The sequence below is a fragment of the Lytechinus pictus genome, chromosome 6, assembly GCF_037042905.1.
Source record: "Lytechinus pictus isolate F3 Inbred chromosome 6, Lp3.0, whole genome shotgun sequence".
Lineage (NCBI taxonomy): Eukaryota > Metazoa > Echinodermata > Echinoidea > Temnopleuroida > Toxopneustidae > Lytechinus > Lytechinus pictus.
Window position 1 is genome coordinate 21,860,579 of NC_087250.1, and position 72,089 is coordinate 21,932,667.

Genomic DNA, 72,089 nt, shown 5'->3' on the forward strand with positions numbered 1-72,089 from the left:
TGACAAAGTAACATATAATCACATTTGAAGTACATACAAAAATTGACAACATTATAAAATTACAATAGACAATTATCAAATCGAAATATAAATAATTGAAAGGGATGGAGGGCCAACTGAAAAGCAGAGTTTGCAATGTAGGCCCCCCTAATATTGATTAATTAATATTGATTCTTTACATTTGTTAAAAACTAAGATTGCTGTATATCTTAACATGTGACAATTTGGGAATGGCAAAAGCAATGGAGACCTCTTTACCTAATCAAGACTTGATCTACTCTTTTCATCTTCCCTTTTAGAATTAGCATAGGCCTATAAGACGCAATACAAACAATGCTTTGTTTTTGAGTGATATCGCTTGTGATATCGATACTTTATAGAGCGCAACGTATCGTCTCAGATTTGCGCTTGCTTGATTCGCTGAATCCTTCGCGTCACGAGCGCGTAACAAAATGAATACATTAATGAATTTGCCAAGTTGACCTTTGTCATTGCGCTGATGTGCGTATTGTCTGATACACGTACAAAACCACAGTTAACGAGGGAGCATCGTACGAAATTAATATTAATGAGGGCTTATTTTAGCTTCTAATGGATTAAACAAAATGGCGGTAGCTTCGGGGGCTTGGTCAAGGGTATGACCATGAATATGTGTACTAAAATCAACCAGTTGTGTGCAAAAAAGAGACTCGAGCAGATCCGAAAAAGATCTTGCCTCTGCTTTGACAGTATCCACATGGATATTAAAATCTCCAACAATGAGCAATGGGAGATTAGACAACAAATGACATTGGATGTAATCATTAAACTTAGATATGAATGATATAACTGTTACAGGATGAGATTCGGAGTATGGCGGTCTGTAAATATTAATCAATTGCATATTAAATGACTGATATGAGACAAGATATTCAGCGAATTATTACCAGCAGCTGCCATACGGACATCAATTGTATGTATGTATATGTTATATGTATGTATATCTCTATTGGCGATTGGTTTGAAAAATGTTGTCAAAATTATTAGGCAAAAGGTTGTTATAATAGGAATACATAAAAACAGATAATTGAAAATCATGTAGTAAAGAAATTGGGAATATATTTAATTTTAAGAAAAGAGGTCTGCTATGACTTAAATCTTCAGTTATTGTTATAGCAAATGGATAAGAAGATTAAAATTCGTTTTAGGCGAATTATTCTTTGTCTTTGAGTGTGGTCACCAATAAAATTTTACAAAAATCTTCATGATGATCATGGGTCTTGCTTTAAACGAAAAATCAGAGTTCAGTTTTCCTTATTCTTTGAAATCCTCACTAAATTTGGAATGTTAAAGGCTTGTTGGGGGAGTTTCATTATATTGTAAATACAATTTATTGTTTTCAACCAACAAGCAAATAAGATCGCATTGAATACCTGATAAGTAAAAAAAAAAATCTAGGAACTAGCAGGATATGAACCTCTCATCTATACACAACAAAAAAAGTAACTCCCCCCTAAATTAAATTGCTGTAACTTTTGAACGGAATTATTTTGAGACATGATATTCCGTAGGTGGTTTTCTACACTCATTAAGCAACTCCTGGGGAAAAATAAGATTGATCGGTCATGCATGAGTAATTAAAGATTGAATTAAAAATAACCATTTTTGAAAGTCACAAGAGTCGTTTTTCAGATTGTGCAAATACAAAGTTGGGCAAATGTTGTCTTTATGTGAATTTTATGGTGTTATGCTGTTTTACTATCCATCATTTAGCCACTCCACACACAATTTTGATATATGTTCATGGTTGAGTGAGCACAATGTATTGCAGGGGCCGCGGAAGCGGGGGGGGGGGCGGGGTGGGGAGCTTCAGCCCCCCCACTTTTTTCCAAAAGCATGTACAAAAATGTAAAAATGACCATACGATTGTGATTTTTTGCATGGTCAGCCCCCCCCCCCCCCACTTTGAAAACCCTTCCCCGGCCCCTGTATTGTGACGTATCATCATAGGGGTTTATATATCCTCTACAACTTGTAAGATAATGTTAAAATTTGAAAATGTTGGTGGCTCCCCCGATTATAGGCCCCTCCCCCATTTTCAAATTCTGGACCCACCACTGATTTGTCCATAAATTAAACTGATCATGAGATATTGTTAGGAAAATAATATTTATGCAGTATAAAGAGTATTCATTCCTAAGTTTTCGAATGTGCTCGCTCAACCATGAAAATGTTTAAAGTTCGGAAAGTGTGTGGTGATAGAAATGATGGATGATAAAAACAATAGCAATTATAGTCTTATTTGAAACCGAATTTGCCCCAAATATTCACTTTATTACCCTTAAAATGAGTCTGTGACATTGAAAATACAAATTTTTACACTTTGATGCGTGCTCACTCATCCATAAATAAACAAATCGATTTCATTTTTACACAGAATTCTGCCCATAGGTTGATAAATATTACTGCCAAATGACATTGCTAAAGACAGCCGTGAAAAAAAGTTCCACCATATTGAATAAGGGGTTACTTATTCTTAAACATGTGCACCCATAATGTACACAAGTCTATGAGAGACGAAGTCAAAATTTTAACAAATATGAAATGAGGGTTTGTTTCATGGACGGTTTTGTTACTTCTGCCAATAGTTATTTCATGAAACTTCGTACATGGCTTCAGAGTAACACTATCCAAAAGGCGCGCACACCAAAATAACCATTCGATACGACACAGAGTGGGGCCAAGGCCTTGAACTTTCTTCTCATTTGCATAATTTTCGAATATTGTGTGCTCACTGATGCATTAAACTTCGGGATTTTCATAAAAATCAAATCAAATGAACTATGCAAGGATGTTTGTGACAGATATCCATAGTAACAAATTGCATTTTTTCCAATAACGTACAAAAGAGCTAATCACATTCCACATGTTCATTCAAGCGTGGATATTTAATTAACGCCTTTGAATCATTGAAGCATGTTAATTGGTCATGAACATAACGAAAAAGTTGAGAAAAGATCATTTTCAGTTCCCAAAATGAACCAATACTTGCCTATGATATTTGAAAATCGTATTTTTTGTTTTCATTAAATGTTCATTGAACCGTGAAACGATGAATATTGTTGAAGAAACTCTTCCAAAAATAACTGTCATCATATTCTATCATTTTTATTGATATGAATGTGTAAAAAATCCAATTATAGCAAATTTGGACTTGTGTTAATTCAACCGTGAAATTTAGCCAAAAAAGTTGTATCGTCTTTTAAAGAGTACCTTTTACAAGCCTTCTGACTATTTTGTATGATGAGAATGTGGAATTAGTTCCAATAAAATGGAATCAAAGTCATGATATTTGGCTTGTGACTTTTGAAAAGTGACATTTTTGCCTTCTGACGGTGCTCACTGAAGCATGAAGTGAAATACGTCCATTACGTTTACTCAGAGGGTATAGCTTATAAAATTACCTGTACGATCATATAAAAATATATGAAAAACTCGCATTGGTTCGGAAATTATTGATGTTTGTTTAAGGGGGGACTTACTTTTTTTGTTGTGTATATTTATTGCCAGTCAGCAACTGTACAACTTATTTTTTTTCTACCTACAATCGAGCAGTCATTTGGGTTATTGGTGATTAATTTTGACAATGTACATATTATTTCAAGTTCAATAAAAGTCTCAAAATTTATTTTTGCTATTTTTGGACGATTTACGGTTAGTTTTGACGTGGAAGGTAGGATAATTTCTATCATGCAACACACTAAAAACAAAATTGAACCAGAAATGAAACACTTTTACCAACCTCTTGAGGCAAAATTTTGGACCCTCATTGGAAAAGGGTGCCAAAATAGACCTTGTTTGTTTGCATTCTAAAAGATGCAACTTTTCATCTTTTAAAGTGCAAAAGATTCAAAATTTGAACTTTTATCACATGGTTCATCGCTGTACCCTATAGGGTACTTTATATAATGGAAGTGTACCCTTATATGTGTACAAATGAGCACAATTGCACTCAATAGCACCCCCTTTAGGGTGCTGCTATTGTACCAACCCCAAGGGTTCGAATTTGAACCTCTACTACTTTCCCACTTACCAGGTCCATGGGCAAAGGCATTGGACAAACCAAGCGAGATTCCTATACCAGTTGAGGTGAGTCCTAAGTCCCGTTCTAGGAGCGGTAGATAGACTCCGATAGACTTGATAGTTCCTAAGACATAGCAAGTCTGCAGGAATAAGGCCAGAGTCCAAGTGTCGGAAGGTCGAACAAGTCGCCATTTTTGGGTCTCTTTAGCATCAAAGGCGCGGGGAAAGTGATACCGCGTCAAAGATATGTGATAAAAATCCAAAGATGACCATCAGCATTTAACACTGGTACTAAGATAGTTTAATCGAATTCAATAAACACAATTCTGCAGGGATCGGGTAATTGAGTGTTCCATATAGGATTGCCGTTAAATGATCGACGCTCACATAAAACGATAAATGCTTGAAATTACTCTGTTTTCCTCTCTGTTTAAACCTGACGTAAAAATGCAAAATAGCCAAGCCAGAGAGAGAGAGAGACAGAGGGAGAGAGGGGGGGGGGATAGCAGAAAGATCATTAGAGGGAGCGAGAAAGTCTGTGCGCGCGCGCCCGTGTGTGTGGGTAGGGATGGGTGTGTGTGTCTGTGTGTGTCATTGGTAAGTTTGGCCAATGGTTTAGTGCCACGGTACTCCGCAATGGGGGGGGGGGGGGTCTGAATGTTATCTATTTCCTCGGAAAACTGTCGGTATTGTTCAGGAGAGCGGAACGGTTTTGAAAGTGCGGGACTGAGCCGAAATAGGGGGCTGACCATCCAAAAAATCAGAATCAGATGGTTTTTTTTATAGTTTTTGTACATGGTTTTGGAAAAAAAAGTGCAGAGGCTGAAGCCCCGCAGCCCCCCCCCCCCGTTTCTGCGGCCCTATTGTTAATATTCAGTTGTACAGCGTAGATCTGTAATTTTTTTATGGGCTATATACCTCTCGCGTCGTCATTTCTGCCCTCCGTTGTTCATCTTTCACTACACATTAAGTCAAAGGGGTGGTAGTCATCTGCGCCCCCACCGGCTCGAACCCACCCTCTTCCCCCTCCTTCAGGCGCAGCTTATTACCAAACAATACTCAAGTCATGTTATTAGTATTCTATAATCTGATTGATGTCGTTAATGATTTTAATTATTTTTTGTTAGTTAGTAATTTATACAAACCGAATTTTGAAATGAAATGAATCCGTTTTCTTTTTTCACAAAACTGAACAGGCCTTCCTGCATTATGAAATTAATAAAAACAGAGTAAAAAAAAAAAATGTTGACAACAAAATTGACAAAAACTGTTGACTGTAAGTGATAATGGAACTAGAGAACCATTGATTTTATTACTGGTAATTGAGGACACACGACATACTTTCAAACAAGCAAATCATTGCAGATGAGGGTAGTATCGGCCAGTGTGCTGTGTAAAACCTTCACTCGAGTTAATACTATGATTGCGCAGCATACAGTGACTCGCGTACAGAAGGCTCTAAAATTGAAAAATCAAGTTTATATGTGATAGTCTTATGTGAAGACCCGCTTGTTGATCAGAATTTCAATCACGGCCCGTGCATGCAGACGAGGTATTGGCCGTGATAAATGTAATTAAGTACACTACTGCAAAAACGCTCCATTAACATTTTACACTCGACCTTACGAAATAATATCGTATTTTCGCAATCACTATACACAGACGCTTTCTATAACGCATTAATTCCTCTGTATACATGGAATAGGCAAGTCAAACCACAATGGACAATTTAGAGGTTTTTGTCAGAAGCGGGTGGAACGGGACAAAAGAAGCCGCGTCCGAAGATTCGTACCGGACGAAAAAATGCAAATATGTCGTCTGTCCAGACAACCGCTGTTATGACTCACCATTTTGTCATTAAAGGTTTGTTGGCAAAATATTGTTTGCATTTTAGAAAGCGTCTGCGAAGTAATTGCAAAATTGTAATGATAAATGTTGCAAACCATCACAAGAGACTAAACTCGAAAAGAACGCCATGCAACTCTGGTCGATACGATCAGTTGACCCATCTCTCATATAGTTTCAGGACACATCGAACAGTTTAGTCTACTATCAATTTTGATCTAAGTTATGCACTGTAAAAAATGAAGTGCTAATTTAGCACTTACAGTGCTTGTATAATGACTGCACTACGAATGTTGATTTTTTAGTTTAAATTTGAGCTAGAAAATCAGCACTAGTAGTGCAGTCCCTATACAAGCACTGTAAGTGCTAAATTAGCACTTCATTTTTACAGTGTGTTAGGTCTACATTGCACTTTGTCTCATATACGAAGAAAGAAATAAAATAAAGTGGTAATTTAGCACTTAAAGCGCTCATATAGTGACTGCACTTGCTGATTTTCTTTTACTAGTTCAAATTTGAACTAGTAAAATCAGCACTCCGAAGTGCTAAACAAATCAGCACTCCGAAGTACAGTCACTCTACAAGCTCCTTAGTGCTATCAAAATTAGCACTTTACTTTTTACAGTGCAGTTTATATTCACAACCAAGCAGTCTATGTTTCAAATACTCTTAAACCACATGGGCTAAGCCCAACATACTTCGAATTTGGTAGAGTTGCCGTTCGGTCTGCACTTGATAAGTGATGTAATACACATTTCATTTTTATTTTGTCTGATTTCAAGATGGCTTAATTTCCATTTTGTCTATTTGTCTTGCCCTTGGCGAAAAAGAAAATTTGATCCATACACGGTTAATCTAATCATAGACCCCGTGGACTGAACGATGTTAGACCAAGTGGCTATTGGACGAAAATGGTCTAGCTTAACAGGCAATTAAGCAAATTAGGTTTAATGCGAATTAAGGCCACCGCACACCTTACGATTGCTCTGCGACCCGATTTTGGAATAACAAGTAGGAGAAATTGATGCTAATATTGAAACATAGAATATCTTACTGTGTGAATGTTCAAAATCATCGTACAAGTGCGCATGTTCAAATCTGTGACTATTCTGTAATCGTTATAAGAATAAAAGTGAATTTGGAATCTAATCGCACATGTAATGACGACATAGTAATCGCAATTGGCTATGACTTGAAACTAATTTGGCCCTTACTCCAAAATAAAGGCTTGCAATAATTCAAATATATTATATTAGTATACTTTTAGTTAATTTGAACCTATTATAAAAAGATTTTATTCACATTTTCAGAAAATGAGCAAAATGCGATTTCTTCCTAAATCAGAGAGTCGTAGACCGGTCGTTAGGTGTGTGGTGGCCTCTAGAGCGAATGGTAAGTAAACGTACTGGTTGTAGACGAACAAGGTATAGACTACGTGGGATGGAAACAACATAAATAAGGCGAACTGGATGTAGACCTAGTGGTAATTTAGTGACGAACGAGTGAACGACCCATTTAAGAATTTTTACTTACAAGAAGGACGTAAATGTACCTCTGAAATAGCGTGTGTAACATTGACAGTGTGCTCGTTTAATGGCTTATTTCAAATTATCGGGTCGTCAGGTCACGTCATCTTATCGTGTCACAGGCCCAATTATAAAACAAAAAAGGGCGCTATCAAGTGACGGGATAGAGGTAAACTGGAAGTAATTGAACATTTGTTTAATCAAGCTTAATAGTTCGGTTTTTGCTGGGTAGCCAGATAATTATATACAATTATTAAGAAAAAAGAAATTAATTGAACAATAGAAATCATTAAGCCTTGTGGTTAAGTTTTCTAGGGGTCATAAAATGCCGTCGGATGTCATCGGTCACGGCCCTTCGTTTCTCCTGGATGTTACCGATCAGCGATTGTAGGACGACAACGAGTTCTCTTTTGAGTTCACCTGTCATCATTCGCCCGCTGCTGTATTCCTAAAACGAAGAGGTGAAAAGAGAAAATCACTCATACATGTAGGCCTACAACCTAAAAAAAAACACGAAAATGTGAACGGAGACGTAATACTATGGGCAATGGCGTACATATACAACGGCTTGGGAAGTTGCGTAATAAGCCACAATTTTTGAGGGGGCAGACATGACGTTTCGGGAAAAAAAAAATCGACGACGTTGGGAGCGAAAGAAGCGAACGAGGAAAAAATGCTGACCTTTTCAATCCCCCCCCCCAAAAAAAAAATCGAATGTGGCATAACATCCAGAATGATGATATTGCATCCTTTTTATTTTCTATTTTTTCTCTTTTCTCTTGGTCGAGCAAAAGTGGGGAGGGGGCATGGCCCGAAAGACCCTTATCTGAATGCCAGTGTGCTTGGAGGGGGTATCAATTATTCCACAACCAAGAAAAAAACAAAACGAAAAGAAGGAGAAAAGAAAAGAAAAATAAGGGAAAGGTAGAAAGAGAAATATGAAAACATAATATTATTCGTTCAATATTTCACAAAACTAGGTTTTCCTCTGACGTGCCTTCATTTTTCACTCGTTCGCAAAACTTTATATACGTCGTGTCCGTCAAAAAATGTAGCTCATTATGCCACTGACCATGGATAGCCGATTGTGACTTGAAATATTGCGGATGTATAACAAATATTAATCTTTGCGCAATCCATACGCAAATCGTCCTATACGACATTATATTAGGATTTTTTTTTCAATCAATACGCAGAAGCGTTCAATTAATACTTTGTCAAAAACCCTTCAATGATAAAATAGCCTTTGTCGAAAATCGGTGAATCAATACAGCTGTATCGTCCGAGACAAATGACATATTTTCAATTTTGATTCCGGTTCGAATTTTCGGATGATGTGCTCTCTCGGTCCACCAACTTCGACAAAACCTCTCAGCTCACTATTCTGATTTGACTTGCGTTTTTAAAGGAATTGGTGCGTTGTAGAAAGCGTCTGCGCGGTGATTGCCGAAAATTCCGATTATTAAAAAAAAAACAGAAATCGAATAAAATCATGAAACTAAAAGGCCAACTCGCCTCTTTGATTTGAGCCAAGCGGGCATCATCTTCAAGGAAGAACGTCAGATACTGATAAGAGATATCAACATCGCAGTCGCCACCTTTTTCCCGATGCTCTGCCTCTGTACTACCACCTCCAGAATAAGCGTATTTATTGATCTGTAAGTCATAAACGGGAAGCAAAATAAGACATCTTTAGTAAACGAATCAAGCAAAATCACATGTAGGTTGGTAAAATGATAGGTATGCAAAGAAGTGGAAATGTTATCAGAATAACCTCCATTTTGTAGTGCAAACTTTTCTTTTCTTTTTTTTCTTTAAAAAAATACAATAACAGTTAAAAGCTACTGAAATCCTTCAATCTGATTGGCTGGTCATAAATTTGTTATAAAAATTTTGCATTCGTTGTTACAAAAAATGTTATGTAAAAAGGGGGAAGGGAGGGGGCTGTAGTCAGTTGTGCCAGTGTGACGTCAGCCTTGTCTGAATAGTGTGGTACAGTTGGGGTAAAGGGATTGATAATTTGTTTTTTATGTTGTTTTAAATGCTTGTTTTTATTAATTGCATATATTTTGTTTTCTTTTTAATATGATGAACGCACCTTATTCTATGAGTGCCTCCGATTCAAAGGAGTCTGTTAAAAAAAAAAAAAAAAACTACCTTATTCTTAATCTCTTCCTGGGTATCGGTAAGGAAGATTGATGATGTCTTATCGCTGGCACTCATCTTGGTTTGGGCTCCCTGGAGGGCTGGAAAGAACGTTGAATGGATGAGGGCGGGCTTCAGGTAATTAAGCTTTGGTGCTACATCTCGAGTCATCCTGAAATATGGGTCCTAGACAAGAGAGAGTGTTAAACGAATAAAAAAAAAAGTCTAAGCCTAAGCTTTCGATCCTAGCAGAATCTTCGTCGGAGGCAAAATGACAAACATATAAAGTGGAACAACCATAATATAGACCACAAACAAGCTACAGCAACGCTAGAAACAAGGAGACAAAAGGGGCATTAATTAGTGAGTAGAGAAGACCAATCAGGTTAGTGAAGGGGATGAAAGAAAAGGAGTAGGCAGACACAAAGGGAAGTTAGTGTAAGTAAGGCCAAGAGGGATTAAGATAATGAGGCAGGCAACATCAAACAGGATCTGGAACAAAACAGTGATAGAGGGATGAATGACTAGAGAATTAGTGAGAGGTGGGTCAAACAGGTTACAAAGAAAGGCATAATAAACTGGTGCATAAGAGTGGGGGAAAAATAAGGATGGAGTTCTATGATCTCCATTGTCATGGCCGTGGGAAGCGAGGGTGTTGAAAAACTCCCAGAATTTTCCGGGTGGTACTGCCAGTATTATTCTCCATAGGCAGCACCCTCTGTAATTCTGCTAGGTGTGACAAAATGGAGAAATCTAACCAAATTGACGTAAAGAAACTCTTTTTTTTGCATGTCAATTTTCCCAGACCAAACTGACCTTCATTTTGTGATGAAACTCCCCCTGCTTGTCACATTTCTCGGGAGCAAAATGATCTACATTTTTTGTAGTGACACCCTTTTTTAGGGGTCTTATCAAATTTCTCGGGACCAAAATGACCTTTTTTGTGTACCCCCTTTTTATTGCTTGTCAAATTTTCATCAGCACCCCTAAAAAAAAAGTTCCTACGGACCTGTCCATTGTCAACGAGAACAGATATAAAATTCGTTTAACTTATTCATTTAACCATCGTCTGCTTAATCAAAGAGAGATAAAAATATCAAAACATTGTTTGTTCTAATTACTCATCTATATTCACTGGTTTTCCGTTAATCCTCCTTTGTTTTTAATTTGATTTGATTCTAGGTGAAATTCCGTTGATCTTTTCCTTCTGCGTACATAACGGACAATAGCACAGGTCCCAATGCTATGAATATGAAAAAAAAAACATTTGTCACTTTTCTTTTTCAAAGTACGGTTCACGAAAATTACCACAGCCATTGCACAAATTTGGTGAGTAGACAAATAACGCACATAACAGAGAGCGTTAGTACGAATTACACCGACGGGGTACCTTTGGAATAATTCTAACATACCCTCGAAACCAGACCGGTCAATTTAATAAGTCATTAGCAGATTTTCCTATTAATGATAACTTGTCACATGAACGAATTCACCAGATCAGTTTAAAATGATCTATTTTATCATTTCATATTAAAAGATAATTCACACTTTACCTGGTCAATAGCACAAGGTATCAGGCATGGTACGTCTGCAGCTTCCCCGAAGATCTCGGGGAACGAGTTGCTGAATGATGGGGTGGCCTGAATTGCTGGGAAGCTGATCTTACCTGTAAATACGTAATGACATTTTACACTAACGACGCTTCAAATATGTGCAAAGTAAATCACTAATGTACCAGGTTACATTATTTATTTATTTAGCACTTTTAGAATGCAGAATTTTATGATTAAAATTCCTTTTTTGCAACTTGTACATTATTGGTATAATTATTATCATCCTCATCATCATCCTCATCATCATCATCGTCATCACTATCATCATCACCATCGTCATCATTTTCATCACTATCATCATCACCACCGTCATCATCATCGTCGCCATCTTTACTATGAACACAATCATCATCATCACTATTATAATTTCCATCGTCTTTATCATCATCATCATCATCATCGTCATCATCGTCATCATCATCATCATCGTCATCACTATCATCATCACCATCGTCATCATTTTCATCACTATCATCATCACCACCGTCATCATCATCGTCGCCATCTTTACTATGAACACAATCATCATCATCACTATTATAATTTCCATCGTATTTATCATCATCATCAACAACATCACCGTCGGGGTCAGCGTCATCCCGATCATATTCACTCTCTACATCGCCATCATCGTCGCCATTATTAATACGTACCTATAGCATCACTTTCGTTGAATCCAAAGATTCCTCTGACCTGATTGAAGGTAACCAACTTCTCCACCTTTAACATGTTCTTGTAGAAAGCAGCACATGACCTTAAACACGAAAATAGCAACAACAACAACAACAATGTTCAAAGGTCAACTTTAAATGGATGAAGTCAACAGTCTGATTCATAACCAAAACTAGGGGAGAAATGAAAATTACCAAACAAAAACAAAAGTGAATAGAATATGATGGATTTAAAGATGTCTTTGATAAAGAGGAAACCGATGATTCGGTTACTGTAATGATATGAAAACACGTTTCAGTAGATTTTATAGAAATAATTATTTCGAACTAATTCTCAGCAGTATTAACTCTTTTCCAAAGTTGTACATGAACTTTAAGAATGTGGACGGGGAGAAGAAGATAAAAGAAAAAAAAAAGATGGGAAAGGGGGAAATGAATTGTCACCAGACTTACGATATATAGTCGATGTTTGAGAAAATAAAGGTCTTATCCCTGTGAAAACCGCATGAGATGATATCCTTGGCATTCTCGTAGGCAAGGTTCTGGGCGACGTCGGGTGTTTCCAGTTCCCTCCACAAGAACTTCTCATCGTCGGTCATCTGGACGACGAGTGGGACGTCGAAGACATCCTGTAACCATCTGCATTCGTGTGAAGGGTGGGGGGGGGGTGATGAACATGAAATAAATTAATAATACTAAAATAATTATAAGCAACATTCATCATGTTTAAATAGCACTTAACGGTGTTTCTAAGCGCTTCATACGAGGCTAGTTCCCCGACTTTTACACGGCTACCCTGATAAGGTGCTCGAGCATTCAAGGAATTCCTTCCTACCGGGTACCCATTTACTACACCAGGGTGGAGAGTGGCAAATGTAGATAAACCGCAACTGCAGTGTTGCGATGGGATTCGAACCCAGAACCCTATGAAACTTATCCACAGCGTCACAACACCTCAAAACATATTCATGATGCACCAATGCTGTGAAGAGCACAATGTCCCACAGTGACAGGAATGTAGTCGAGGACGCCTTCAACGTTACGGTTTTTTTAGCCTTGGTATCGGCACAGAGTCACTTGTGAATTGTTTTCTCCAACAGCCTCGTGACTTGGAAGTATCGGCCTTGCCTCCATCCCTGCGCGGGGTGTTCACAGTGTGGAACACGATCCTCTTCACACTGGTTAGTTTGGGCATTGCTACGAAAATATCAATTGAAGAACATTTTTGGTGCGCACCTATTTTTCAAATTGTTTATTATTATTATTATTTTTTTTTTTGGGGGGGGGGGTGGCAGAAGTCCCCCATTGATGAGGTAGTATATCTTTGTTTGCAATTTTCGGCCCTGCTTCCCCTATTATTTGGCTTGCTCACCAATTCGCTTATTGCTACTGTTACACGAGTTCAAGCAACTCAAATCCAATCACATCTATTACATATGGTATATTATTGTTTGGTTAGAGTCGGTTTCGTTTGTGTCACTTGTGTCACTGTAACCATGGTAACACATAATAGGCCTACACAGCTTTCTTAATGGCGAGTTTTTGCAACGACCACGCATACTCTATTTGGAGCATTGAGAATTTATTGAAAATACCCGTCACATCCCAATAAACAGATTAGAGTTCATTGTCGAAAATTAGTGAATCGGGACAGAAAGCCGTCCTACTATTCGGAGCTGACTAAAATGGGCAAATATGTCGTTAGGACGGACTGCTGTTTTGATTCACCGATTTTCGACAAAGGCTGCTTTGTGATGAAGGGCTTTTGACAATAGATTTTCAGCGTTGAAGAAATCGTCTGCGTAATATTGCGAAAACTCTCTATTACACTAACTTTGTAAAGATGAACGGGATTAGATGACCAACATGCATGGAAGAAGAAGAAGGCCCTCTACCGGTGTATAGGAAGAAGGGTTTCTTTGCCTCGTACAAATCTAGAATGTTCTTCAACTCTCTGAAATAACAAGAAATAAATCTATGTTAATGTATGCTTAGTTAATACGACTATTATATCTATTACTATGACTACTACTTCTACTACTACTACTACTACTACTACTACTACTACTACTACTACTACTACTACTACTACTACTACTACTACTTCTACTACTACTACTACTTCTACTACTACTACTACTACTACTACTACTACTACTACTACTACTACTACTACTACTACTACTACTACTACTTATATTGCTGCTGCTGCTGCTACTACTACTACCACCACCACTACTACTACTGCTAATAATAATGATGACAATATAAGTAATAATAATAATAACAATGATAATAATGAAAATTAAAATAAAATGAAGAAGAAGGAGAAGAAGAAAAAAAAAGGAAGAAGAAGAAGAAAAAGGAGAAGATTAATTATTATAACTTTGATAATAATTGTATTAATAATGATGATAATAATAACATAATAGTATTGATGAAAAAAAAATCTCTGTGATCTATTCATGTGGTATTTTACTCTTTCTTTGATTTTGTTAGAGAAATGTCTGATAATAAATTAATCATTGCACCAAACAATTTACTTCCAATGAAGCCATGCTTCATACCACGTGATCTAGACTGACCTATGAGAGAAGAATATTCCTCGCCTGAGGAATCGATGCGGCTTATGTCCCGTCACCTTTTCAAATCTCTTTAACATCGCGTCATCGATCCGTTCACTGCCAAATTGCCCTATAAAATGAAAATTACAATAATACTCAATGCACATTTTTAGCTTAAAATCTTTACAATAGCCATGTTAGAAAAAATAATTATAGTATTCATAATAATCATAATCATAATAATAATAATGATAGTAGTATTAATAACAATAATAACAATGATGATAATAATAATACAACAACAACTACTACTACTACCACTACTACTACTACTACTACTACTACTACTACTACTACTACTACTACTACTACTACTACTACTACTACTACTACTACTCCTTCTACTACTAATAATAATTACGTTTCATTTACCCAGGGTAGCAATTTTAGCTGGAAACTGCTCTACCAGCGGGCCCTGCATAAAAATAATATCTTATTATTAACCTTCTCCAATCTAAATGCCGAGCGCCTAGCAAGAAGGAAGAAGGTCTCATTTTATTAGTCTTTTGTATGACTCGGCCGGGGATCGAACCCACGACCTCCCGTTCATGAGGCGGACGCTCTGATAATAATAGTAACGATAATATTAATAATAGTTAATATATAATTGTTAATAATAATGTAATAGTTCTTGTATAGTGCATATCATGATATTGTGATAATATAATGATAAAACTTCCCTACGCGCTTCCAAATGACTTGGATATCATTACCCTGGCTTTAGCCCCGTAGCCTTTTTCAAGGTTACAAGGAATAAATTCCTGCCACCTTACTTAGGTTTATGCAGCAAAATTTGGATAAATTTCTTGCCTAAAGAAATTACGCAGTGGCTTGTATTCAAACCCAAGGCCTTCTGTTTCAAAGTCAGAAGATTAATCCACTAGTCAACAAGACGTTTTTGGATACTTTCCTTTCTTTAGCCCATTTTCCCAATTTTTGGGGGTCATTTTTGGTCTTTTTTTTTTTTGGGGGGGGGGGGGGCAGAGAGATCTATTTGACATAAGCAGTAAAGGGTGATAATACACATACGCCGAAAGTGGACCGTGGCCGGCGTTGGATTCTCTACTGATATGAATCACCCCCCTCTCTTTTTTCAAAGCATGACTGACGCTAGCTCGGACTGAGATGTGGTTTGAAGCCGGGCGTTACGCGCGCCGATTTCAGTCCTGCAATCGGTACATTTTTTTCATTTTTTTGTAGCAGGAAAAATACTTTAATTGGTGAATAAGGTGGCGGGTGGCATTTCATAAAAGTGTGGTATAAGTTTATCAATGTTTTTATTAAACCATGGTTCTCAGAATACTACCATTTGAGTTTGATCAGACGGTCGAAATTCTCTGATGAATCTTAAGAAAATTACTTACTAATAAGCTTATCATAGTCCACACCCTTTTCAGATGTCGTTACTACTCTCCAGGGGTCAACGATCTGTTCCGGTTCATCCTTGTTAGCATCAGGTTGCTCCTTCTTTTCGGCCATTGTTTATCTATTACACATAAGAAACATTTGCCAAGTCACATTATAGGGAAGTTTGAAAATAATAATAACAGGGTGCTAATCATAGTAATATTATTACTACTACTACTACTACTACTACTACTACTACTACTACTACTACTACTACTACTACTACTACTACTACTACTACTACTACTATTACTACTACTACTACTACTACTTTTACTACTACTACTACTACTACTATTACTACTACTACTACTACTACTACTACTTTTACTACTACTACTACTACTACTATTACTACTACTACTACTACTACTACTACTATTACTACTACTACTACTACTACTACTACTACTACTACTACTACTACTACTACTTCTATTACTACTACTACTACTACTACTACTATTACTACTACTACTACTACTACTACTACTACTACTACTACTACTAATAATAATAATAAAAGAAGAAGAAGAAGAAGAACAGAGGAAGAAGAAGGGGATTGAAGAACAAAAAGAATAAAAACAGTAAGAAGAATGAAAATTATACTGTATAATATTGCAAGTGTGGGCTTGAGGTAAGTGCCCTTTTTGATTCCTGGTGATGAACGATCAGTCATACTGGATATAAGACACAGTGTCCCACAATGTGTTCACAGTGTGGAACACATCGTGAAATCACCTTTACTCTGTTATATTTGAGTGATAATCACATCTTCACTACATAGTCGACTATGTGAACACACTGTGAACAGTCACACTGTCGAGGTGTTCAGTGTGAAAATATCTTCACACTATTGACTCTGAGCATTTGAACAGTGTGAATACTAATTATTTTCACATTAATGCACTATGTTAACACACTGTCATTACAATGTGTGACACTGCTTCAGAAAGTTTTTTTCTACAAACTAACAGTCTCAGTCCCTCTTTGATCATTCTCGTATTACATACACAGTGTCATTCGGAGAACAACGAAATTCGTGCATCGGAAATAATAATAATAATAATAATAGTAATAATAATAATAATAATAATGATAATAATAATAATAACAATAATAATAATAATACGAAAGAGGTTTAGCATTTATAGTAAAGGAAACATTGATACGTATATAAAATGCGGAAAGAACACTTCCAGCAGAAATAAAAAATTATTACACCTAGCTGTATCGCTTCATATATCTTTCTCACATGCAAATACTCTATCGCTCCTAGTATCCAAATCAAAATGTTTGGTCAGTGATGTACGAATAAAAATCTGGCAGTTGGTTTGATATTTTTAGGCTCTCACTGATTAATCGTTTGAATTTTCGACACATATCAAGCCCAAAACACCCCCCTATATACCCCACCCCTAAAAGCATAGTAATATATTCCGCATGTCCCTGCTGAAAGAACACAGTGTGATCAAAGTGTGGAATATGTGAAAATATAATTCACACTGTTAAAATTCTCAATTCAACAGTATTAATAAAATGTTCACACTGTGGACACTTTGACAGTGTGACTGTTCACAGCGTGGTCACCTGGTCGACTCTATGATTTTCTTGTTTATCGAAATGCTCAAATTCAACTGAGTGACGATATTTTCACACTGTGGACACCAATCCTCCACAGTGTGACTGTTCAAAGCGTGTTCACATGGTCGACTATATGAATATGGGATCCACACTGTTAAAATGCTCAAATTTATCAGTGTGACGGTGATTGCATATTGTGTTTCACAGTGTGAGCACACTGTGGAAAACTGTGTCCTTTTCAGTAGGGATTAACAAACGCAACGTGTTCGAAATGATATTTCTTACCTTTTTATTCAGCAAGCAGTGCCTATACAATCCACAAACTTGAGAGCGCGGAGATAACGACGATTAAGTTGATGCCTGCAAGTAAACTGTGTCTCAGTTGCCCGTCGCCGCCGCATTTATAGAACATGTAGAAGGCGAAGTTTGCTTGCGAAGTTATTTCGGAGGCACGCGTACGGGAAAAAAGATGATGCAATGATTGTTCATAATCATGCCCTTCTTTAATTTAAAAAGAAAACAAAAATTGGAGAAGGCCTAATATTTCGGAGTCTCAGAAAAGTTCCGAGTTTAACAAATAAAAATAATTATGTAAGCTTTGAAGGTTTGCATGGTTGCAAGACTGGTTGGAGAGGTTTGCGGTTACAACATCACATACGTTAGTCCTGAAAAGGACTGTTGGTATATCTTTCTGGCGAAGAGCAAAGCTTATGAGCTCGTAATGTCAAGAATAACAGTTCTTTTAAGAGTTATTAGCATAAAGATAAACCAACAGACCTCTGTTTTGAGGACTAACCAACATGGTGTTACCGCAAACCTCTCAAACTAGAAAAAAATACGTTAAAATACTGTAACAAACTGGGCCTAAATGTATGCCAAAGAATGTTCGAATTATTTAGTCTCATTGAGGATAGATAAAAAAAAAAACAGAGGCGACACCAGAAAATGTCGATAAGGTGTGGGAGCGGTGACGTCATAATTGATCTCAATTGACTTACTTTTAGGTGTATTGTAGATTTAAGTTTTATTTTTCGAAAGGGAAATCCGAATTAGAAATCCTCCGAATATTCATTTTACCCCAATAGTGAATCGTGAGTCCGGTAGCCACTGTGTAGCGCAAGACCGAAGTTGCTCTATCTCTTTGCACAGTTGAACGCCAAACAGGGTAGCAGCAACTCTTATCTTTTAACGTCTTTTGGTCTGACGCGGCCGGGATTTGAACCCCCGACCTCCTGGTTGTGAGAGGGACGCTCTACCAACTGTGACAACACACCGGTAAGAAAGTGGGTGCTTGGGTATCCTTTTAAACTTTCTTACTTAATCACAAGTATCACTTACCGTTCTCTGCATGGGCAAGTGTTTATCCGGACGAAAGTATCAAACAATGTTTACTTTCCAAACGCAGACAATCACAAAGTTGTATGAGCACAATTGGGAGAAAAGCATTACCTTGAAATGTTTTCCACCAATGTTTTGAACAGAAATCGTCATTTTCCACTAACAGTTTTGCTTTGATTTGATTTCTATTGTTTCTTTTGTATCATTATCATACTGGATTGATTTGGATGTTTACTTGTCATTTCCATCCATGCCTATTGTAAAACCTTTGAAAGTGTCGTATCATTATCCACAGCAGATATCTATAAAAACATGTCGATCTGAAGTTATCTTTTACCCTTTTTACACAGGATTTTCTTAACCCCGGACTATCGCTAACCCCGTACTATCTTTTTTCCTTTTCACACATGCCAAATCGTTATTGCTAACCCCGGATAAGGAATGCTTGCTTTTCACACACGAATCTCGCTAACCCCGGACTAGTGGTAGCTCATGAATATTCACGAGCACACTGAGGGTTCATTCCTTTTTACACACGCTAAAATTTCCTTAACCCCGTACTATAGGTGGGGCTAAATTGCCATTTAGCCCCACCTATAGTAATAAGCTTAGCCCACTTTCGTTTTACACTAGCGATCTTAACCCCGTACTATCGCTCTTAGCACCGCAATTGCTGGGATAACCCTGCTTTTTTGCAGGGCCAAATAATCCCGTACTAAAGGTGGGGTTAGCCCACTTTGCAAAAATGCTGTGTAAAAAGAAAGTGGGCTAAGCTTAACCCCGTACTATAGGTGGGGCTAAATGGCAATTTAGCCCCACCTATAGTACGGGGTTAAGGAAATTTCAGCGTGTGTAAAAAGGGTATAAGCTTTCACTTTGTAAGGGCTATGATAATTTTCTATGTTTATCGTCATTAACTAGTATTCCCTAAGTGCATGGATTGTATAACATTCGTAAAAGGATATGACATGTCTTTGTTAAACAATATACATTTAATCGCAGCTGAAACAGGAAGCGTAGTTTATTTTATTTTCTAGGTAATGTATACACGTTGGAGAAATATTGAGTAAAATTTTGATTAACCAGCACGAGGGTAATTATGTTTTCAACCAATTTGGGGCAGTATTTTACCCAAATGTGGGAAGCATATTGTCCAGTAAGGTTTAAAAATGAGCAGCAATTATTTGGGCAAAATCACACTGGATAAATAAAAATGCGCGAAATAAATACCCGATGTTGGTTGAACACACAATTACCCCTTTGGAGCATTTTCACCAAATATTTTTTAGAGTGTCAAATTTCAACCTTAAAGGATTTAAATATATTTGTGAAATGAAATTATGAAAAAATACGTCTTGAAATCTTTTAAAGAAATGAACACGCAACAACATGTCCGCTCACCTTTTCAAACATGTTTGTCATCATGAATATTAAAAAAGCAAACTGATGTTCTATCCCCACCTGTTCTTTAGTATATGAAATTATCTCTATTCCATTTCCAGGACCTAAAACTATCAGATGAAAACTAATTTAATACATTATATATTCATTGCTGCAAATTATTTCATTACAAGAAAGACATACCATTCCTACATTTGTGAAAAAATAAAGTAATTATGATTTTTTTTAAGGCAAAGGAAAAAGGAAAGTGGGAATGTGACATCACCAGCACAATACGTGCATACTACTGTTGTCAGAAAATATTGCTAAACTTTGAAATTCAATAATTCCGTAATTTGCTATCGGACTTTGAATAATTGTTTAGTGTTTTGCTCGGTGAATTTTATTCTATGTATAATTATTTTCCGCATTTTTATACGCCTTTAACACTATCATAGAATGGAAATACGGTCACATAATTATTATTATATCAATTAAAAAAAAAGCCTCAAACTTTATATATAAATGTAATATACACAACGAATCCTACAATAACTAATATTTTTATAAACTATACATAATCATATCTAGAGCAATGAAAGAGTCAGAAATGAACTAAATTTCATTCACCACTCAAACGGGATTATGGAAATGAAATATGCGATTTGGCATTTTTTCAGTGGTATAATCTCAAGAAACTCACATTATATCGTCTCGAGTGGGCAACATTAACTCATGCAAACAAATTATATATACTAATTACACTAATTATCCACAACAGATAAAACTTGTTTATTTTGCACCTTTAAGTGATAAAAGACCCTTCAAATTACCCTCATCAAATGTCTTCATCAGTTTTGGAAGAAAAAAAATTATTCGAGTATTTTTCGCGATTGCAAATATCTGGGACTACTGCACAGAAAAAACAGAGAGAGAGAGAGGGGCGGGGAGAATTGGATTTAATTGGTTATATCATGGACCTACTACTCTGTCAGAGTAGTAGATCCATGGTTATATATACCAGCTTGACATTATGCCAGCAAAAAAGCTGCCATGCCCAGTTCCTATGTGAGTTACCGTAACATAAGTGCAACTACACTACAAAAAATATGAAAGGTTTGAAAGTGGGAAATCGCCATTCAAAGTGGACGAGGAGTGACGACGTTATACATAAGGGTGGAAAATGGTTTCACTCCTCTCCCTTCTGGCCTTATGTGCTTTAGAGTGTACCAAGTACAAGTCGCGAACAATCAAGTTCGTTATCTTGATAACATGGTCATGGTGGCTCAGTGGTAGAGCGTCCGCCTCGTGAACGGGGAGGACGTGGGTTCGATCCTCGGCCGAGTCATACCGAAGACTAATAAAAATGGGACCTTCTGCCTTCTTGCAAGGCGCTCAGCGTTTAGATTGGAGAAGGTTAATACTAACATATTATGTTATGCAGGGCCCGCTGGTAGAGCAGTTTCCTAACTGATGTGGCTACCCTTGGTAAATAAAACATTATTATTATTATTATTATCATTATTATTATTATTTTAAAGATGAAGGTACTAAGCATAACAAAAGTATGTTTGAAGCACAGAGTCCATCAAATATCATCAATTAACATCACAGGTAAGTAATTCGTTTTAACTAAAACATGGGTCGAAATAAGCAATCATAATTAAAAAAAACCTAATTAAAGAACAAAACCAAAATAATCCCCCTGTAACAGGCTAAGATATAGACATTATTTGCATCTTGAATATAAAAAAACATCATCATTGCCCTCAATTCTGAAAATTACTTGGCAAAATATCATTTACAGTACTTTGAGAGAAATAAATCCTTCATATTCATCATGAATGTTAGGTCCTATATGTCTTACAGATTTATTGGCTAAGGTACTCCTCCAAGTGAACCAATAAAAATCAAATAAATGTCTAGTTGGTTAGCTATTGTCACAAAACTTTACAGGTTATAAGCAATTCATAAAAAAGTGCAATTTTCAATGTTTTGAGTGTACATAATAGAGAGTTGCATTCGATTTCAATTGTGACACCCTTTTGTAAATGAGCCCCTTCACTGCAAAAACTCCGGTGTTGATTTAACACCATCAGCCCGGAATCTATATATGTCCACACCAGAGAATTGTTAAATAACACCCGTTTCGTTTTGGTCTAACACCAGAAAGGTGTTAATACAACACCAATTAGTATTAAAACAGCATCGGTTTGATTCCAAACTGGTGTTGTTTTGATACTTCTCTGGTGTGGACATATATAGATTCCGGGCTGGTGTTAAATCAACACCGGAATTTTTGCAGTGTTGTTTCCCACAGTGATGAAATACATTTTTAAAGGGCATGCCAATAAAATAACTTTATTTCTGAGATTTTAGGATATTGCACTGCCGTTATCGACATTATTTACTCCATACTCATTAGATGCAATTAATATGATATGACTCAAAATAAAAAAGACATAAAGTCACCCACTGCATCGCTTATCGCAACATCGTGATTAATAAATGCGTAAATTAATTCCCTTGTCATGTAGTGTGATTTTTTTTCAACGACTTGAGATTACGAATAGCTTTACAAATACGATTTTTATCTATTTTCTCATTTAATTGTTTATTTTTCATAAAATTAATGTCTATGAATCACGTGTTTGGAAACGCCCCCTCGTTAATTTTTATCATAACTTCAACAGTTTTGCGATCGTTTTCTTCCTTTAAACATGTTAAAACATCTTAGAGGAAATGGCACAACGTGATGAGAACCAATAAATTTGCTAAAGTTTGCTTGACCTTTCGAGGGGGAAAAGTCATATAGCATGCAGTATATCCACTGTTTCACATGCAAAGTCCCACAACTGAGCTGTCCATCGGCCATTTGGTCTAATTACAACTTCGTTTAATTTTATGTTAACTTTTCTTTACTAGTTTTACGTAAAACTTTTTTGGTACATTACATAATGTTTGATATACTAGTACCTCAAGATTTAAATTACATTACCAAGTAGTTTGTTCCCGTGTTTTATTCTTTTGGTCACATCCCATCATGGTCAAGGTCTTTACGTGTTTGTAGACAGCCGGGGGCGTTTCATAAAATTCATACATTTTATAGATTCCATAATTTTCATCTTTGTTATTCATATCCCGATTTATTACTTTGCTAATATGTTTGAAATGAAAAAGAATCAATTCAATTCAACACAGCTGTTCGTAAGTAGAATGACTTTAAGAACGACTGGTGATCCTTTCTTATGGTACATGACATTCACCATTAAATGTTAATTTGTGATTATTTAGGGCGTAAGTTTTACCAGTCATTCTTAAATGCGCTTTTAACTTACGACCAGCTTTATGAAACACCCACCGGTTTTAACAACCAAACCATATTAACTACAACATACTGACCAAAAATACCACGATGTTTAAAATTCCGTCCACCTGTTCAATTGCTTCTGTGACATCTTAATTTGTGTTTATTTCTCTATTATACGTGTGATTTATTTGTAAATTCTGCTGAAACTCTGCAATCACATGTTTTGATTGCACTGCAAACACTCCGGTGTTGATTTAACACCAGCCCGGAATCTATATAGGCCTACATGTATTTCCACACCAGAGAAGTACTGAAACAACACCAGTTTGGAATCAAACCGATGCTGTTCTAAAACTAATTGGTGTTGTATAAACACCTATCTGGTGTTGGACAAATACCAAACCCGGTGTTGTTTAACACTTATCTCGTGTGAACATATATAGATTCCTGGCTGGTGTTAAATCAACACCGGAGTTTTTGCAGTGTACGTGTGATTTTATAAATTCTGCTGAAACTCTGCGATCACGTTTTGATTGATTTTAACATGGCCCTGGGAAGCGGGACTGCTGGTGGTGTTTCAGCACCCCCCCCCCCAAAAAAAAAAAATCATTGGGGTGCTGCGTGTATTATTCTCCATAGGCAGCACCCTCAGGTATTCTGGAAGAGGTGTAAAAATTGAAAAAATGTAACCAAAATGACCTTCATTTTGCATTGTAAAATTTTTTTCCTTTTCGATTTTCTCGGGGCCAATTTGACTTTCATTTTGTAGTGTAATGAAAACCTTTTATTTTGAATAATTATTTGTTTTTGCTTTTCAAATTTACATCAGCACCCCCATTAAAACATCGTTTCCATGCAGGGCCCTGGATTTTAATAATGGAAAGAAGCAAAACATCAGACGCCTTCACTGTTAGAAAATTTCTACTTAAAAAAAAACAGAAATTCCTGCAGCAGAGTCTCGAGAACACCTGTAATCTTACATGCATTTGTGTAAAATTACAGGAAACAGATATTTGGTGTATGTAACCTTACAAATTCATCGTAAAAAAATTGTTTCTCCCTCTTTAAAACAGAACTGTTCTGTAAATTCTATAAAAATTGTATAAAATCTTTCCTGCTTTAACAATTAAAAGAATGATTCGGTTACTTCTTTCTGTAAAATCTGTTTTTTTATTTTTCTTCTGTAAAATCTTCTGTTTTTTCTAACAGTGTTGGTTATCATATCACCTTTCAAAACAGAATGATAAATATATATTTTCTATTATGTTTTATTTTACATTCAATTTGTTAGTGAAACATTTTTCAATTAGCTATTATATGTTTCGATTAAATGAAAGGGCAAAAGGAAAAACTATAAATCGTGATATTTCTCACACATTTGATATTGACCTGACAAACATAAATGAACTATTATACTTGTAATAGATCATCACGGGTGGAAATGGCATGTTAAAGAACCTTACTAGAATATGGATATTAAAAGTAAAGTACAAATAACATAAAAATTGGAATAAAGTTCATTCGCCCAACGTATGACTATCAAACTAGTTTTCAAAAGGAGTTTCATTGAGCAATACTGTAAATAAAAAGGAGGCAGAGTGTTTATGTTTTTTCAATGACTGAATAAATCGAACGTTTAATATTTATTAACAAAAGTAAACATAGATATGATATTGGGACTCTGTCTGTGTGTCTCAGTTTCTATCTCTTTCCTTTTTTTTTCCTTTTTCTCCAATTTCCCCACCCCCTTCTCTCTAAACATCGTAGATTGAGTCAATCTAATATATTTTGGTCTGGTACCATTCCGAAATTGGATCAAAAGTTTCAATTGAATAAGAATATAAGAAGAGAGAATAAAAATATTATAATACTAAACAACTTTGTATTGGTCCCTAATTGCAATCTATTTCAATCACATTTTCCCTACGGCCGCCGCTGGCGAGTCGAAAACAAGCGTTTTAAGGGAAATTCCACGAAAAATGTTACCCGAGCTCAAAATCGTGAAATCTGTAATAATTCATATATATAAATAAATAAATATATTTATATATATATATATGTTTATGTATATATATAGGCAACAGTCATAAATTGAGTATCATACAACAGGACTCCTCAAATTCTTTAATTTAAGTGGTATTTGAACACATTTAAAGTACAATAAGACATAATTTTCTTCAAATAAAAGCACAATCTTTGGGTCTTATTATTTCAAAATCAACATCACTCCAGAATATAACTTATATTAGCTTGACATTAGTTATCAAATGATTGTAAGTATAAACATAAGGACCTAAAACCTAAAAAGTGGTCCGAAGTGTGATGTCCGTAACGCAACATTTATGGTCCTGTATGGGATGTATCTAATTATTGTCCGACAACTTAGACCGCTCCCCAGCACCCATTTCAGAAGAAAATTGGATTCACTTCATGCTTTATAAGCTTCACAAACTTTTGACAAATGCGTTGGTAAGTGAATAGTCGTGCCCAAGAAATGTTTGTTTGTAATGGCAAGCATTATGTGTTATAACTACCAAACGATTAACAGAAACGATATAATTTAAATTTAAACTGTTAAGTGCGACCTGCGTGAAACCAGGCTCAGAATGATCATGGTGGTTTCTAGTAATAAGCCCCCAAAGTTGCAAAGAATGTCTGCATGTAATTTCCGTCATGCTGGAGCTGCCCTTTACATTGCTGTATCAGCTTTATGGATGGTTTGAATAAAATTAGATAAAACGGCCGTTGAGGAAATGTGACTGAGGTATTAAAAAGTTCCTTGTTAAATTATCTGAAACTTATATAACATGAAAAGGAGAAGGATAAATAGAAAAAAAAGAAAAGAAAAAATTAACAAGGAAGGGGTGGGAAATTGGAAACATCAATCAAATAAAAGGAAAGAAATCAAAAATAAACGAACCCTACTGGAAAGAAAACAATATCACACAGTGTGATCATAGAGTGTTCACATCGTTCACTATGTTCACTACGTGAAAATAATATTCACACTGTTAAAATGCTTAAAGTCAACAGTGTGAAGATATTTTCGCACTGTGGACACCTCGACGGTGTGACTGTTCAAAGCGCGTTTACATGCATGGTCGACAAAATATATGAATATGAGATTCACACCGTTGAAATGTTCTTATTTAACACTGCGAAGGTGATTTCACATTGTGTTCCACACCATGTGAGACACTTTTTCTTTCCAGTAGCGATTAAGTGAGTCAGAATGGGGTATTTGTTTTTTATTCTCTCTCTATTTTTTTTTCACGAGAAGCAGACGAGAAATCCCCAACCCCAATCTAAATACAAAGGGGTGGGGTTCGAGGTGAATTGCATTAAACATTTTTTTGTTTACCAGTATTTTTTGACAGCCTCGTGGGAAGACACAATACTTTTTTTTACCAATGTATGCTAAGTGAGAATATGAAGATTAATTACAATTTAGAGATGTGGAATGAATTAAGTTAATCCATAAAGTCTCTTGTCCTGCTATGATCATGGCCCTCATCCCTGCCTGGTTTCTGCCACTCCTGCATATGACAATAGATGTGAGACCTGAGTGATGAAAGCAGTATTGGTGACATATCATAGTCTTGGGGAACCCCAGTCACGTTTCATAAGGACCCGTTTCAATAACAAATATACAACTTCTATAACAAATCACTTCAGTGTTCAGTTACGTTCAAGTGTTTTTATTTCTCATGTGTCAAATGAACAATTAAAGAATACAATATCAAAACATAACTAAAAATGAAGTGAATTGGCAATAAATCTTAGATAGTAAATAAAAAGGCTTTAATAGGGGGAATTGTAATTTGTAAACAACTTTTGGGCATTACTTCTATCATGTCTATGTGTTTAAGATCGCAAGCTCGATCTGCTGTGAAAAAAAGAAAAAAAAAAGAAATGGAACCAGTGGGATTCGAACCTGCCATCTATTTCTTGCCGGACTATTCTGGTTCGCGGCTAAGTCACGATGAACTAGAATACAAAATGATGCCCTCGATCCTCTTCTTTCTGACTCATTAAATCGACCCTCTTCTTTCTGACTCATTAATATGCTATTGCCCTCCGCCGTGGACAATAGATAGTAAATAAAGAGGCTTTAATAGGAGGAAATTATTTGTAAATAAATTTTCGGCACTTCTCCTCCTATGTAGGAGTAATGCCGAAAATTTGTAGATTTTGAATTGCATTCATTGTTATCAAGACAAAACACGTTAACCCATTTAATGTTTGTGTTAGAAATCAATTCATCCTGAAAAAATAGTTAATGTCAAGTTTGAAGGGGTCATAATTAACTAAATGTGTGATTTAGATATATCATCTCATGTGTCTGAACTGGCGAAATTTACTCATATATCCATACTGATTAGTAAAACTTTTATCTAGGTATGAGATCGACCTCATAATAGGTCGTTGCCCAGTTTTTCAAGCAGACGACGTGCGAGAAAAAGACAACGATTTTGACAGACCTTCGGAATAATAAAAAGAAAATACAACGCTGCAGCAACTTATGAGATATAGAACGTGATAACATCATTAAAAAAAAGTCTCTTCAGCAATATCATATCTACAATTACGTGGAAGACGACTATTAAATGATTGATCGTGATTATCAGGCGATATTATTATTATCACCCGCTCGTCGATTTCATTAGAAACATAAACATAAATTACATCTCTTACTGATTAAACACAGTCTCGTGACAGATTTGAAACGCCCCCGATGAACAAATAATTTTCTGTTTCCATGATGATCTGAAATAGATTAAATATCTTATTTGCTTTTGTAATTTTACAAGTGCCTTCTAAACAATTTTAATATTAACGATAAACTTTTTCTCGAACTTTTTGATTTTTTTTTACTAACGACACTGTCAAACTTGCCATAACACGCCTTTATTAAATCAACTTTCATGCTATTCTGTTTGTAAATATAGTCCTTATGAAACAAAACCAACTTCATTAAATTCTTCGCCTTCAGCTGCGGTAAGTCTAATCTTTTCTTCAATGTTGAGTATGATATTGATATATCTTAGGAATCTATGTGGGTCTACATGTATGTTGATTATATTACTTTTGTTGAAAGTACACTTATATTTTTATTTTTATTATTATATAGAATGCAGTCATGACTCCTTATTATTAACATTAACAACTATTTCAATATAGTTACAGTGGGAATTATTGTCTTGTTACTTGTATTATCATCATTCATGAATTAGTATTATCATAAGTAGTAGTGGGAGCAGTGTATTTAGTATCATCTTAACTATTACTTTGGTTTATGATAATAATAATACTAATGATAATATTGATAATAATAATAATAATTGATATCATTATTGTTATTACTACTTTAATTACCATCATTATTACTACCATCATCATTATTATTATTATCATAATTATTGATATTAATATTATTATTGTTGATATTATTTTTATCATTATCATTACTGCACTCTAAAAGTAAAATGTTAAATCAACATTTGAAAGATTTGTGGAGACACAACAATTTCTGATTGTTGCATTTACCACTGTAAATGGTGTGAACGAACATTTAAATTGTTGACTTTGGCTTTATGGAAGAATGGATATAACATTTCAAAATGTTTGTCACTCCTCCACCCTTTCAAATGTTGATTGAACATTTCATTTTTAGAGTGTATTGTTATTTCAATTATTGTTATTATCATTTCTCACCACACCACCACCATCATAATCATCATCATTGTCATCATCATCATCATCATCATCATCATTGTCATCATCATCATCATCATCATCATTGTCATCATCATCATTGTCATCATCATCATCATCATCATCATCATCATCTTCGCCATTGTTATTTATTATTATTTAAGTATTATTATAAGAAAATTAATATCATCATCATCATCTATTTGATTAGATTAATAATTACCATCGACCTCAAACATTAAATCAGAAGTAAATGGTTCATAACAGACCATCCCCCATAACTTAATGGAATTCAATCGATTGATTTAGTGTATTTATTATGACAAATAATACATGTAATATTTTTGCAAGAAAGTAATAAGGATTACTTTTACAATTTGTCTTTGTCTGAAAACTAATCAGTATATCGTTCAAAAATGTTATCCACTAAAAAACCCCATAAAACGGTTTTAGAGCAATATCGTAAAAACGAAACCACGCCCATCTTTCTATAAAAAATAATACTAACACTATTAATAAACAATGATATCAATAATATAACAAAAAGTGGATTTAGCAGATGATACAACAATTATTTATATTTTCTAGACGGAACTACTTTATCAGCCATAAACTCCACGACATCTGATCGAACCATCTGTTCAAAATGGCGGCGAATAACGGGTAAGACTGTTAATTGTGCGTTTATCTCCCAAAGGATAATGATACAGTACCCTTGAACCAGTTAAAATAAATATATAAAGGAAGAAAAAAGTCAAAGCAACAAATTAATGAAGGTGTGAGAAAAAATAATGCATAATGATAGGAGCATTAAATGAGATCACTTGTGCAATAGAAATCCTCTAATTGACAACGTCCCTGCTTATTTGGTCAATATTTCACTTGTTGTTATTATTATTATTTTTTATTTCGTCTGTCGCAAGATCGGATGTTTTTTATGACAGGACATATGACTCATATTTCTCAACACGATTGGCTTTCTTGTGTGATTAGAAAATCAATTATTCATTAGAATTTACAAAACTAAACGCTTTGCGCTATATTTTCAGTATATGAAAGGGAGAATTGTACATAATTATGTGACATCACAGATTTTATTCGCACTGCGCATTGTAGAATCTCCATGGTATTAGAGTTCTGAACAGGGAATGCTCATAACTCTATCAATATTTGCCCAAGTTTATTCATATTTTTATCTCATTTTGTTGCTTTCACTGAAGTTAACCTGTTCAAAGGGTTTCATTCTCCTTTATTGTATGTCTTTAATGTATTTAACCAATTTACCTGTCAAAATATCAAAGTTAATCGTACTTTCAAATAACAAATTACATTTTAATCATTATTCCCATGAAGTGAATGGTATATATTTTATAATATCTATATAATACATTATATAGCATTCATGAGGCGCCGAATGTATAGTTGCCTATGCAGTGGTGCAGTATATTACACTGGTGGAAGCTCCAGCTGCTAAAGGCGCTTGGTTCATTCAAGGAATTAATCCTGCCGGTTACCCATTCAACTAACCCGGGTTGAGTGTAGCATAGTGTGGGTAAATATCTTGCTTGACCCACGTCCCTCAGACTAAAGGACGAGAGTCATAACCACTATTTTACAGGATTATCACGTGATCAACTTTTTATTTCTTTCACTAATAGAAAACCAGAAGTCAAGGAGCCTACGCTGACCTACGAAAACTACCTGAACATCGAGAAGCTCCTCTCTTGCTTACAACTTCGATGCCCCAAGTTTGGAAAATATGAACACGATGAACACCTCTTCATTACAATGCACCAAGGTAGGGACTACGAACGTAGAGGGCGTCAATTATACTTTACCGGTGTTGCTGCCATCTACGTTTGTTGCTACTGGATTTATCAAAATAATACTTTATTGGTTAAATCTTAAAATCTTCGCTCAAGAGTGTTATCATACGATTTTCATATTATACGATCACCATTGTAATAATGATTGCAATTCGTCATAAGAATCATGGGATCTCACTCGAAAACTGTGATTTGAATTCGAATTTCCGAGCGAAGGCGGTATAGGTCGTTAGTGACTTGTCAATCAAAACACTGCATTGCAAATACAAACTACGATGAGTGCATGACAATTGTATTATGTACGGAAGTGCTTGAAAGGTCACGTAAGCTCCGCCCCCAAAATATGTTTTGGAGGCCAAGCCTTTCACTCGCAAATTCGTACCGTAATATGAGCATGATGAGTGAAACTTAACTGGAATTCACTTCCAGAGTAGAATTTGAATTCGTGATTGTGATTAGCGATCGTGATTCTAGTCATGCTTAGTTTGGTTTCGCAAGTGCTAATTATTTGTCATTATTCTTTTTCTTTTTTTACTAGAATCGCCATTCAAATTACGATTTGTTTAACCGTGTGAAAGGGCGGTATATATACTTTAGATACTTAACCACTAAACATCTCTTGTCAAATCATTGTTGCTATTTCCACCAGCATATGAACTGTGGTTCCGGCAAATGATCTTCGAAGTGGACTCCATCCGAGACATCTTACGTGAAAGGCCCTTGGATGAAACCAAGATGCTGTCTGTGAACAACAGGACGGATCGAATTATCCTAATCCTAAAGGTAAAATAGCGTTGGATTTATAAATCCCATGTCAATAAGAGATTATAATGAAAAGGAAATATATCTACAAAAAGTAAATATATATAATAGCCGCGCGATAGTGTTGATATTTTGCACATTCGTATTATATCCATCAATGGCAATTATTAGTTTTTTTGCATTATAAAAGAAGCGCAGCTAATAAGTGAATAAATTTATTGGAAAACTGTACATTGATGATCAGTATCATTGAGGACCGGTGTGTTGGATTAGTTGGTAGATAGCCCGTCTCACAGCCGGGAGGTCAGGTGTTCAAGCCCCGGCCGCGTCAGTCAGACAAAAAGACTTTGGGAGTTGCTACTACACTCTAAAAAAAATATTGGGTAAAAATGCTTCATGAGGGCATTCACGTGTCCAACCAACATTGGGTATTTTTTACCCAATATTTTTAAAGTGTACCCTGTTTGGCTCTATGGTTTGTCGTTTAACGATATAACAGAAGCTGCAACGTCGATTTTGATCATTTTTTTTTGGCCCTAGCCTGTTGGCCTCGTGCTAACACCCCGTAGCGAAAAATAATGTTCTTATCAATCTTTGTTCTTTTTTTTTAGCTCCTTCTCGGCCACCTTAGCGTCCTGGAAACGATGTTCCCCATGTCATTCTTCAACTTCCGGGATTATCTCTCACCTGCCTCCGGTTTTCAAAGTGCCCAATTCCGGGTATTCGAGAACAAAGTGGGAATCAAACCGGTAAATCGAATTCATTGTTTTATCATTTTGAATGTATTCCACTTTTACGTATACATGCATGTTAGTATTCAGGTCCTTAAGAATATGTTAAAAATTGTTTAATATCATGTTTGAAATGTTTGCATTTCTAGCTTCCATTTCGAGCATCCATTTCCGGGTATTAGTATTCGAAAACAAAGTAAATTCAATTAGCGTTACACCTTAATACAAGTTTATGAAGTTTAATTCACTTAAACTTCTAATATTTGATTCAGGTCCTAACGAATTTGAATAATGTGGTTAATATGTTGTTAACGATAGGCCTAAATTTTACGCCACCTCCCTCCCTCCCCCTTTCTTTCTTTCTTTCTTTCTTTCTTTCTTTCTTTCTTTCTTTCTTTCTTTCTTTCTTTCTTTCTTTCTTTCTTTCTTTCTTTCTTTCTTTCTTTCTTTCTTTCTTTCTTTCTTTCTTTCTTTCTTTCTTTCTTTCTTTCTTTCTTTCTTTCTTTCTTTCTTTCTTTCTTTCTTTCTTTCTTTCCTTCTTTCTTTCTTTCTTTCTTTCTTTCCTTCTTTCTTTCTTTCTTTCTTTCTTTCTTCACTTTAAAAAATGAAGTGCTAATTTAGCACTTACAGTGCTTGTAAAGTGACTGCACTACGAATGCTGAATTTAAACTAGAAAATCAGCACTCGTAGTGCAGTCACTATACAAGCACCGTAAGTGCTAAATTAGCACTCCATTTTTTACAGTGTTTCTTTCTTTCCTTTTTCTTCTTTCTTTCTTTCTTTCTTTCTTTCTTTCTTTCTTTCTTTCTTTCTTTCTTTCTTTCTTTCTTTCTTTCTTTCTTTCTTTCTTTCTTTCTTTCTTTCTTTCTTTCTTTCTTTCTTTCTTTCTTTCTGTCTTTCTGTCTTTCTTTCTTTATTTTTCAAAATTTCATTATTTATACCGTGCGTGGTGGACCAGTGGTAGAGCGCCCGTCTCATGAACGGGAGGTCGTTCGTGGGTTCGATCCCCGGCCGAGTCATACCAAAGACTTGTAAATTAAAATGGGACCATCTGCCTTCTAGGAAGCCGCTTAGCATTTAGATTGCAGAAGGGTTATAATGCAGCGTCTTCAGTTTCCGAACTGAAGCGGCACACCTGGGTAAATAAAATTTCTTTGTTTACATATTTACGTCTGGGTAAAAAAATATATGATTATTATTATTTATATCTATCTTTCCCTCTCCCCACTCTTCTCCTCGACTCTCTCTCTCTCTCTAGGATGACCGTATCCAGTACATGAAGGATGAGTACGTCTCACAGTGCAATCCTGACAAACAAAAAGACATTCTCGACGCTGTGGATGAGGAAACACTATTCCAAATCGTAGAGGTACCCTTTCTATCTTTCCAATCTTTTTCAAGTGTGTGTGTTTTGTGCGTATGTGGGTGTGTTATCAAATGTGTGGGATGGAGAGGATATGATAGCGTGTATGAAGAAGGACGTGTCATGCGTTCTCCTTACCTTTTTTCTCCTTTATTCCTTATTCTTCCTACATGCTAACGCAGGAAAAAAAAATTAAAGGGTCGTTGGAAATGGAAATGTGTATAGGGATGATTATAAAAAACTGGGGGGGGGGGGGCGTGGTTATTGAACTGTACTACAATTTGTGGGATCACTTTTGATAAACGCCAGCACACTGAAATGTCACATGCATCTGGGATGTATGTCTACGCATACCTATAGAAGTAACGCAGCCTTTTCCATCACATCGGTCATTGTCGATCATTTGAGAAACAAACTAATAAGCCAAACATACAAAGGGTCAATCGAACGTACTCATGGGCGGAAATATCAGGCGGATAGGGGGGACGCGTCCCTCCTACCTAAAATAGTAGGGCGACACAATATCAAATGCCCCCTACTATCTTCTGTCTTTTATGATGGAAAGAAATACATCATTCAAAATCGAAATAAAACATGTATTTTTGTTTTTGTCGAGATGACCTTACTTTTTTAGTGATAGCCTTTTTTTTTTTGCTTGTCAAATTTGTTTTGGTCGAAATGACTTTACATTTGGGGTGATAACTTTTTTTTTTTTTGGCTTGTCTAATTTTCCAGCCCCTGGTCCCCCCTACCTTTTGGGAAAGATTTCCGCCCATGAACGTACTGGATCTTTGGGCGCTTAACGCGATAACCTGACGTGATGCCCGGATGTAATGGCTGGAGCCTACCAGACTGCCAGTTATGAATTATAGTTCTTTATATAACTGACTATTCACGAGCATATATCTTATTTATTATCAATACTAGCGGTGGCTGGAACAGACACATGGGTTGGAGGAAGATGGATTCAATTTTTGGAAGAGATTCGGAGAGAAGGTAGAAGAACGTCTCAAGGATATCAAGGCTAGAGAAGAGGTGAGTGATTTCGTAATTATGATAGTAATAATACAATCAATTATTGTTTTATATATTAAACAAAAATTTTACTAATATAATACTATTAATAATGACGATATCCACAATACTATTTCTACTTCTACTACTACTAATATTACTTCTAATAATAACAACAATAACAACAATAGTAATAATGATAATGATGATGATTATGATGTAATGCTAATAAATAATTGTTTATGTTATATAATAATAATAATAATAACAATAATGATAATAAAGGTTGCTACCTATATAGCGCACAGGTATGTATCACATACCAATTCAAGAAGCCTTTATCTATATAAAACAACAGCCATTGATGATTAAATAATCCTTCGTGTGGAATATCATTTTTAGAATCTATGAAGTTGGCCGACAGCTAGTACGACTCTGAACCAATATAGCTAAACATGCTAAAAGAGCCTGAAATACCAGACAAAGTCATAATAACCAGTGGTTTCTTTCTATTTGCCGTGTTTGTCGAATAGAAAATGATTATTAAGAATGAAAACAAAAATATACAATATCCTAAACAACTGAACATACTTTTTTTTCTAAGCGCTACAGAAAAAAAAAGCTTGAAGAGTTGATAAATAATTGCTGTCAATAATAGGGATGGTGATGAGTGCAATACAAAATAACACATACGTAAGCCTACATAAAGTAAATAATTATTTTGATTCTATGAATTGATAAAAAAAAACAGTTTTTAGCATCCAATTCGCAGACGCACTCTGCAACGTTAAAAATACATCGAAAACATCTTTTAAATCACAATGGACAGATTAGAGGTCATTGTCAAAAGTTGCTGGACCGGGACAGCACATCGTCTTAAGATTCGGACCGGGTAACAAAAAATGCAAATGTGTCGTTTGTCCAGAGCTCGTAACACAAAGATTAGCGATCAATCGCTAAATGAACTGACCGATCACAATCAATTTTACATGCGCATTTGGCTCAAAATACTGACCAGGAACCAATCAGAAGTGTTCTCTCATATTTACTATTCATCGCTAAGTTTGTGTTACGAGGCCCACGATGACACTGCCGTTTTGATTCATCTGTTTTCGACAAAGGTTGCTTTATTTTGAAGGGTTTTTGGTGAAAGATTATATGCGGTATATAAATGTAAAAAGCGTTTGCAAAGTAATTGCTAAAATTCCTCCGGTATGTCTATTATGGTAGGTGGCGGATGCTGATCACAAGCCAGGATTAAAGAAGGACTTTGATGCCTGCAAGGATATCTTTCATAAAGTTCTCACCGAGGATGAATATAAGAAATTGCTGGCAAGAAGTATGTACATGGGTATTATTCCTTTAGGAGATCATTATAGTGTCATTGAAGAGGAATCCTTTTTTTATCCCCAAATATTGCTGGAATTAGGACCATTAAGAAAATAGTGCATAAATCAGGGTACTAATGGATAATTCGTTTATCCGTTCCGATCAGGAAGAAGCGAAAACGGAAATCAGCCTCGTGGTTTGGTCCTTGAAAACACAAAATCGAAATCACAACGAGAAAAACGTGTTGTGATTTCGTTTTTGTAGATCAAAAACAGAAAATTGAAATCAAAAATACTTTTGGGCTTTTTCTGATTTCTCATTCTAGATTTGTGTTCTTATATATCAAAAACAAAATCAGAGCACGCTTTCCGCTCCGTGATTCTGTATTCGGACAATCGCACAGCAAACATCAAAATTGCCGTTGGCTCTCTGATTTCTGGTTTGCTTTTCGTTCATCAATATTAAAGAGCGCCATCTACGTCAACAAAATGTTTAAAGTGCTATATTTCAAAATTATCATGATAGAATTCAAAGAAAACCACTGTTCTAGCATATATACTGGTAAGCCATGGGTGTCGATCTGTATTCATGGTTGGGGGCTGTTTTGCTTTCTTGTAAGGGATCTTTTTTATTAAAAAAAAATTGATAGCTTTTATTTTATTATTCTCTTAGTTTGGGCGGAGGTCAGTGCCGTAATGAGTCTAAAGTTTTCGGGGCAAGACATGACAAAAGGGCTAAATTCATTTCAAAATGCTGTGAGCGAGGGAAGCGATCGAGCCAAAATAGCCTTTTAAATAGATAAATCAAATTTGTGCAACTGATTTTGATATGATATATGTTTTAAACATCATGACAAAATCCATCATAACAAATTAATTTATATATCAAAAATATATTTTTGGCTCGCTCGCTTCCCTCACTCACTTAATTAAAAATTTATTTTGCCTCTTTGTCATGTCTTGCCCCGAAAACTTCAGACTCATTACGGCACTGACCTCCTCCCAAACTAAAGAATAACAAAATAAAAGCTATCATTTTTTTTTTAATAAAAAAGATCCCTCACAAGAAAACAAAACAGCCCACAACCATGATTACAGATCGACACCCATAGCTTACCAGTATATATGCTAGAACAGTGGTTTTCTTTGAATTCTATCAAGATTATTATGAAATATGGCACTTTAAACATTTTGTTGACGTAAATGGCGCTCATTAATATTGATGAATGAAAAGCAAATCAGAAATCAGAGAGCCAGCGGCAATTTCGACGCTTGCTGTGCGATTGTCCGAATACAGAATCACGGAGCGGAAAGCGTGTTCTGATTTTGTTTTTGATGTATAAAAACTTAAATCTAGAATGAGAAATCAGAAAAAGCCCAAAAGTATTTCAGATTTCAATTTTCTGTTTTTGATCTACAAAAACGAAATCACAACACGTTTTTCTCGTTGTGTTTTCAATGACCAAACCACGAGGCTGATTTCCGTTTTCGCTTCTTCCTGATCGGAACGGAAAAACGAATTATCCATTAGTGCCCTGATTTGCATGTAGGTAATCACCAAGAAAAAGTTTTGTTGTTATCGTTTGTTTCTTTATTTAACTTTTATTATTTCACCGCAATTTCGCTAATTGGATATGGTCGATGGGCGTAAAATAGAAAGAAATGGAAAGGGATGATCGATGGATGTAAAGAATGAGTGTCCGAGATGGGGCAGAGAGATAGTGGGTATACAGTTAGAAAAAGATTGAAGGATGTATGGATGGGTAGATAAATAGATAAATAGATAGATAGATAGAAAGACGGATAGATATATAAATAATTATATTGATAGATATATAGAGAGAAAGAAATAAAACAAATAAATAACTAAATAAAGAAAGAAAGGAGGGAAGGAAGGAAGGAATGAAGGAGGAAAGGAAGGAAGGAAGGAAGGAAGGAAGGAAGGAAGGAAGGAAGGAAAGAGGGAAGGAAGGAAGGAAGGAAGGAAGGAAGGAAGGAAGGAAGGAAGGGAGGAAGGAAGGAATGAAGGAAGGAAGAAGAGAGAAGAGATGAGAAGTAAAGGCATTTTAACTTTTTTTCTCATTATTCATTACAGAGGAAGTGAGACTTTCACACAAAGCCCTACAGGGGGCGCTAATGATCTCTTTCTACCGGAATGAGACGAGGCTCCAGCAATCATTCCAATTTCTGACTAAACTCATCGATGTGGACGCCTACATGAACAAGTGGCGATGTAAGCGATTACTAAGCTAAACTACATTTCAACCCTTCCGGAATAAACCCTATGTCCCACAGTTTATGCCACAATGTGGAACACAATGTGAAGTCCCCTTCGGCATTTCAACAGTGTGAACCACATATAACTTATTCACATAGTCAACCATGTGAACACGCCGTGAACTGTCACACGTACTGTTAAAATATCTTCACACTGTTGAATTTGAGCATCTGTAATCAGACTGAGTGACACTGTATTCTCTCCAGCTGGGTACTTTCTTATCCTACCATTGTGTTCGTAGAATCAATTAACATAATTGCGTAAGAACACCATAATGTTTCCAGGGAGCTCAGTGACCGTAGTCTGACCATGTGTTTACAGTGTGTCCTTAGTTGATTATTTTCACATAGTCCAACATTATGAATGTGTGAATACACTGTGTACTCACACAATCCTACACACACAACGTTGATGCATTCACAGTGTGGAATTATAATTTTACTGTTGAATGTGAATATACTATGTACACACACACGATGAGAACACACCGCGACATTTCTTTTTTATAATCCTTCTCTTATTCTAATTTCTTTCATTTATTCCCTAACATTTTACTCATATTATTTTTCATGACTGAAAATTACAGGGGGCGGCCGCCCCAGCGCCCACGTATCGTCCCCTCTTACCTGTATTTCCCCGCCATTTTTTGTCCAGCTTTTGAGACCGAATTCGTAAATACATGCCTTCGAAATTGCGAATAGTGTAAAATGCTTCCAGGCAGACTTTGGAGGGGGGGGGGGGTCTCCCCTCCCATTAAGCTCGTGAATGGGAATTGTAATATAATCATAATCTATTTCTATTTTTTAGACAATCATTTGCTTATGGTACATCGCATGATCGGTGCTAAGCCAGGAACCGGGGGATCATCAGGTTACCACTATCTTAAGGCAACTATCAGGTAAAATATATAAATACTTGTTTACTTTATTTTTTTTTATTCATTAGTTTTTTTTTTTTTTTTTTTTTTTTTTTGGGGGGGGGGGGCTCATAACGGTACTGTGGAACTCCCCCATCTCGCCCCTTCCCCCCGTTTAAAAAGTACGTACCTCAAAATTGGCAAACGATTCAGAACATCTTGTTTTTTTGTGGGAGGAAACATATTACCTTTATCATGTTCATCGACCTTTTCCAGGAGTTGATATAGGTTTTTGTATAGCGCATATTACGCCGCCTCTGTGCTCTTCCAAGTGAAAATGGCTATTGTTAATAGATTATTTCGAAGTTACCCCATGGGCAATTTGGGTCAAATGACCTTTCATTTTTTACATTATGATAGGCAGGTTTCAAAGCAAGATATTAAGTAAACATGCCTTAAATTGTAAGATGCAGAAATTGTATAGACCAGGTGACTAGAATAGCACATCAGTGAACACAATAAAAGTATTCGTTGCATGCTTACTTGGAATGCATTAACGAGTTGCTATAACAATATACCTGGCCAACTGTGAAATACCAGTCGCTAGTGGACGCATTGTGCGTGGATTTTTTTGAGGATCTATTGAACAAGATTTAAAAGAATGTATGAATAATCAAGACATCAAACCGCCCTTTCGCACGGTAACAAAATCGTAATTTGAATGACGATTCCAGTGAGAAATAAGGCCAATGACGCATTTTTAGCACGTGTGAAACCAAACTAGAACATGATTAGAATCACGAACGCTAATCACAGCGAAGAATACAATCGCAATCATTATTACAAAGAGGATTCAAGATTCACATGTGAAAGGGCCAAAAGTTTGTGCTTATCTCATTAGATATTAAACCGACGTGTCACTTTAAGCAAGAATTACCTGCTCCTGATCATGCGCAGAATAGAACTCTGAACTGGCCTCATCTTTATATGGGCTGGTGTCCTTTTAACCGGGCCTTGTAAGCCCCCATCACACTTATTCCGAATCAAGCAGAATTGGCCTGAATGAAAGGGTTATTGTTTGACCACCAGTTGGTCATTTAAATCTACTTCGAACACCGTTCGAAAATATCCCTCGAATGTTTTGAACATGACCAAAACCTTCGGGACGGCCAAAAGATAGGACAAAAATATTTCGAATGCACTCAGAATGCAGTCAGGATATTTAGAATGCCCCTAGAATGTCCAAGAACGTAGCACGAATTATCAATCTGACTCCATTGTGGTTCATTTTGACTAGTGTATAATGATACACCTGGTCAATTTACTGAATTTCAACTCCAGTTTGGTGAATTCATAAGTTCCTCCCAAAAATTTCTAGATTTTTTGAATATTTTTTTCTTTCCCGCTTGTGGTTGATTCCTGCTGATTCCGAATAAGTGTGATGGGGGCTTTACAACGCACAAGCATAACAAAGGATGTGATACTACCAGGAACTCATTTCCCTCACCTAGGTGCAGCATAATGTGTGTCTCTATGTTCGTCTCCCTTTATCATCGAGAACCGTTAATGTGACTAATAAGCCCACCCCCCTAAGAATAAGAACCCCAAAAAATACGGACGCATGTAAATTAGTCATCTTACGTTGGCTTCCACGCCATGCCAGGTAGTGATTCGGTTTTTTTTCAGTATTTTTTGTGCACCCGACCCGACACGAGACGAGAGGGCAGTATAAAAATTGACGCTCTGAATGTTGTCCCTGACACTAGGTTTGTTGATTCAGTTGATGAAACTATTCTTCTCTTTGAAAGCTTTCAATCATATACTCAATCTGACGTGTCCAAGCTTATTATGAATTTCACTAACACATCATGTATGTTAGATCCCATCCCGACATGGCTTCTAAGAGATAATCTTGTGCAGTTATTGCCATTAATCACTGACATTATTAATATCTCTTTATCTACAGGTAGTTTCCCTTTAGGAGCACATTCATCAATTGTTAGACCCCTGTTGAAAAAGCCGAATTTGGATCAAAATGAACTTTCAAACTACAGACCAGTTTCTAATCTCTCTTTCCTTGCTAAACTCATTGAAAAAGCAGCTTGTTCACAACTAGTTCAACACATCGGAAGCAATAATATGTTTGATTCTGTTCAATCTGCTTACAGGTCGCATCATAGCACAGAGTCGGCACTGGTTAAAGTTAAAAACGATATCGTGTTTTCCCTTGACTGTAACAGAGTTGTTTTGATCACACTTTTAGATTTATCTGCTGCCTTCGACACGATCGACCACAAAATTATTTTATCTCGTCTTTACAGCAGAATAGGTGTGAGATCTACAGCTCTGTCATGGTTTGAGTCATACCTCACAGGATGGTCCTCCAGAGTTAACATTACTGGTGAACTATATAAACCCACTAACCTTGATTTTGGTCTTCCTCAAGGTTCCATTGTAGGCCCCATCGGGTATTCTATATCATGTATATATACCCTACCACTTGGTAACATTATTACACATCATTGTATCAACTACCATCTTTATGCCGATGACACCCAATTGTATATTTCATTCAATCCGAAAATCCCAGGAGATTTAGTTGTTGCTATGTTTCGACTTCAGAACTGTATTTCAGATATTAGAAACTGGATGACAGTTACTAAATTAAAGTTAAATGACTCAAAAACGGAATTCTTCATAGCGGCCTCTCCACACAGCCTACACAATCTGCCAGATCTAAAGTTAATAGTTGGCGATATATCCATAGGCCCTTCAGTTACTGTTAAAAATCTTGGTGTAATTTTTGAAAGAGAAATGTCAATGGTGGACCGTGTTTCTCAAATATGCACTACTGTAACTTCTCATTTCAGGAATATTTCTCGAATTAGAAGATATATTCCTCAATCGGCCTGTAAGAATGCAATTCGTTCTCTAGTTCTGTCCCGTTTAGATTACTGCAACGGTCTTCTCTCTAACATCCCCATTACTCAAGTAGATCGCATTCAAAGCCTTCAAAATTGGGCAGCTCGAATAATTTATCAAGTAACAAGATTTCATTTATCTAAACCACTCCTTGAATCGTTACACTGGCTTCCCATACGACATCGTAAAGTTTTTAAGTTACTTTTGTTAGTTTTTAAGTCTCTTAATAAGCAGGCACCTTTATATCTGCGTGATTGTTAGACCCTATACACCCCTCGCAGGAATGTACGAGCCTCCAGTGACCAATTCCATCTCACATATAAAATCACTAGGAAACTGGCTGGAGATAGGACTTTTACCATAACCGCTTCAAAATATTGGAATCGCTTACCTTTTACTCTTAGACAAGCACCATCTGTTGCTTCATTTAAAAAGGGACTTAAAACCTTTCTTTTTTCCAATCCAGATTTTTTAGGATTGTAAGGTTTCATTTTTATAGTTGTAACAATTTTTTTTTCTTGTTGTAAGCGCTTTGGGCCATTCTGGGAAAAGCGCAGTATATAAATAATAATAATAACGAATGACGATCAGAATTTCCGACCCATCGATTAGTTCGATTGGTGTTGCTCAATCAGCAGTAGACCAATTCTGTAGTCGAGTTCATGGACACAATTTCGAGTCTAGCCTGGGACTCTTTTACTTATTTATTTAATGACAAGAAAAAGAAAGAAAATCGCTGCCGGGTATACCCACTCAGCTCCTCATCACCTGATTATTTAGTGTGCAATAAAAAATAACAAAATACTAGTATTTTATCATTTTATTTTTTCTTCTCCACAGTGACAAGTATCGTATCTTTCTGGATCTGTTCAATCTCGCCAACTACTATTTGCCGCAGGCGTTCGTTCCCGAGCTTACTTACAATATGAAAGCCTTCCTTTCACCGACTGGAAATCCAAATTAATCAATCATGTCAATGAAATCGTCAGGGAGCGTTTCATAACACGTGATATAATAGCACATTTCTAATAAAAGTTAAAAGCTACTGAAATCATGGTATTTGATTGGCTGATGGTAAATTTGTTTTAGAAATCAGAAATGTATTGCTATATCAGGTCTTTATGAAACGGGACCCAAACCTTCAGTTCATTTCAGGTCCCGGTTGCAGAAAGAGTTGTGTTTGAACGCAACTAAACAAAAATCAGTCGCAATACACGATTTTGATAATAATGGTTGATCATCAAAATTGAATATATTTTTATGTACGTTCGCTAAATTGCAACTCGGTTCTTATAGCAAAAAAGTGTAATAATGGTAACTGGTAATCTCGCTAGAAATAGATTATTCGCACCAATTTCTATTCAAAATACAGACGAAATTCAATATCATTTGAACATTTGAAAAAGAATAGCAGCTGAGTTAGAACTTAGAAACACCGTAAATTAAGTGCTGACTCGAACCTGTCATATCGCTTTAAAAAAATATTTTGAACTTAAAACGTACATCAGGGGGCGCGGAAATGGTGGGGGGGGGGCCTGAATGGGATTCAGCCCTACCCATTTCCAAATCCGTGTACACAAACGTAAAAATGGCCATCTGATTGTGATTTTTTTTTGCCTAGTCAGAGCCCCCCCCCCCCCCCCAATATAAAACCGTTCCGCGGCCTCTGTACCATCTGTGTTCCGGGGCTAGAAAAGGCCCCAACCCTCCACGAAGAATATCAATGTTTTTGTTCTGAATCAAATCACCGCACAGTATTTGTCATCTATGAAACTTTTTTATGAACATCGTTGGAATTTTTCGCTTTCACATTTCACGAATTTGCATACCAAATTCATTAGAAGATTAGGAATTGTTTAAAAATTTCGATTTGTGCTCGATCGCTTTCATACGCGATCGCTTTTTTAATACAAAAATATCACATCCAAGAACTAAGCCCCCTTTAATTATATCAATGTAAACTAGATAAGAAGATAAGTTGATATAATAGTCTGAGGTGTCTCCTCGCCCGATTGTAAAATTGTCGTAAAAATGTTTTTTTACGACTATAAAGAATATGGGTTTGCAATAGACACACCTTGATAACTATGTTAACATCTAAAGTAAAAAATCCGATTGCTGTCCTATATGATGATTGAATACGAGCACTGGAAAATGCTATTTGTGAAAATAATTAATTTCCAACACATTTAATATCGGCCAAATAAAAAATAAATGAAATATTATATTTGTAGCAGATAATCACGGGTGGCTATGGCATGTTAAAGAACCTTATGGATATTAAAAGTAAAGTACAAATAACATAAAATTGGAATAAAGTTCATTTCACGTAAGACTATCGATCTATTCTAAATAGATTTTTTATTTTCGCAATACTGTAAAGAAGAATGATGTAGAGACTGGATTATAAATGCCGTTTTTAATAACTTGAAGAATCCTATGTTCAATATTTATTAGTAAAAAATAAACATAAATATGATAGTGATGATTGTAATTAATTTTTTCCATGCCTATGATTTCGGACTCTGGATATGTGTCTTTATTTCTTTATCTTTCATTCCTTCTTTTTTAAATTTATGTTTCCAGTTTCCCACCCTTTTCCTTGCGAAATTATCTGGAATAAAAATTATAAAAAGAATAGAGGATGACAAGAAAAAGCATTAGCAAGGAAGGGTGTACGGAAATTGGAAGTATAAATGAAGTTAAAGGAAAGAAATTGAAGCGAAACAATCCCTGCTAAGAAACAACACATTGTCACACAGTGTGGTCATGGTGTGGACTATGAATGAATATTATTCACAGTGTGAATGAATATTATTCACAGTGTGAATAAATATTATTCACAGTGTGAATAAATATTATTCACAGTGTGAATAAATATTATCCACAGTGTGAATAAATATTATCCACAGTGTGAGTAAATATTATTCACACTGTTAAAATGCTCAAATTCAACAGTCTACATATATTTTCACACTAAGGACACCTCGACAGTGTGACAGTTCAAGGAGTGTTAAGACGACTATCTGAATATGTGATTCACACGGTAATTTTTAAATATGTACACACTTAAAATGTTGGGCGACATACTGTCCATTGTGTTGGGTAATGTATATTGGTGAAAAGAAATATATAAATTCTGGGCAATTGTTATCCTATTGAGCAAATTTATTACCCAATTATTAGGTTGTAATACCCAATTTGGGCAGACTTCAACCAATAGTTGCGTGGACAGTATGTTGCTAAGGATTGGTTTAAAGTTGGGCATTTTTTGCCCAACTATTTTAAGAGTGTATTGTCATATTTACCAGTGTGTAGGTAATTTCACATTGAAAATGAATCGCTAAATAATAAAATCATTATTGATATCGAGATAAACTTGTCTGAAGGAGACATAGTTGACATGAGAAGAGAACTAATTTAAGTTGAATCATATCAGAAAGGAATAAGTAGCATATAACTATGATTGGAGAGAGATGGGTAAAAAAACACAATATCACAAATGCTTCTTTGAAAAACGATTGAAACAAAAGGAAAATAACTTAAAGACAGGGCGAGTGGTTTAAGAAGAAATATCATTAATATTGGTGAAAGTGAACGGAACTATCATATCTTAATTGATTGCCTAAAGATGAAAATGAATCCAATATACAGCATGGAATATCTTCCCCTCCTGAAACTTGCAGAAAAAATAATTTTTGTATAAAAAATTGCAACATTTCTGCCATGGACCTGGCCAAGGAGGATTATCTATCGTTACTGGGGGTGCTGTGACAATGCTTAGCACCCCCAGTAACAAACCTCCGTGGACAGGTCCCTGATTTCTGTTCGTTCGCTTCGTTCCTGCAGCTTTTTATAACTTTCGTCCCTATACGCCAACCCCTAAATGTTGGCCCATTACCCCATTAATTTGTAGGCAAAACTTACAGCCCTCATGCTTGCTCATTAACATGATTAGCACAGGGGCTTGCGGACTGACTGAATTACGTATAGTGTTAGCCTCTTGTCGATGCCCTGTCGGCTGCTTTCCGAGCGAACATGGCGAAGCAAGGGAGAGAGCGAAGCAGAGCGCCGCGCGCCAGGCCTAATTCGCTTCGCGAAAGGAAATCCCTCGCTTCGCTCGAGAAGCAGCCGCCAGGGCCTCGACAAGAGGCTAGTATAGTGTTGACTCTTGGGGCAAAAAGTACATCCTTTATAAAATATTTTAGTCTTGATTTGTTATACCCTCGCAAAGTTGACCCTAAACACGTAGCTTTCCTTGCGAAATAGATACCTTTTTTTTTCATCATTTTAGTGTTTTTGACACCCTTATTACGTTGCGTACGTAACGTGCCCTATCTTGAAAAAGACATAATTTTTACGTGTTTTTTTGGTCGCACATGGTATCCACTCTTCAATGTAAGTGCCCCCCCCCCCCCCCGGGTCCCAAGTGCATAAACATGACTTAAAAACGCGAACGCCCTGATCAACAAACGCTCAAGCTGCTCTATCGGAGCTTTAAAAAAAAACCAAGCAAGCACATGTAGAATGATCGCTTTATGCACACTCTTGTTAGCAATAGCTTAATCGTCAAGGAAGTGCAAACAGTCAGAGATTGTTGAACTTACTAGCAAAAGCATTTTGCTTCCTCAGTTTAATGCATACGGAATTAAGCGAAAGCCCAGCAAAAGCAATTGCTACTTTTTATGCATCTGACCTATAATGTATATTTGTAAAGCGCTTTGAGAAGTCTTTCGGATGTAATAATCAAAAGCAAATAGTTATCATTATATTCTTGGCCTGTCAACTACCCCCCCCCCTTAATTTTTGGGTTCAAGGTTTAAAAATGTGATTTTGTGAGTTTGATTCGAGCCCATAATGATAAAAATAATAATGATGATAAAATAATAGTAATATTAATGATAATAATAATATTGATGATAATGATAATAATAATGATAATGATAGATGCTTATAAAGAGCATAATATTTAACAGAATGTCCATGCGCTTTACATACAAGTAATTTAGTCTTTTACCAGTAACTAAGAATAAGAAACATATATATAATTATATATATTTATATATTGAAAATTGACAAAGTAACATTATAATACACCGGGTTTAACCAAAATAATTTATCATGAGAACAAGAAGGCCGATATCTTTAACGTTTTGAGAAAGGCGTAATGACCCTCAGTTGATTAGGTGATTTATTACAAAGTGCAGGAGCTGCTGACTGAAAGGCACGATGCCCCAACAAACTTGTACGAAACACCATTCTCATTGAATAGTGACCATTGTGTTTCTTCTATTCGTCATTATACAAAAACGTGCATGCTTCAAAAGAAGGCAGTGGCAGTAGTGTAGAATCGAAGCAACCGGGGCGTAGACTTGGGGTCTGCTGGGGGGCATGTGCATCCTCCCGCTGAGGGAGAGCTGTTCGACACCTTATACTTTCAACAACTGATTTTCCAAACGTTACAGGGGCCGCGGGAACGGTTTTCAAAGTAGGGGGGGGGGGGCTGAGCCAAAAGTGGGGGGCTGACGATGCAAAAAATCACAGTCCTATGGTCATTTTTACGCTTTTGTACACGGTTTTGGAAAAAAGTGGGCTGAACCCCCCTGCTTCCGCGGCCCTGCTTTAGTTCAACCTCCCAAAGGTGTGCACCTCTCATACCACTTTAGTTCCACCTCCCCCGGAAGTGCGCCTCCACACCACTTTAATTCCACCTCCTCAAGATCACGGAGCACCTACCAATGCTCAAAACAGCCTACGCCCTAGAGCAGGGTTGGAGTATGATATTTACCATCGTTGCAGAACTAACACGTGATGGACGTTTCAATAGACACTACGAGTGTATGAAAACATCAAAGAATTAAATATGGGCCTACATCTCTTGGCAGCCATCCATCATCACAATTAACTCACTGGCGACTGAAACTTCCAGTCTCGAAGCGTTTAGGTCCCAGCGCAAAGCCCCTACATGAATTACGAAATGCCCTTTCGTGGGTTACGTCTTAAGCAGATCGCCCGGTACTTCGAACCATTGCCTTCTCCATTGAGCATTTGAAGACGGAAAACACCTTGTGGACGGATATTGCTGAAAATTCCACACTTGTTGCCATCGGTCGGTGAATAAACTGTGACAGATATCATCGAAATTCCGGTACGTCCCAGAACCGAAATCCAGTTGAAACCAATTACAGCAACACCAAATGAAACCAGTTGGCCAACTGATTTCAATAGGGAAATTTGAACAACTGGTTCCAATATTATTGAAACCAGTTGCCAATTGGTTCCAGTTAAAACAAATTGGCCTGCTGGAACCAGTTGGCAATTAGTTCCAGTTGAAACCAATTAGGCAACTGCATTTCAATTGATTCCACTAGTTCCAATTTCCCTATTAAAACCAGTTGAATCCAATTAGAGGCAACTGGTTTCAATTGGTTCCAGTTTAAACCAATCGGAGGCAACTCTTTGCAGTTTAAACCAATTGCTTTCAACTGCACTCTTAAAACAAATCACTCAAATTGACTAGACCAGTAGTCAGCTGGGTGCAACTGATATGGCAATCACGGATAGTCACATTTTTGACATATATTCTAATCAGAAATAACTCTGTTCTGGTAAAATATGGCTAGAAAATAGTCAAATGTGACTAGAATAACAGTTGCACCCAGCTGACCGTATATAGTAATTTTTGACTGATTTGTTTTTAGAGTGGATCTAGTTGGAACTTCCAGTTGGAATGAAGTTAATAGTTATGAATTAATTAGCGTTTGCACTTACTATTGGTCATGCCAACACAGAAGCATTGTTATATGTCAATTAATAGCAATGTAAAGGGCATTGATACAAATATAGACTTTCATATATAGTGCGTCCCATGGGCATCCCATGGGATACATCCCCCCACTTTTCGGAGAGGCGAGATGGCATGTACAATCATCCCCTACTTTTCAAAATAGAAAAAAACATGTTTAATTATCAAATGGTTAATACTATTGTTAATCTGTGGAATTATCTTTAAATGCAGTAAAAGTGCTTAAATTGGTCTACGCAAAATTTCTCGCGCGGTCGCTCCGCCCCCGCGCTCAACCTACTACAAGAATTCGGCCGTGACAAATCCCTACACGTTTAGACTATTGCAAAGGTTAAATCCACTGCATCATTTATGTTAGTTTAGTCCATTTATGAATATGTGATTCAAATGACTTTCAAATATAATAATAACTTTTATCATAAACGAATTAAAACATCCTTTAAAAACACTTTCGTGAATATACGAGGGGGTCATCTGGTATTTTTGTGGAAGCGGGGATTTTGTACGAAAAATATTTGGCCTACCGTATTCATCGGAAGTATACGATTAGTCACTGAAGACATTGATAAAATCAATGCCGTTAATGAACCATTCATCCTGACCATTTTATCCATTTATAGGAGACTTAATCACATTAATTAACACAACAATGTAATAAATATTTCATAAATAAATTTTGCTCAAAAATGGGAATGATACATCATCTTCCAATGTAATCTTAAGGATTATTCGAAATATTTCATTTTCGTATTCACCATTAGGATATTTCCACGTTTTTGGAAGTTTATTTTGTGACTTGTGATGGCCTTTGATAAGTTCATATGGCACCCTTATTCCTGATAATCATGATCTTAATTTTGTTTTCATTCTCATCTCACCTTTGACCAGTTAGCAAATGAGTTTTCATTGAACAAAAAAGACTACTTGAATCCCTATTTGCTCTTTTTATATATTTAATAATGATAATAATATTCCGCATCTATATAGCGCTTAACACATCGGAACGACGTCTCTAAGCGCTTTACAGATATATTATTACCCCGGTCATCGGATCCTTGCATGCCCGCATACAATGTATGCACCTTCTCCACTCCCTGGGGAGCATTCCAACAAGAGTTCCAAGACTCAATTGCTAGGCATACTACATAGGCTTTCGCATCCTACCGGGTACCCATTTAACACCTGGGTGGAGAGTGGCAAATTGTGGATTGACGCCTTGCCAAAGGACGCTAGGCCATGGTGGGATTCGAACACACGACCCTCTGATTACAAGGCGAGAGTCAGAACCGCTACACCACAGCGCTTCTTGTTCGTATCCTTCTAAATTTTACGTTATTGATAATATACCTTTATTATCCTCTGCATTTAATGCATATTATTTATAACGACGGAATCAATTATATAAGGCTCGCTAACTACGCTACCCGCCGCAATTTCTCCCATAATTACACTCCCTTGAAAGACGATTTGATAATCATTCTGTTTCTGTTTCTTTCAACTATGGAAAATTTGCTCGTTTCGTTCGCTCGCATTTGGATACTAACAGTAACCAAATAGTTTACGTCACAAGAAATCCATTACAATATCACCATCGTTGTGATAACCTGTTCAAGTAAAAGATGATAGTGTTATGCACGCAGTTATATAGGCCTATATACCCCTGTGATGTGATAATTTCACTCCACATGAAAGAGGGGCAACATTCTTTCTTCCACCTACTGACAATTTGCCGCTTGCTATGCTCATTCGCCAAATTATCAAATAATCACACCTCATGAAAGACGATTTTGGTCATCATGACATTGTCTTCCAACTACCGACAATTTTTTCGCTCGCTTCGCTCGCATTTGGATATTAACTGTATTTCAGTAGTTTATAGCACAACAAATTCATTCTTATAGCCATTGAAAAAAAATATCCTTAGAGGCCTTTAACTGAAAGATAAAAAGATTATGTACGCGGTTACATACCCCCGTATACATAGCCTTAGGTGTGGGGGTGTCCCCAAATTTTTTAATTGTCAGGTCAATATATTGGTTGTATCCCCCACTGCTCGGCCCATATCAACGTCAGTTGTGCGTCCCGGAAAAAAAGGAAACAGTGATTCAGTGTAAACATTTCCTATCATGATCATAAATTTGCTTCATAAAATGTAGGACCTACATGAATGGAAAGATATACTTCTCTACTCTCATTTGAAACCCATCTCAACGTTCCTAATGCACGCATGACTGAGTTAGAACAATGAAAAGTCGTGGTACCAAATTTCCATTTGCACGATCAAATTATGATTTTGAGTTAGTTTTGCTGGCTTTTACTGCTATCTATTCGGAGAAAGGATTTTATATCTTAAATATCCATAATTTCCTCTTTCATATGAGACCTTATTCGTAAAATATGATTGACGCATGTTTGAGACAAAGTTGCATGAAAACATGCCCGATTTCGACCTATTTGACGGATCGTTGGAAAATCAACCATCGTTTTCTCCAACAAAGCATCAGACAATAAGTTAACAGCTTGAACAGCGAACGCTGTTTCGGGCCAGCGAAGAAAAACCCTTTATTGTTGTCATTGACTGGAGTATATGGCTATGGGAATTCAATATTACAATGTTAATAATTTTGATTAAGTTTTATATCAAACTTCTCTCAGTCATTAATTTCGTCGCTTCATTTCACTGGGCATGCTGGGGTGGAAGAATTATGTTTGAAGGGGCGAGGGGGGGGGGGTACATCACTTTCTACAATTGAAAGGGAGAAAACCATTTTCTTGTATTTCTTGAAGTCGGTCACCCCCCATTCAATATTCCAATGACCCTGCCTCGTCTTATCATTTCAGCCAATCTTTCTTTTTCTTTAAACAAGTTTTACAAAAAGAATTCAAACATAACATTCAAGCCAATGACAATCACCGCGCATTTACCAGTAACCCATTATCTACCGCTTTGTTGGAAATGCTCGTTTTTCAATGATCCGTCCAATAGGTGGAAATCACGCATGATTTCATACAATTTTTTCGACAATGCGTCAATCATAATTATTTCATGCACGAGTTGTTATATGAAAGATGGATAAATGAATATCAAAGTTGTATTATGTGTACCTGCCATGTTCCTCTTTTCATTTTCAGTTTTATTTGCACCACTCTTTTCTCCCTCTCTCCTTTCTTTGCCTCCCTTTTCCACGCTTATAATTTCTAGTAAAAAAAATCATCATTATTATCGTTATCATTACAATTATTATCTAAATTACTTTCCATTTTTTGTTGTCGCTTATTCGCTCTATTTTTGTATTTTGTAGATTATGTATTTCAATTTCGTTTTCCGTCCGTCTCTTGTATATAGGTTATGTTAATTAGTATTGGAACGAAGTTTAGGGACTTGCCTTTTTTACAAGCTCTGCTTTCCTCCGTTCAGATCATTTATCTTCAATATTTGTTATGAAATGTTATAGAACTGTATGTATTATTTTGAGTATGTATTATTTTGAACATGCATTTACACTGTAACTCGGATTAAATCATTTGTTTGAACGGAAATAAATAAATCTAATCTTATGAACTTCGTTTTCCGAATACATTGGAGTAAAATTCAGAAAAACTCACTCAAATTCGTAATTTGATCGTGCAAATGGAATTTTGCTACCACCACTTTTAATTGTGCTCAGTCATGCGTGCATTAAGAACTTTAAAAGGTGGGCTTCAAATATAAAAAGAAAATGAGTGTATCTTTTTAATGATATATATCTCATGAAGCGAATTTATAATTATATGGTAAAAAATTACACGGAATTTTGGTTCCCTTTCCTCTGGGACGCACTGTATATTTATATGGAGGAACTTCATGGGCGTGTCGTGGTCTAGTGGTTCCGACTCTGGCCTCTCAAACAAAGGGTCGTGGTTTCGAATCCTGACCGTGGCGTGTTTTCCTTCAGCAAGAAATTTATCCACAATGTGCTGCACTCAACCCAGGTAAGGTAAATGGGCACCGGCAGGAAATAATTCCCCAAAAAGCTGTGTGCACCGGAATCGGTAGCCTAGCTCAGCCGGGGTAATAATAACAGGACCCGCTGGGAGAACAGTTATCGGAACTGTAGTGGCTACCCTGGGTAAATATACCGTTATTATCATTATTATCATTATATCTTCGAATATATGTATTTGATGTACCTTGATAACAGTGGTGTACTAATTATCTTTTAATCTGTTGCAATTACAAGCTATAACATCTATGAAAATGGTTTTCACTGCTAAGTATTCTAAACATTTATCTTAGTGTGGCACTTGCAAATGAAAAGAAATGAATAGATACATTGTAAATGATGATGAATCACATAAAACACACACATTGGCAGATAATATGCAAATCAACTCGTTTCAATTGGATCGAGTTGGGTAACCGGAAAAAATTCCAATCGAAAACCAATTGATTTTTTTTTCCAGTTAATCAACTAGATCCAGTTAGGATTTCCAGCTATCCAACTGGTTCCAATTAGAAGTCATTTCCAGTTACCCAAATTTCCAGTTCCCAACTGGATCCAATTAGAAGCCATTAATTTTAAGTTACCGAACTTTCCAGTTAGAAGTCATTTTCAGTTACCCAACTCGTTCCAGTTAGAAGTCATTTCTAGTTGGAAGGCATTTCCAGTTACTCAAATGGTTCCAGTTAGGGTTTCCAGCTTTCCGACAGGTTCCAATTGGTTTCTATTGGAAATTTTCATATTCCATTTAAAACAAATTGAAACCAGTTAAAAATCCAACTGGTTTTAATTGGATTTTGGTCCTGGGGTTTTCACACACACACAAAAATCATATTATAGTGATTTGTAGGAATATCTGAAATACCCCTAATTTTTTGTTGGACGCATCCACCAGCAGCACATTAGTTATTTTTCATTGACCTAAAAAGGCCCGTGATTATTTTGAGCAGCCCTCTGTAGGGGCGTTCCACAGTAATTATTGTGCTCTTCATGATCTGCGAATACTTTGTGTTATGTGCTTTGACGTCACAATGGATGAACAGATTATTGATAAGCTAAAGGTATCAGTTCATTTTTCCCGTGATCTGCATTCTAATGTTTATTTTATGAAGTTGATTTAATAGCTGAAAATAATTAATGAATCCATTTTTAAGTACCTCTTCAATTTTAGAAAACTGTACTCTGCGTTGCTGCAAAGTATGAATAATGTGATACAGATTAAAAGCATTTGGTGATTCTAAAACAACATTCGCTCAAACAAAAGTACAATTTTTTAGCACGTGAATTCCTTCTATATTTTTAATGTTTAAACTTCTTTTAAGTATATCTTTTTCTACAACTTTGCAAATTCAGATGAACTTAATGACTTTGGTTCTGAAAAAAGTGCAGCATTTATTGTACTTCTCAAATTTGTTATATATATTGTCAAACTTTTGATATACTGTGATCCTTTGACACCATTTTTAATAATTGAATGTGCAGCTAGTCTGGTATACTGTAAACAAAAAATTGGGTAAAATTTTTACCACCACGAGGGTAATTATTTGTCCAAGGAATTTTGGGCAGTATTTTATCCAATGCAGGAAGCATATTGTCCAGTAAGGTTAAAAAGATAAGCAACAATTTAGAATGTGCAAAGTTTTCATCACACTGGATGAACAAAAATGCCCAATGTTGGTTGGACACATAATTACCCTCATGGAGCACTTTTACCCAATATCTTTTAGAGTGTAAACGAATAGCAATATGAATGAATTATCAATGTTAAGTATACAATTCTGAACTATGCTGTGAAATTTAAAAGAAATTTACAATGGTTTTAATTGAGCAATGCAGGTTTACACTGAACGTATTAATCTTATGAGGTCCGCAAATGCCCAATTCTTTGGAATTCGTAACCCTCGAGAACTTCAAAGCCCGAACTAGCAAAGAAATCTAGCACATGAATATCTAGGTGCTAAAGTAATTCTGTGCAAAATTTCTCGCTGGATTTCGGTTTGACTGTCGAACGTGGGAAATGGGTAGGTGCATGTAATATAGCCATTCAGTTACCATGGATACCAGTGGCGTAGACAGGTTCGTACACCTGGGGGGGATGACTGGGCTGCCAACGCTAGTGAGGGCGCGAAGCGCCCGAGTGAGGGAGCGAAGCGACCGAGCAGGGGGAGGGTGTGGGAGGGGGGTGTCCCCCCTCCCACGGTAGGGAGCTTTTGCAATTTTGAACTTGAAATCGTGCAATCTGATGCATACTTATACCGTGTTTACACTTAATCGGCAATTGGTTCTGAACCAAAGGCCGATGCAGAATCGGCATTTAGATTGCGTTTACACGTTGTTACAGCTCGCGGTTCAGAACCGCGAGCCGATGCAAAAACTTGAAATGATACGCATACCTACAATATACGTCAAAATAAAGACAACGCTGGATCAGTGCGCTTACAATTACGTCACAATGGTAAAGTAATTGAAATGCGCACAAATTGCCGGTGCAGAATCGGCTTTCTGTTTACACGTAGTAAAAAAGCCGATTCTGCATCGGCTCGCGGTTCAGAACCTACTACTTTGGTGGTGCAAATTGCCGGTTCTGAACCGCGAGCCGATTCAAGTTGCTCGCGTTTACACGCTATGAAAAAGCCGATGCTGAATCGGCTCGCGGTTCAGAACCGCGAGCCGATTCAAATGCCGATTAAGTGTAAACACGGTAAAAATGAGGTAAACTAACACACACAAGCGCGCACGCACACACACACATACTCACCCTCACACACACACAAACACACTCACACACACGGGTGCGCGCACCACACACATATTACGCCTTGAATGGACAGACATACATCGACAAGATCTACACACCGTGGCATACGAATACAGAATGGACTGACACATAGTATTGCATATTGAACCACACTATGTATTTTGTCCTGTGTCCCATCAACCATTACTACGAACGGTCCATCTTTCGCAATCTGTGCCGCAAGTGTTCTAACTATGTCTGCACCGAACATCTGGATCATCTCTTCTTGGGCCTGTGGAGATGTGAAGCTGATTGACCGCTTGAGATATCTGTCAAGTTCTTCATCATCATCGCGGAAGACGTTTAGCAACTGTTGGAAGTTTCCTTCCTCAGCTGTGTGGCCTCTAAATGACAGACCCTGTCGCAGAAGGAATCGCAAGCTCTTGAAGACCTTCATCAGTGCTCGTTGGGCTGTTTCCTGCTGTTGACGGCGGTTGGCGTCCATTTTGACATCGATTTTAGCCTCAGGTTTCAAGGAAATCGCTGCCTTTGCGACTCTGTGACAATTTGAAGCCTGGTGGCTCTCAAATCTGGGTGATATGCCTTTTTCCAGTTACAAAAGCCGACTGAAACAAATGCTGGTTCTTTGTTCTTGGCCAATTTCAAGAGTCCGCGTTTTTCTGCCTGTGCACAGTAGAAACACAGTACCCGTTTCAGGGAGGGTTCGTAATGGATCCAGGGGTAGCTTTGGTACCATTTGGCTTGAAACATAATTTTCTGCGTTTTAGTTTCTACTACGGGAATGGAAGAAGTAGGGGGGTGATTGGGGCTAACCCAGTCGTCAAAACCGGCATCAGCTTCATCATCATCTTTCGCCTCAGATGCTCCATCACCCTCAACGGCACTTTCTTCTGGTTGAACTTCAGGAAGAACAGGCCTATCTCCGACATCATCCGATTTTGATGTAGACGGCTGTTCGTCATCATGTTCTTCTTTCTCATTGTGCTTGAAAAAAGAAGTGATCTTTGATGTTTTCAACTTCTTATTATGAGCCATCCTAGAATCCTAAAATCAATTCACGCTGTGAATTATGTAAGTGACACACTCACATATATTTCCCCCTTAAAAAGTTAAGGAAGACAAGGCCTCCTGCTGAGCGGACTCACCACGTGTTTTTGTTTTCTAGCTAACTGCCTTAGCGCGTCCCTTCTTTCCCCGCACGTAATGCGCACATAACACGGCGTACGCTCGTAATCCGCATCCCTGATTTTCAATAGCTTCTTTCACACGTTAAAAGCCAATCTTGTGGTTATCTTGTGGTTTGCAATCTTAAGGCCACCGCACACCTTACGACCCGACTGGTCGGCGACTGGCTTGCGACTGAGAGAGGGGAGATGAATCGCAAGGCAGTCATAAGTCTCGACACCGCACACCTTGCGATCAGGGGAGTATTTCATCAACATTTTCATCCGACAAGTTGTCAGATCTGACATCTTTCTCTGATGTTGATTGGCTGAGAGGTACTGTTACTATGGTAACTGTCGAATAAAATGGGACTTGTCGGATAAAACGTCCGACAAGTCCTTTCATGAAACGCTCCCCCGATCTGCGACTCACGCATGCGCTTTTTGGCATTGCAACTGAGAAAGTGCGCTTACTACTGCGTATGCGCGTTGTTTATCATAATACGCATCGTGCAACTCTGCTGTGTGATTGACTGGAAGCTGGATTGAGCTTGCGATCAAGATCAAGTCATAAGGATTCGACATGTCAAATCCTTCCGATTTTCCTTGCGACTTGTCTCTGACCGGTCTGCGACTCGAAGCTGACAAGAGCTGTGAAGTCACATCTCCCCTCACCCAGTCGCAAGCCAGTCGGCGACTGGTCGGGTCGTAAGATGTGCGGTGGCCTTTAGAGGTATCTTGTGGTTATCTTGTGGTTTGCCCCATTTGAACACGCAAAACTCGTGGTTATCTTGTGGTTTCCACACCACGAGATTGCGCGCACTGCAAAATATGCGCGATTAATCTTGTGGTTATCTTGTGGTTTCCAAACCACAAGATAACCACAAAATACTTGTAAGATTTTCTTTTTTTACCGTCTGAATTGGCTTTCACCGTGTGAATGCGGCTAATAACAATAAACACAATTACAATAATGATGAGGATTATTATTATCATCATCATAACTATTATTATTATTAATATTATAATTGTTATCATTATTATTATTACTATTATTATCATCATTATGACTTATTAAGTAACCAAATATCATTCCCCAAAACCTGGGGGGGATGATTGTACATGCCATCCCCTCCACCTTGTGAGGTGGGGGGGATGCATCCCCCTCATCCCCCCCCCCCCCCCCGTTGTCTACGCCCCTGATGGATACTGACATTGTACTGGAACACGGTACCATTACATAAACAATGAACACGATTTCAGACTTAAATCAAGTTTGATCTCGAATCCCAACTCTTAATTTCTTGATTTCAGATGAATTTCCATTGGAGTTTGATCCAACCCTTTTGGGATATGGGTTCAATCTACGTATATTAGACAGTTAGAAATTAATTTGAGTTTGAGACTAATCTGAATCTTATGGATATATCAGAGTTTGAATTTAATCTGAAAATTTGAGATGAATCTGAGTTTAATTATAATCTACACATTGGAGATGAATTTGACTTTTATCTAATTCTTCGAGATGAATTTCACTTTAATTTTGCTCTGAATCTATTAGAACTCTTTGTAAGACAGAGCCAAGGTCTCAAGATGGACATGACAAACCAGGGCTTGAGGACGTCCATCCTCCGGACTGTCCCCGTGGTGCTCCTCATCTTCCTGATGGCATGCGCTCAAGTTGGTACTGTTAAATCTATCGGGATCTACCTCAAAGACATCTCATACAGTCTGGGGACCACCTCCACGGACATCGGATTTGCGCTTGGTCTTTTTGCCGCCTTTAGCTACTTCCCAGGTGGGTATAGGGGTCTGTGTTCATTTGATCCCATGCCAATTTGTCAAATTGCCAACTCGTCTAATATCATTTTGTTTACCATCAGTTCGTCCACTATTCACATGGTCTAATAGCCAATTCACCCACTCACCATTTCGTCTAATAAGCAGTTGGTCCAATAGCAATTTAGTCCATATACCGTTTGGTCTAATTGGATTATGTGTTAATTGGACAAAATGAATGAAAATGAAATTGATATTAAACGAACTGGATATGAGAAGAAATGGCCATAGACGATCTAGTCATTAGACGAAGTGATGATTGGACCAAATGGTTGATTAGTAATGATAATAATGCGACTTATAAATTCACTCTGTAGAGTGCTCAAGGCGCATAAAGAGCTAAGAGTTCTGATATAAAAGTTTTGAGAAAATGTTTAAGTCTCGACAGTGGTACATTTTTTATGTCTTGACTATTCTTCCTAATTCTTAGTAAAGTACATTGTAAATCTTGTTTTCTCATCACTCACTTGTCTGACTGGCTTCCAATGGGGGCTGGTGCCCTAACATGCTAGAACTCCCGAATGTTCTGTGAGTACTGAGCTGACCAGACTTGCCCTCTAACTTGTCGGTGAACGGAGCAGCAAGTTGGAGGTCACCAGCCCCAACAGGACGTAGCTGGGAATTCCGGTGGGTGATGCAAAACTGTTCTTTTTTTTATTATGTAACCGGTTGTATTTGTTGAGATTTTTTTTTCTTCACTTTGTTTACATTTATATTTGTTTTTGTTTGTATATACATGTATATAAAAAAAAACTGTTGCTGGGCTAGCGCCATGAGCGTGTCTGGGCGATGTGTGCGCTCAAAAAATATCACAATTACTATTTATGGTGTATTGGCTCAGTCGGTAGAGTCATGAACCTATGAAGGGATGGACTTTCATCGGTTAGATAATGAATTCACCAGCAGGCGACTCTCATTGTCATCTGAATAGCATTCTCTTCATATTAGGGCCTTTTCACGCGTGAGTCTTGAATCATCATTGTAATGATAATTGCAATTCGTCTTTAGAATCATCGGAATTTTACACAAAAAATTCGTACTGTAATTTGAGTGAAACTTAATTGGAATTCATCTCCAGAGTAGAATTTGAATTCGTGATTGTGATTAGCGTTCGTGGCTCTAGTTTGGTTTCACACGCGCTAAAATTTCGTAATTAGCCTTATTTTTCACTGAAAACATTCCAATTACGATTTTCTTTTTCGAAAGGGCGTAAATGATAGCCCATACCACCTACATGACATACATAAATTTGAATGCCCATTGAACATGTTGAAGATTACCATTGAATTTCATAGTGATGTAATGCAATGACTACTCTTCCATTGTATTTTGGCTCAGTTGGTAGAGCCATGGACCTATCAAGAAATTAACATTCATCGATTAGATAACGAATTCACTAGCAGGTGATTCTCCAGGGGCAGATCTAGCTTTCGCCAATAGGGGGGGGGGGCGAAAAAACTTTACCCACATTTCCCTGATCGGACGCTCAAAAATGATTTTGTTTGTTTCTTTGAAGGGGTAGTCCTATTAAAACAGTCACTTCTTAGCTTCATTTATATAAAACAACAAATATTTAACAATACTCATAAGCCATATTTTATTAGTGCGAGCGCGAAGCGCGAGCTATTTCTTTTTGAAATTTCATGTACTTTGTCCTGAAAATCGAACATTCTGTGCAATGTTTGTGATCCTAAACAAGAAGTATAATAAGATAATTATCGCGAGCATGAAGCACGAGCAGAACTTTTTTATCATTCATTCTGGCCTGATCAAAAATGAGCATGCAAGGACTGTTTGCAATTAGCCTTAAAGACAATACACATCAACAATTAAATAATGTGAGCAGGAAGTGCGAGCTGATAATTTGTTACATTTCGACCTTTAAAACATGGACATTCTAAGAATTTGTGTAATTTTCAAAGGGATAGGTTATATCCTAGCCATGGCGTGTTTTCCCTCAGCAAGAAATTTATCCACACTGTACTGCACTCGACCCAGGTGAGGTAAATGGGTACTGGCCGGAAGAAATTCCTCCAAAAGCTGTGCGCACCAAAATCGGTAGACTAGCTTAGCCGGGGTGATACAGGAGCGCCTTGAGCACCTAGCAAGGTGGATACGTGCGCTATACAAATCCTATATTACTATTAGTATTATTTATTATATAACTAAACAATTGATGCGAAGCGCAAGCGCAAACAATTGAGATTCAGACCTAAAATGGGACACTCTATTCATGTTTTGTAAATCATGAAAAGAATGGGTAATCGGGTACTTCCTACATTAATAATGCGAGCGCGAAGCGCGAAAAATTTTTGTTTTGATATTCTGATATAAAACTGGATAACTTAAGCACGTTTTAAGTAATGAACCAGCTGCATGTCTCAACAAACATGCGTGCGCGTGTTTTAGATTTAGACCTAGAATCCGAACATTCTGAAAACATTTTTTATCATGAAAATCAATAATGCGGATGCAAAGCCCGAGCTGAAAATGAAATGTTTGATATTCCGATCTAAACAAGGATCAAATTAAGCACTATTCCAAGCACTGTGTACAAAAAATTGAAGTGGATGTGGATCCCACCTAAAAAATTTGAGCGCGTAGCGCGAGGTGATATAAAAAAAAAATCATTTTTACCTAGGACCAGGACATTTTCTCATTATGAAAATGATGACAATCATCCTATTTTTATTCCTTAGGGAGAGATTAAACTTTTCGATATTCCATTCTAATAACGGGGACAATACCTATTTAGTCATTAGTAATTCATGAAAATGCTATTGTCCTATTATTAATCGAATAAGCCTTATGGATATTAGTATGAATTAGTATAGAGGTATTATATACCTCACCCGGTACAACTCACCAATTGAAATGCGAGCGCACAGCTCATAGGCAAATCGAAAGCCGATTTTTTTTTATATAGTTTTTTATTAACAGCAATAAAGGCTTTATAAACTTCAAAATTTAGTGGCTTATTTTGAAATTTGCATATATAAATATAATATTTAAGTAAGAGAAACAAAAAAGATAGGAATTTGTCAAACTCAAAACCAAACATTTTTTCAAATATAGAGACAGTTTGTAGTTTATCAATTTTCTTAGCAATAGCCTTAATAGCTTCAATCCAAATGGGTTTAACAACAGGGCACTCTATAAACAGATGGACATACGTTTCAGGGGCAGCTTTACAAAGAGAACAGTTAGGGGAGTCTTTTCTTTTAATTTTATACAAAAAATCATTTAAACCTATTGCTCTGTGAAATAACTTAAAATAAAAAGAACGAATGCGCATACTAATAGTACATTTGAAATTATTTAGATGAATTTTTTCCCAACCGACCTGACCAGTATCATCAAGGTCTTTCCAAAAAGTCATTTGTTTTTCTGAAAGACATGGTTCTAATATAACTCTAAATGCAAATTTAGGGACCTTGTGAGTTTTCAATAGTTGGTTTCTTATTATGTAAAATATCATATCTGTGGTCAGGTCGGATGTGACCAACCAATCAGATGGTATATTTTTCAATAGAAAAATTGTATTTCCTCCTATCCTGTTTGCTGATATCATAATCTAATACAAGTTCTTCAAAGAGTTTATGGCCAGGATGGGGAGGGTTGAGCAAATCACTAATATAAACTATTCATTTGTCAAGCCAGTCTTGGTACAAAAAATAATGCTTTGATTTTGAACAGATATTCTTATTGAACCAAATGCACTGGCAAAAACCTATTGAAGAAAACTTACATTGAATTCAGTTTTAACAAAATATTCTCTGAATAAATATTATGTATGAAGTGATTCGGCCAATTGACAGGATGTTAATTTATTCAAAATACTGAGAGGAGCATAGGATTTCCATAAAATATCACTTTTATCATTAAAATTACTTAAAGTAGACATTTCAATTGATTCCCACAAGCTTTCATAATTATCATCCAGGAGCTTTTTGACCCATGGCATTTTCTGTGCCACAGAGAAAGCATATGGATCAATCATTTTTAAGCCACCTCCCCTAAAATCATTGCATATAAATTGTCTTCTGACCCTATCACTGCCACCACCCCATATAAATTTAAACAAAATTGTATTCAATTGTCTAAAAAAAATATTGGGTATTTTGATATACAATACTGAAGAAGTTGTGGCAGCAATATGGTCTTTATGACACAGATCTTCCCAACTAGAGATAAATTTCTAGCGCGCCAACAGTTTAAAGTACTTTCAATGGATTTAAGTTTCACCTTATGATTAAAATCATATCATTGTTTTGTGTTCAATGAAAAATGTATACCCAACGTTTTAAAAGAAAATGTATTCCATTTCAAACCATTCTCAGAAAATGGAGCTAAATGTGAACCCTTTTTAGATCCGATTCATATTGCTTCTGATTTGGAAATATTGAGTTTACAACCAGAACTTTCAGAAAAATTATCAATTGTTTCAAATAATTATTTAAAGGATTTTTCAGAGCCATCAATAAAACATCATCAGCTAGCAAAGAAATTTTCAGTTCAGTAAATATACTTTCAATTGGAATTCCACTGATATTTTTATTTTTTCTTATAGCAAGAGCCATTGTTTCGATCACTAATAAAAACAAGCAAGGGGAAATGGGACACCCTTGAACAATTCCGCTTTCCATGTTTATCGGGTTAGTCAAAATCTCAAATGTCCATAATTAGTAACATAGCTTATCCTGGAAGAGTAGAACTTTCATCCATTTAATGAATTTGTCGCTAAAATTAAACTTTTTTAATACATGAAAAAGAAAATCATGGGAAACACTATCAAAAGCTTTTTGAATATCCAAAAGGAGATTGCACCTGCAGTTTTGTTAAATTCTGTATTTTCTATTATATCATTAATTAACCTGATATTATCCCCAATATTCCTGCCCTTTAGGAATCCGGATTGGTCAGGGTGAATCAAATATGTGAGACATTTGCAAGAGTTTTGGCTAAGATTTTATAATCTACTGTGAGCAAAGATATAGGTCTAAAATCTTTAAATAGGAAGTGTCCTTATCCTTCTTGGGGATCAAAGTAATAACACCATTTCTTTGAGAGGTCGACATTAACCCATTTTGTAAGGAAAAATTGAATGAGTCTAATAGCATATCAGACAGGTCCTTCCAAAATACAATATAAAATTCTGCCGGTAGCCGTCAAGACCTGGTGATTTATTGTGCTTCATTGATGTCAGTGTATCATATAGTTCCTTTTTAGAAATAGGCTTTTCAAGAAAAATCTTATCGACATCACTTATCTGTGGAATTTCAATATATTGCAAAAAATGATTTATTACATTTCTTGATTCATCTAAATTATCAGCATTGCATGGCTTCCTATACAAAGTGTCGTAAAATGAATGAATTTCTTTCAATATAGTGGGTTGATTGACAATTATATCATTGTTACTTTTCGTTTTTTAATTTAAAAATACTTTTCTTCTCTCCCATTAGTTTTTCAAGATTAGAAACATATTTGGAACTCTTTTCTCCTTCTTCAGCCCATCGGGTTCGAGAACGAATAATTAAACCTTGAGTTTCTTCATCTACGATGTCATTTAATGCTTGCAGTAAAAACTCTTTTTCTTTAAAAAGCTCATCATTGTCTAAATCAATACTTAATTTATTATCTACAGTGCGTCCCACAAAAAACGAAACCGAGATTTATCAATGATTTATCATAACATAATCACAAATACAATAGACAAATGACCTACCATTGTAAAGCTTAGAATCTCTTCTTTCATCTGTAATTACTTAGATTATTTTTCATTCACGCATGAGTGAGCAAAAGCAATTTGAAGAGGAGATACCAAAAAGTCATTTGGCGGGCTGTATCTGGGTTTAAAAAAGAAAACTACATTTTAAAAAAGTTCAATATCTGCTCTTTAATTTGATACCTCTATTACAGAAAATGGTCAAGAAATAACAAAGTTCTGGTAATTTGAAATAAGGCTTGAATTTTAATAATTTCATAAAATTAAGAGGTTCTACAGGCTAGCGTTCAAACTCACTTGACACTCCGTTTTGTTGACGATCAGCCATGCATTAAGTCTTTTGTTAACCATGTGATAGCTTCTGTGGGGAACCGGTGAAAACACGTTTATTTAATGAAATTATGGAAATACAAGCATTGCTTCGAGGGAACAGAACTTTTTTACTTCTTGACCATTTTTTGTAATTAAGGTATCAAATAAAAGAGCAGATATTGAACTTTTTAGGCATGTGATTTTCATTTTGAAATTCAGATACGCCCCGCCAAATGAGTTTTTGGTATCCTTTCTTCAAATTGTTTGTGCTCACTCATGCGTGAATGGGGAATAATCTAAGCAATATCGGATGAAAGAGGAGATTCTAAGCTTTACATTTGTAGGCCATTTGTCTATTGTATTTGTGATTAAGTTATGATAAATCATCGCCTAATCTCGGTTTCGTTTTTTTCTGGGACGCACTGTATATCCTCTATTTCTTTCAAAAGATTTCTTTTCGCTTAATTATTTTCTTTCTTTTTGCGTGCACAGTATTCTATACGTGTACCCGTAATTGTACATTTAAGAGAGTCCCATAACATATTGGGGTTACAATCACATGCAGAATGAATTGATTTAAACTCTTCAATTTTCTCTTTAACACTTTCGATAAAATTTACATCATTGTGCAAGTACTTGCAATTCAGTTTCCAGAAGCTTGGACCCCTTACTGGTTGAGCGTCTTTACATTTTAGAATAAGAGAATGATCAGATTGAATTCCTGGAACTATTTTAGATTGCACACAATTAGTGAAAAAATTATCTGAAACAAGAATGATATCAAGTCTTGATAAAACTTCAGGGGATTTTTGATGCCTCGTATACTGCTTAAGGTTTTGGTGAAAATTACGCCAGATATCACAAAGATTAAACTCTTCTATCAATAATAATAACATTTCACTTGCTTTGTTGTTTGAATGGGTGACCTTACCCCCTTGATAGTCCAGAGGCCCTAAAGCCGCATTAAAATCGTCAGCACAAATCATTGAAGTGTAATTAAATTGTTCTACCTTATTAAAAACTTGAAAAAAAAAAGTCAGGGTCATCATTATTCAGACCCCGAGGGGCACCCCATTTTTGCAGATATTATCAGGTATCACCCATTAGGTTCAGAGTAAAGTGATTCTATTTCAAAGGATACATGGTTCCGGATCAAAATGGCTACCCCTCGACAATTTGATGCATAGTTAGAGAACCATGCTTTTTCACCCCATTGCTGTTTCCAAAATATATCATCTGCTTTTAACGAGTGGGTTTCTTGAAGAAAAATAATGTCACTTTGGATGGATCTTAAATAATGAAACACTTTGCGTCTTTTCACATAATCTTGAATCCCTCGACAATTAAAAGTACATAATTTTAGATCCATAATTCTAGGGTGGGGCATAATAGTGAAATATTATAACCATTAAACAAGATCTTACAGAATATAGGGATAACAGAATTGCATGAAACAAGATGACTGTCAACATACAAATAAACGTTTCATTGGGGGTATAATATCATTTTGAAGCTGCATGAGATCGTAAACTGTGGTAGAAAGAAAAATTGACATGATTAGAAGAAAAAAAAAAGCAAAAAGATAAAAACAAAAAATTGCAAAGCTAACAAACAAGAGCACGCTGGTGCACAAGATATCACAGCTCAGGGCTTCAAATAAAAAAAAAAACAGCCCAAGCCAAAAGTGCAAAAAACAAACGCAAACCATGAATCAAGCCAAAATTCACACCAAAATGTTCATGAACAGTGAACCATTTGTTTTTCTACAGTTTTGAAACATGAATTAAAAGAAATAGATATTAAATCGGTGCAAAAGTGATGAATTGATGGACCTTACCCACAAAACAGAATAAAAAAGTTAAATGATAAATGTTAATAAATTTTTGGAACCTTCTCCTTGTTCCTTCCCTCCCTTAAAAAAAAAATAACAGTACCAAAATCCACAATGTAGGGATATGGCATACCATAAAAAGGGGTAGACGATCCTCTCATATACATGTATACACTGCCAGGTAACAAATAAATCAACATTTAAACAACACTGTAACATATCCAATGCATACCATTCATGTTGCAGTTACAATATACCTTGTCTTAGATACATGTAACACATTTCCATTGATCAGTTTGTTTTTATGACCCCCTAATAAAAACTAAACAAGAACAATATAATCTAATCCACAATGTAGGGATATGGCGTACCATAAAAAAGGGGTAGAATAGCAAAATCCCCAAAGTAGGGATATTTCATAAATAAAAAGGGTTGAAAAATCCTCTCATACACTGCCAGGTACACTGTAACAAATAAATAACCGTTTAAGCAACACTGCAACAAATGCATACACGAAAACTGAGGTGAACGATACGTTATATGATTTGATATCTCCCCTGGGAGGTCTGCGATCTACCTCTCTCTCGTAATATCTTTAACTGACTTTTTACACCTTAATTTAATTGAAAACATTCCATACCCCCATTCTTTTACGCCTGTTTTTCACTTTTTTTAGTGATTTGTTAATAGTTGATTACCATATTTGTCTGAAACCCTATGTTAGTTTACTAATGTAATTTACTAATATATATTCTTTAAAAAGTAGCTGCAATTTCCCTATTTATTGCATCTTCTGTTATACCTTTCGTTTCAGTATACTTTTGTATACTTTGAATTTTGTCTTTCCCTGAACATATCCAGTTTATCATATTAATGTTATGACTATACAATACCCTTGTGTTTCTTGTGATAAACCAGTTAAAAATAATCAAAGAGGACTACAATGTACACATTGTCTTGTTTGGATGCACTCGTCGTGCGCGGGAGTTAAAAATGAGCTATATGATGATATAAACCATGAATTTCCAAATTGGGAATGCACGAAATGCATATTTCAATACTTACCTTTTGCAGATTTTCAATCAAATATATATACAAGTTACAAGCATAAAAAAAGTTGTGAATCTTCAAAAAAGTCAAATAAATGTGGGCCTTTCTAATTCGGTTCAGACTATGAAGTTTTCTGATTTTGATAATCATGGTATTAAATGTGCACATCTTAATATTCGCAGTCTATACAGAAATATTGATGAAATTCGAGTTTTATTGCATGATAACGACATAAACATCCTAGCACTTAATGAAACTCTTCTAGATGAGTCTATTCATGATAATGAACTTCGTATACAGGACTATGAACTAATACGTAAAGACCGTAATCGTAATGGGGGCGGTGTTGCTATTTACATTAAATGTTCAATATCGCATGAATTAGTAAATTCACAAGTTCTTGACCCGCTTGAACTCTTATTAATTAAAGTGCGACCTAAGTTCTCCACTCCATTCCTATTCATTTCATGGTATCGCCCACCAGACAGTAAAGCTGATAGTTTAGATAAGTATGAACATGTCCTTTCGTTCGCTGATGCTTTTCACTTAAATATCATTGTGATGGGTGATGTAAACTTTGATATAAGTAAGAGTTTCAAGTCAAATGTTATGAAGCGTTACGAAGAAATAAATAATTTGTATTCAATGCAACAGATAAATTGTGATCTGTATACTCGGGTCACTCACAATACTAGGAGCTTAATAGATCACATGCTCACAAACGCAGTTGAGAATATTAAATCTCATGGTGTAATCAGTCTCGGGTTAAGTGACCATGACTTGTGCTTTTTGATTTTGAACTTTAGATCTATTCATATTCCTAATACAATCAACTATAGAAATCTTAAGTACGTGAATCTAGAATCTTTTCATAGTCATTTGTCCAAACATTCTTGGAATGAAATAAGTGCTTCTAGAACCATTGACGATGCTGTTAATTTATGGGAATCTTTTTTGATGGATTCTATAAATGAGTTTGCCCCAATTAATGCAGATATTAAGAAAACGATGACGAAACGGAATGAATTAAAAAAGAAAGCATCAAAGAACAGTGACGAAAGTGTTATGAACATGTATCGTAAAACAAGAAATTTGGTTACCAAAATGTGTAGGAAAGCAAAAAAGGCTCATTTCTCAAAGCAATTACAAAATATTTCCACTACTTCAAGCAGGAATGTCTGGACTGTACTCAAACCTTTATTGCCTTCTAAAAAATCATGTAAAAACGGTGCTACTGAAGATAATAATGATTATTTGTTAGCTACAAACTTCAACAATTTCTTTGCTAATGTTGGTTCTGAACTGGCTTCTGCCATTCCAACTGCAACGAATAATCGTGCAGATTCTGACTCTGTTAACAATAGCCCTCTACAATCGTGTTTTGAATTTAATCCAGTTACCGAGGATGATGTTCAGAAGATAATTTTGGGGTTGAATAATAAAAAATCAACTGGTGTTGATGATATCTCTTTAATGATGTTAAAAATGGCAACGCCTACTATTATACCATCTCTCACACTAATTTTTAATAGATCATTATCTGAACACGTGTTTCCTACAAGATGGAAGAAATAAAAAATTGTACCAATTCATAAATCGGGTGACAAAAAGTCACCTAACAACTACAGGCCGATATCCATATTACCTTCTGTTTCCAAAATCCTCGAGAAACTCGTTCAAATACAATTAACAGAATATTTGAAATGTCACAATGTATTGTCTAAAGCCCAGTCATGATTTAGGAAAAATCACTCGACTATTACAACACTTGTGGAAGTTACCGATGATTGGCTAAATGCAATGGACCACGGTCTGTACACTGGTGCGGTCTTTATCGACTTACGCAAAGCGTTTGATACTGTGGATCCTGATATTCTTTTAAAGAAATTATCTAACATTGGTGTATCTTCTGTTTGCTTATCTTGGTTTTCAAGGTATCTAAAGGGTCGTCGTATATATACCCAATTTAACTCATCTACTTCTGCGGACTCCGATATAAACTACGGTGTCCCTCAAGGATCTATACTGGGTCCGCTTTTGTTCCTAATTTATATTGATGATATCGTAAAGCATATTAAAAATTGTTCTATTCACCTATATGCTGATGACACGGTAGTCTATTTCTCCCATAAAAACGTAACAACTATTGAAACCCAACTGAATTCTGAGCTGAAAAGAATAAACACCTGGTTGTGTGCTTCCAAACTAAGTCTTAACTGTGATAAAACAGTATGTATGCTATTTGGCTCTGGAAAAATGATTGGTAAATGTAATCGGTTGAACTTGAATGTAAATGGAATACATATAAAACAAGTGGAATCAACCAAATATCTTGGCATGTTGTTAGATCCCAGTTTAAAGTGGAATTTGCATATTGAATATATATGTTTTAGAATAAGCAAACTCGTATGTTTATTAGCCCGACTGCGTCACTATATTGATCAGAAAAATTTGAAAATTGTGTACAATGCCATTATCCTCCCCATATTTGATTATGGTGATATAGTATATGGTTCAGCATGTGCAAAATACATCGAGCCATTGCAGAAACTTCAAAACAGAGCATGCAGAAGTATATTACGAATAAGTCCATAAAGTCGCGTGTAATACGTGAGTTACATGTTTGTTTGGGTTGGAAAACCTTATCAACCAGACGTTGTTGTCATCTAAATACAATGGTCTTTGAGGCCTTAAATGAACTTGCTCCTCAATATTTAAAAGTATTTTTCCAACATACCAGTAGCCAGTATAATTATTCTCTCAGGTCCCATGGAAATTTAATATTAGCAAAACCTAAAACAAATTATTGTAAACGTTCATTCTCGTACAGAGGTGCTTCTCAATTCAATAATCTCCCTGCAAATCTAAAGGTCCCTTGTAGTCTCAAAGTATTCTTACATAGGCTCAATGCCTTCCTCCCTGATCTATGAAGTATTTTGAATTTGATACTGGAACCCCCCCCCCATGTCCCCTATTTCCTCCTTATGCTCTAAGAGATTTTTGTAACAATTTTCTTAATAACTTGTGTTTTAATCATTGGACCCCATGGAAGAACAGTACTGTCTATGGGCAGAGCTGAACTGGGTGTCCTTCCGATTTCACTATTTCTCATGTCTATCTCATATTTTTTTGTATATATCTGTTCTAATTTGTTATTCTTTTATACTTTGCTTTTATATGTTCATTTGTACATTCATGTTTTTTTTTTATTGTGAATTTCGGAAAATAAATAAATACAAATAAATAAATACTTATACGTGTATTACTAGCAATATAAAAAAGACTTATTTACACTAATGATACTTTGTCTTGTACATGTAACACATTTCTATTGATCTATTTGTTTTTTATGATCCATGACAGGATTGGCTACCATACATACCATAATGTGGTATATATCTGAGATTAAATCATGCCATTAATAAGCAAAAGGGCATCTGCCCAAGTGGGTGCACCTGATTAATCCAGTTGTTTTGATACAATAATAATAATGAATTGGTGAATCCTCTCTTCTTGGATAATAAAACACATAATTAACATAAACTCTCCTCTTAATGCCAAATGGCAGCATACCTGAAATTATACAAGTAATGTACTGCATATGAAACACTTAAGAAAAAAAAGGAAAAACAAAAGAAAAAACATAATCAGTTCTAAGTTTTTCAGCTTCCTTGTTTACTTAGTCTTTATGTCAGAATTGTGAAGTTTTTAGAGTTCTCCATGGCTATGTCCTCATTTGAACTTAATGTAATCTCTTCAGAATGTTTCTCATTGTCATGTAGGTTTTCGGTTACTTCTTGTTACTTCTTGCAAATCAATGTACTTTTTATTTCACTACAATGACCTTTCCTGAAGTGTCTCTATAACAAAGCTTGTCCGGATATGAGAAAAACGTTTTTTTTCTTCTCTTCTTTCAGCTTTAGAAACTTGGGTTGTTTCTTTTTCCGTAGTTGCTGAACGCGCCAAGATAAGTCTTCTGCGACAAAGACACGAACTTCCTGGTTGTTTTGCTGATACTTGGACTGCTTCAGCTTCTGAATACATTTTTTCCTGATCCTTTCCTTTGCAGCAAACGTAGCAAAAGCCACATGTATCCTCCTCGGTTGTCTTGGTTGTCCTGGGTGGGAAACTATGGTGGCCCTGAAGGGACATCGCAAATAGACCAAATCGCGAATATTCACGACGAAATTGGCGACGAAATTCACGACGTCGCCAATTTCGTCGTGAATTTCGTCGTCAATTTGAATATATTCACGACGAAATTGGCGACGAAAGCCTAACAACCATATGGTCCAATAAACATTTGGTCCAGTCATCACTTCG

At 36.2% G+C, this 72,089-nt stretch overlaps 2 protein-coding genes across 2 annotated transcripts; one reads left to right on the plus strand and one right to left on the minus strand.

The window, feature by feature from the left end:
• Nucleotides 1-7,073: 7,073 nt before the first annotated feature.
• LOC129263676 (tryptophan--tRNA ligase, cytoplasmic-like) lies at nt 7,074-18,189 on the minus strand. The gene is made up of 10 exons (XM_054901576.2): nt 17,763-18,189; nt 15,851-15,972; nt 14,448-14,556; nt 13,697-13,816; nt 12,316-12,501; nt 11,845-11,945; nt 11,132-11,244; nt 9,591-9,764; nt 8,949-9,089; nt 7,074-7,881 (listed from the first exon to the last, which is right to left on the minus strand). Exons 2-10 carry the CDS (start codon nt 15,963-15,965, stop codon nt 7,723-7,725), a joined length of 1,218 nt encoding a protein of 405 aa, XP_054757551.2. The 5' UTR covers nt 15,966-15,972; nt 17,763-18,189; the 3' UTR covers nt 7,074-7,722.
• A 10,069-nt stretch (nt 18,190-28,258) lies between these two features.
• Nucleotides 28,259-44,792, plus strand: LOC129263137 (tryptophan 2,3-dioxygenase B-like). Its single transcript, XM_054901056.2, has 11 exons — nt 28,259-28,503; nt 29,809-29,883; nt 30,879-31,018; nt 31,696-31,829; nt 32,420-32,557; nt 33,798-33,908; nt 34,830-34,937; nt 36,147-36,255; nt 38,340-38,477; nt 39,330-39,420; nt 43,141-44,792. The coding sequence occupies exons 2-11, from the start codon at nt 29,867-29,869 to the stop codon at nt 43,262-43,264; spliced, it is 1,110 nt and encodes a 369-aa protein (XP_054757031.2). The 5' UTR covers nt 28,259-28,503; nt 29,809-29,866; the 3' UTR covers nt 43,265-44,792.
• Nucleotides 44,793-72,089: the final 27,297 nt, after the last annotated feature.

Excerpts from the sequence above, each read along its gene's own strand:
- LOC129263676 (XM_054901576.2), bottom strand. The coding sequence starts at position 15,965 with ATGGCCGAAAAGAAGGAGCAACCTGATGCTAACAAGGATGAACCGGAA. Across the intron at positions 12,502-13,696 it reads ATCCCGTTCATCTTTACAAA|ATGGTTACAGGATGTCTTCG; the intron begins GTTAGTGTAATA and ends ACACGAATGCAG. Across the intron at positions 9,090-9,590 it reads AGGAAGAGATTAAGAATAAG|ATCAATAAATACGCTTATTC; the intron begins GTAGTTTTTTTT and ends TATGACTTACAG.
- LOC129263137 (XM_054901056.2), top strand. Across the intron at positions 31,019-31,695 it reads CTTCATTACAATGCACCAAG|CATATGAACTGTGGTTCCGG; the intron begins GTAGGGACTACG and ends TATTTCCACCAG. Across the intron at positions 33,909-34,829 it reads CACTATTCCAAATCGTAGAG|CGGTGGCTGGAACAGACACA; the intron begins GTACCCTTTCTA and ends TATCAATACTAG.